This window comes from Papaver somniferum, unplaced genomic scaffold (genome assembly GCF_003573695.1).
Source record: "Papaver somniferum cultivar HN1 unplaced genomic scaffold, ASM357369v1 unplaced-scaffold_117, whole genome shotgun sequence".
Lineage (NCBI taxonomy): Eukaryota > Viridiplantae > Streptophyta > Magnoliopsida > Ranunculales > Papaveraceae > Papaver > Papaver somniferum.
In genome coordinates this window covers 1528667-1600755 of record NW_020620714.1, presented here as the reverse complement: position 1 = coordinate 1600755, position 72089 = coordinate 1528667, and the positions used below count along the sequence as shown (strand labels likewise).

The following is a 72089-nucleotide window of genomic DNA, read 5'->3' as shown; positions in this document are numbered from 1 at the left end:
AACTCATGTCAACTAGGCCTAACTGAATTAATTCTAAAGGCTTAGAATTACTCTGAACATTTGTGCTAAAAGATTTTATAGCATATTTTGATTCTTCACAGATTTCACTTTTGTGTTCAAAATCCAAACTAAATTTGGGTTCGAAGCCTATGCTAGCCAGTTAAGCATTGACTTATAAGTTTACGGTTCCAAGTCTACCACGTAAAACAATCAATCACACAAAGATATCACAAGAATCAACTACGTTCACATCATCAGTTTTTCCGTTAAGCTTATATAGACCCAAAGTCCTATAACTCTTGCTTAAAAAATCGCTGCCTAGTTACAACAAGTTTTCCAGATTCAATTAAGATCTTAAATATTTTTCCATCTACAACAGAACAAGATACAAGATTTTCACATATGCTCGGAACATGAAAACTTCATTCAATGTGAGAATATTACAGATATGAGCTTCTGCTCGACCTTTTCCTTTTACGCAACCTCTATTGCATATGAGTTACTCAATAAGAGTTTCTCGACATCCCCTATCCTATGATAGGAGGTGAACAGGTCTCTGTTTCAACAAACATTCTTGGTGGCTCCAGAGTCCACCTACTGGTCTCTCACATTGGTTATTAAAATAACTTCCGACATCATGCCACCAAACTCGTTCTAGTTTGTTTCAACTAAATTAGCATTAACTTTCTATTTATTAAGGTTTTTATGTTGTCTACAATTTACTGTCGCGTGGCCAGAAATTTTACAAACATAACACTCACCCTTAACTAAAGTAATTCCGGATTCAGGTTTACGAAATATACCTTTATCATGAAGACCATGCTTAGAGTTGCGTTCGATGTTCTCACCTTTGCCATCTTTGGAAGATTTGTTTCCAACCACATGCGGCTATTAGCCATGTCCCTCGGAGATGACACCTTTATTCACAAATCACAATTCCAAATCAGAAAGTAAAATATGAGTTTTGAAGATAACATCTATATATACAAACTTCGTTTGAATCAGCGTTTCAAAAAACTCATGGTTACCCCACAAAAATTAATTTAGTTAACAACAATTTTCTGCTCGTCAGAATTTTTCAGAAACGATTTTCTGTTTTGTAAAATATCAAAAAAATACTTTTACAACTCCAAAAATTCTGATATTTTACGCGGGTAACTATCAGGATGTCTACTACGTTGTGTCAAAAGGGTTCATCGAAATTACTTCTAGATTAAAAGATAAAATTGAAACTCTACAGCTGACCAGAAATTCGTTTTTGTTTTTTCACTCCACAATTAACATCCATGATTCACAAACCAATCAATCGTTTTCGATTATTACAAATGATAATGTCTTAAGATTGTTGGGTGCAATAATCAAAAACAAAGAAAAATCAAATAAGCAAAAGTTATTGATACTTAGCTCCTTTATAATGGAAGTGATTGTTTTGACGAAACGAACAAGCTCCCCGTATCTCCGCAACAGCAACAAGGCAAAACTTTGGAAAATAGAGTGAGTCACGTGTTCAACACGCTGTCCTTAAGACATTAGCGCCCGGCTACACTCAAGAGTGATGCTATAGCCCTCACAGGACGGATATCTCCAGGATAAAGCACCCTAATACACCTACTACTAGCATATGTAGTAGATGCTCAACTTGAGCTTGGCAACTCCGAAAAAACCGTTAAGGAAAATCGCGAATGCTTAAAAAACCGCTATAAAATATTTTCCCTTAGGGGTCCCTCTAAAATATAGAGCAACCCCTTTCCCATAGATTTTACAAAAGTAGTGAATTTCTTTATATAATTGACAAATACAACTTAAGAAGAAAAACTCCCCGATGTGGGACTAAAAGCTTTATATAGTTTCTTAAAACTACTAAAAATTGGAAACTCCACGATGTGGGACTAAAAAGTTTCATTCACAAAATAAAACAATAAATTATAATTTTTTTATTAAAACTTTAAAAAATTATTTTTTTATTAATCGTTTTCCAACAGATATGAATCATGTTTTGTCATTGAATTTCAATCACAGTCCATATTCTAGTTCATCCTGCAGGTATATGTTCATCTGCAGCTTTCGTTTTCTTATCTTTTTGTTTCTTCTAGTGAGCGTAGTTGCTACTGCTTTGATTTACGTACCTTTGACTTGATTTGGTCTTTGTTCGGCAGCTGAATACGCAATACAAGTGGATAACATTGAAAAAGGATCGAAGCCTAAGTGAGCCATAGTTTGGGTAGAAATTCTTAACTTCAAAAATGATGAAATGCAAATTTAACAACATTAGATTTGTGCTGTAATGCTCATAAACTGTTGAAAAATCTAATGCTAATGATAGTGCTTATTAGAGAATTAATACATGAATCCTTTGGCAATTCTTTAAGCTCTAGCAGACGGGACAAAATTACTTTTTAAAGAGGATCTTCTCCCATCATAGGTGTGTGACCTTCAATAATAATGCTTTAAGCTGTAACTCTGAATCTCAATGTAGCATTTTCTCTATTTTACGCCGTACTTAGCCGTTCACTATAGATTCTTTTTTTTCAATTGCAGTCAGTACCATTTTTCAGTGAATGCATTGGTTATATTATAAAGCTTATTCTTCGTTTGATGAAATTCTAAACATAATCCGATCTAATTGTAATGATATGTGATTGGCCATCAATGTGAAAATTGTGTTTGATGCGAAACATAAACCTTAATTATTCCTCATTTGAAATGAGATTCTAAGCTTGAATTCCATTCTACTAGTACTATTTGGAGGCAGCGCGCGATGTCCCAGCACAAAGCGTCAAAAATGACATAGTAACAATGCATCTAACTAAATCTTTTCCAGACCGAATTTAACATCTTAATTAAATCTTTTCCAGACCATTGATTGTATGCTAAGCCTCCTTGAGAAGAACTGGTTGAGATGATTTTTATTAAAATACCCCGACGACAAAAAGGTGTCTTTTTGGATTGGATTCGGAAGAGAAAATGCACTTCCAAATCCTATGAAACAAGTATATGGTGTGTTGACTAACAGAGAAAAACAAATACGCATACAAAAAGGACTCAAAAATATCACGGACTCATAAATCCATTAGCATCCAATGTATCATTTGTTTTCTGCTATAGATTTTAGTATCCCTGCTTTACTTTCTTGTGAATCCCAACATCCCAATTATCAACACTAAACTAATGAAACCAGTAAATTCACATTTAAAAAATCATACATTATTTTCTTGGGTGTGCCCAATTTGGTTTTGAATCCATTTGTATACCTGTAAACAATTTCACATCACTCTGAACAATCAATCCGTATTTCGGATAGAAAGGAAATAACAAGAAAAATAGAGAAAGGAAATGGGAAAAGGGAAAACAAGAACAGAAACCAAACTAGCCAATTCATCTTGAGTTGTACGAAACTACGAATGGAGAGAAAATAATGTTCTTCGTTCAGTTTTTTAGGCTTCGCAACCCCTTATGACAGTGGCTCGTGCAACCCGATTCACTCCTAATGAGAAGGCATCCGTTCGGAAACACCAATTGTGGGTCTGACACATAGCCTTGATGTCTCGGAAAGTTCTTGTCATGTACTTTTAAAGCTCGTTGTTATTTCATCCCACATTGTATACACATAATCAGAAATTAGCCACGTGTAAAGGAGACACGTATATGCCATAGGACAGAAGAGCATCGAGGTGACGATGCCACGTTGCAACATCCAAGGGGCATACACCATCATCATCTGACCATGTGATTACCATCTTTCAGATCCGACGGTTGGCAAAACAAGGAGTACCTGATGATAGGATCGCCGCAAAGTACCAGGGAAGACATGTAGAGCTACTTTTTATCATTCCAAGGAAGATCCAAATCGGAAGGGCGAGAGGAAGTCTAACTGACACCTGCTGCAACAACTGACTGAGACGTGCAGACTGTCCCAACCACCCTCCTTAAATGCTAGAGACACAAGGCAAGTGTAAAAAATCCTATGGAGAAGGAGAAGGTGCACCATCGTCGTTACACAGTACCGTTGGAAGGCATCGGGTCAAGACATCGGACCAGCTCACTAACCAAGATGATAGAGAACAACTGTCTCAGAGAAGAGTGTCCCGTATGAGAGGCATATAAATACCCAACTCCACTAAGAGAGTGGAGGTTGACCAAATTGATAGAGACAAAACTATAGTTAAAGAGATATAAATTGTAAGAGTAAGTATGAGTTTTATCTACCTTCCTCCTAGCATCGTTCCTTACTCAGAGTCATTCGACTATCCATTGTAAACTTATATGATACATAGTGAAAAACTATACCCCAGTGGATGTAGGCCTTAGTGCTGAACCACGTAAATCATTGTCTCATTTGCATTCTGCGCTTATAATTTTCTTATTCTTATACCATGCATCGTTTGAATCATCATAGGCTCTCATTTACATTCTGCGCTTATAATGTTTTCTTATTTTAGTATCGTTTGACATAGATTGAACAAAGGTTGTCTTGCACGTTCATGTAGATATTGTCTTCTCTTCCTCCTGCTAGTTCCAGCATTCTCATCAACTCTATCTCCAGCATTCACATCTACACCTTATCCAACATTCTAATTTGCACCTTCTGTTGCAGCATTAACTGAAGGTCCGACAACAGGGTCCACTGAAGGATCAACTACATGTTTAAAATTCTCAGCTGCATCTCCAACATTGGCATCTACACCTTCTGTTAAATTATTATCCATATGTGCTTGTTGGGCTTCAACTACAGACCTTTCACCATGAAAACACCACATTTTATATGATGATACAATCCCATGTTTGAACAAATTGTACGAAATCTCATCAAGTGGCAGTGAGCTTTTACCATTGTTACAATGTTTACAAGGGCATGAATACATAGTACTCTGACCACCATTATTCTTGACAAACTCTATAAATGACCTTCCTCCTTGTATATACTCTTCAGACTTATGAGGACAATGCATCCACCTCTTGTCAATATTAGACGACATATTACCCTTCAACATACAGACTTTACAAGATTAAATGAAGAAGTCCTAGTGGTACAGGGTTGCCGATGCCCTGTCAGTTAACGACACTACTCCCATCTTATAAAAGAGAGTATAAGATACAAGTATCCTATGTAAAACCACTAGGACTATAGAACCACCATATACTTAGTTATTGACTACAAGATAGCAAGGATACACTTAATTGAACCATTAAAGCATATAGTAAATATACAAAAATGAAGTAAACAAAGAGAGACAGAGATAGAGGGTTCTTTCAATTTCCAAAATCTTCTTCTCTTTTAGTTTCTATGTGATTTTTTTATATCGAAAATAATTCAAAATCCAAAATAAACAAACACCCAAATCTTAAAAACCTTAACATAGAACATTCATTTCATATCTAATTTCAGTTACCTAATACTTCACATAATACTATCAACAATACTCTTCCTTAGTATACTATCATCATGGTTATTTCACAAGCACTTCTATCATAACCTTAAAAATCAATTAAAGATATGATTTTATATTACAATTAACAACACCACAGTAAAGAAAGATACATGACTATCTTAATATCCTAGTTCAATGTGCTTTTTTTTTTTGAAAAAAATTCAAAATTGAAAATAAACAAATATTCAGATTAAAGCAACTTAACATTAAACCAAAACCATCATTCAACCTCTGATTTCATTTATCAAACCCTCAAATCTAACAGACAAAGCAACTGACCTAATATTAATATCAGAAACCCTAAATTTCTATTTTGCAGATGATAAGAAACAAAAAGAAGAAACCTTACCTAAGATTATCACGATTAATTGCGGTTGAAGATTAATTATTCCAACTGCAGCAGTACAAGTGAAATAAGTTAGACCTAACAATCGAAAAATAAAGATTAAAATCAGACCTAATAATTACATATGAAGTTATTTCGGTTGATGTACTTACATGGTGAGTTTGGTGAGACTTGATTGCTGTATTGAGGTTGAGTTTTCTTCTCACTCAATTTCTAGATCTAGTTCACAGAGAGAGGAAAGAGAGGGCGAGAGAGAGACATAATAATTACATATGAAGTTATTTCGGTTGAAGAACTTACACGGTGAGTTTGGTGAGACTTGATTGATGTATTGAGGTTGAGTTTTCTTCTCACTCAATTTCTATATCTAGTTCACAGAGAGAGGAAAGAGAGGGCGAGAAAGAGAGACATAGATAAAGAGAAAAGAGTGGTGGAGAATGCGTCGTACAAAGAAAATAAGGGGAAACTTGGGAAATATCCCGCCCAAGTGGGGGTATAAATATCGAAAGGCAATCTCTATTTGGGTGGAAATTTTTTGGAAGTGTAGGATGACACGGTGACGAATCGCACGCGTACAACTCAAAACAATTGTGAATTGTAACTAATTCAAACATTTGCGAGTTTTGTAACTGAAGTGAACTGTTTCAAAATTTTCGCAACAAAACTTCGCAACTGAAAATTCGCAACAGAAGCAATGCAGTTGCGAATTCTAGTTACTAATCCTTGAATTTGGGGTGGTGTTTGCAACTCTTTTCACACCAAACGTCGTGGTTCTGATTCTCATCACCACTCTTTGGTCCTCTCTGGTCCTAAGAGTTGGACGCTTTTTACTTTGACAACTTTTTGTTTGGAAAAAGTTGTAAACATACAACCTTTTACAACCTTAAATTTACGAGTTGTCAATCTACAGCTGTAGATCACTATGTTTCACGCAAATTAATTCACTTTACAGAAATGGGCCTAGCACAGAAAAGATACTAACTTGTGAAGAAATCCACCAAGGGCACAGGGAATTAGAACGTCACAGTCATGAACAAGCAATTCATTAGCATCCATAGAATCTCCACCTTGGTAATCCTTTACAGTGACAGTAGTCTCTTTGTGTTGATCAGTACATCCATTAGCATCCATGACTCTTTTAAGAAATTTACTCTTCAAAGACTTCTTTTAACAGATTCGGACAATTTATGGTCTTCTGCCCTCAACTGAGTATCCATACAAATTTCTCGGAATCTCCATATACTTTTCTTGCTCTTCCTCGTATAAATCCGTATCCATTTCCATTTTAGAAAACTCAAAATCAAAATGCGTTGTAGAAAATAGTAAATCGATTGAATTTGAGAGAAAAATTTATCAGTTGAGTAAAACAAACCACGTGAAATTAAGAAGGATACACTTTGAGAGAAGAACGGTGAAAAATTTATATTGAAGTGCAATTAGCCTTTGGGAAGTAGCCACTAGAATAAATCCGTTAGAACCCATTTTATTTTTGTTGATCGCTATATCCGTTAGCATACATCACTCCTTTAAGCAAATTACTTTTCAAGATTTCATTAACAGGTTCGAGCAATTTAGGGTATGGTGCTTCCTGAAGTGTTCTTTTTGGCTGCTCTGATTTAACGTTACAACGTATGCTTTAGTCTCCTTGTTCACTAATCCTAACAGTGATAGGACTGCATAATGGTACCATTTCAAGTCCGATTATCTCCATCTCCATTTATTTGGGGGAAATTCAGATTTATTTGGAGATAGCAATGTCCTAGCACAAAGTGATTGAATTGTACTGCAGCAACACAAAAAATGACATGATACTGTCACTGTCTCACTGCATCGCCTAAGTCTTTTCTAAAAACCTGTTTTATATGGGCTAAAGCCCAAAGTTTCCAGGATACAAGCCCATATAAGGCAAATAAATCTTGGCCGTTTAAACATGAAAAAATTAGCTGAAATTTCAATCCGTCCGCACAAATTTTCTATGAAGACCACACCACCAAGTGAAACTCGTAATGCGGCTCCACAAACCACCGCCTTTATAATCACATATGAATAGTTTAGTTGACCGATAATAGAAATTCATAGGCTAAATAATTTGTAGCAACTTCAATACCAAAGCGCTATTTAAATTTCGATAAAAATTGGAAAAACGTTGTTGCATAACCTAAGAACACTGTTGAATAAGTAAATAAACATCACACCATATTTTTGATGGTGTGATGTGGCGAAGCGACGTTCCATCGCTAAATTTTTGGGAGGATTATCATTTGGTCCTTTTTAGGTGGGACCATGTCTATTTAGTCCTTTGGTCAAACGCCTGTTTCATTTGGTCCATAATTATTTAAAAATATTAAAATATCTAAATTATCCTTTTTTTCTCTTAAATCTTTTCTCTCTCTTAATAAAAATAAATAAATAAAAACTTAAATATATTTTGAACCATATATCCAAAAATGATAAATTTTATATATATTTGGAAAGCCTCGACGATAGCTTTCCAACAAGTACCATTGTCTCTATGTTTCAGAGCTTTTAATTTTTGCCTTATTTTTTTAGCTATAAAATGAAGTAGAAATGAAGTCTGTTTTTATATGGACTTCATTCCAGAAATGAAGTCTGTTTTTTTTTTTTGTTTTTATATGGACTTCATTCCTGGAATGAAGTCTGTTTTTTTAAGTTTTTATATGGACTTCATTTCTGGAATGAAGTCTGTTTTTTAGGTTTTTATATAGACTTCATTTCTGGAATGAAGTCTGTTTCTATATGGACTTCATTTCTGCAATGAAGTCTGTTTTTTTTAGGTTTTATATGGACTTCATTTCTGGAATGAAGTCTGTTTTTTTTGTTGAATGAACTCGTATATAGTTCATTTTATAGCTAAAAAATAAGTTAAAAATTAAAAGCTCTGAAACATAGCGACAATGGCACTCGTTGGAAAGCTATCGTCGAGGGATTTCAGAATATATAAAATTTATTATTTTTGGACATATGGTTCAAAAGATATTTAACTTTTAAGTTTTTTATCATTATGGTCTGACAGAACCACAATTACTTTTATTTATTTTTATTAAGAGAGAGAAAAAAAAGAAAAAATGGTATTTTTGACACTATTAAAAGGACTGTGACATCATTGATGACATCATCCCGTGTGGATGTTGTCCACCCTATGACCAAATAATAATTTTTAGGACCAAACTATAATTTATTTTATCAAATAGGACGAAACAAACATTTGACTGGGTCAACTGGACTAGACTATCTCTAATATATTATTTCTAGGACCTAATGGTATTTCCTACTAAATTTTTTTGATTTGGTGTGGCTTGGGTATGCCTCACCGGTCTCGATGCATCTTTAATTTCGTGTCGTGCAGCTTTGTCCAGTCCCGTCGCGATGCATTTTTTTATTTGGTGTTGCATAATTTCGCCTCGCGCTGTCGCGATGCATATTATTTGGTATGACTCGATTTCTCCTCGCCCAATCCCTTAGGAATTTTGATTTGATATGAGAGCAAACATGATCCCGCAACTTTTTGGTTGCCACTTCTGTTATGAACTTGTTGATAACTTCAACATGGACCTGATTTAAGACATTGAAACAAATACAAAGAATCAGGTGAGAATCACACCTTCGTTAAACTTAACTTAATACAAATCCTGCAAGTCATATATAGATTGAATAAGTAATGTGTTGTTGAATTGTAAAGTCTGTTGGGATCTCTCAAAAAAGCATAGCCCCAAGTTACAGAAGAAGTGAAATACAGAACTCCAGTGAATCTCTTATAAAAATCTTATTTATTTGGGAATATCAAGATATGAAAAAAGAGAGATCCATTCCAAACCCCAAAAACATTTGAATCCAAAAAGATTGGATAGGGCACTTGATGCCCAAATATTAAGACTGGTTCATCTTCACATTATCTTAATAAGCTTCCTCACATACTGTACAACGGAAATTCTTAAATATTGGAGACTAAATTCGTGATAGAAATAGATTTTACAGGCAGTTAATTAAACTAAAAAAACTGAACGTAATAGAATACAAAGAAACAACAAAATGGAGTAAAGGCTATAAATTGTTGTGATTCAGAATAGATAAAAATTTGTGTAATGCAAACTGAAGAGAACATTTATTTCTTTTCTTTTGTGAGTCTCTTCCCAAGATTCCTTGAAGATTTACGTATCATTCAATTTTACAAAATCTACTAATTAAGATATTCAGCTTTAATATTCAAATAAGTCCTAAAAATCTTACCACGACTAAGGTTTGTGTACGTTGATAGTTTAACTCTGCATCAGTGAATAGATTATCTCCTAACCCTTATTTGCTAAGAGAAAATCTGGACAACCAAAAACTAAAACAGAAAAAAATGCACAAATCGATCGAAGCGTAATGAAAATCTTAATAAGAATGTTTAAATGATTTGTGTACCTTGTATACAAAGCCAAAACCGCCTTAGCGAAGATTATTGTTAGAAGTAACCAAATTCTTAGTGGCAGCTCCTATTGTACTGAAGATGAATTGAACGGATTCGTTACTCAAAACCCTTCCTACAAACAACCTGTTTACAAAAAAAACACATACAATTCTTACACGCCATCACAATAAGCATCAAATATGGAAATACTGTTTTGTTACACGCTAATAAGCGTTATCGATGAACTACAGAGCATGCTTGTATATACACCAGATATGTTAGGGTCATGATGCGTCGAAATCAAACATATATTGAAGGATGAGTAATAATTACGTTTCCTGTAGCTCTTTCCCCCCGACAGTGCAATGGAATTATCCGTAATGACTCTGTTATCTCTAGAAATCTCAATGAGGCATGAAATCGGGCATTCACCACTCAAAATTCAAAAATCCCACAATTTGGGGTCTGTAATTATTGACTCCATGAAGACCAACAATTCAGTCATTTACCTGCACAGTTGGATGATAATATATTTATGTTCCCGCATCAATCCAAATGTCAGAGTTCAACTGAACTCGGCGATACATGTAGTCATGCATCAAAAAACTTGATAGTTAAAAAATACCTGCTTTGATCTTCAAAGACCATACCGTTTACGAACTACTCGTCACAGTTAGATGCACTGGATTTTATGGGGTGTGCATCTACCAAAGAATTCAAAAGTGTAAGAAAATATTTACCAACATCCAAAATTTGCATAATGTATATGCAGTACTACATTATCAAAAGATTTGGTTAGTAAAAGATTATTAATCAATTAGAGCTGTATAACCTTTTTATTTCCAAAAATATATTTTCTTTGAGGCTTAGAGTCAATTTTTTTTCTATGTTTACTAATTTGCTTAGATACACTAAAAAGATCCCTAACTTCAATGTGAACATATATCAAATAAACAAAAGAGTAGGTTTTTCATATGTTATTACCTGCATTCTTTGTTTCTTTCTCTAGAGTTTAGACTTCATATCAAATTAGCTCGGAAGTGCTCCGACGGGAAATGGAGAAGGCTAATTGACAATGCCCCAACTATCAACTGGAAGACCTTGAGCAGCAGTCATTTTTTGTGTCTTGAACACATCTAAAGGAGCAGTGACGATAGAAACAACCCCGCCTGACAATACCCAGACACCTACTGTCTCCCATGGCTCCATTCCTTGCCTCAAGAACTGCTGACAACCCTTCAAAACAATTACATAAAAATAGAAGTGACAACACCGCAATGTTTTCATTATGCCACTATCTTCTTTACTACTATCTTCATCTCCAATAGTTGGTATGTGCCCATATGGAGCTTCCCAATCACTGTTGTAGGACAGTAATGAGAACCTCTTTCTTTTTCCTTGGTGTCTTCTTCTTTGTTGCTACCCAGAATTATTATCTTGGAGGAAGGAGGTTGTCAAGAGTGAACTGCAACAACGACAGGCTATCAATAGTTGGAACCGATGCATAATAACTCTCACTTTCACTTCTGCTACCATTTTCTGCCCAATGATTTTCTGGCTCTTGTTTGGCTTTCTTAGCCAACCTCCTCTTAGCCTTTTTCATGTTCCCTTCCCATCTATAAATAACCAAAGAAAGGAAAACATGAACATGCCCAATTGGAAAGGGTTCATAAAGTATGACATATTCAATAACTGAATATGGAGATAGAAAAGAAGTTAACAATATTTTAAACCATTACAAAGTCAAAGGAGCTAAGCAGTTCACAGCTACAATCCGGTGCAAATACATAAAATTATTGAACAGCGTCAAAATCATTTCTGAAAACATTCAATCTTGTATAACTGATGGCACAGAAAATTGTTTAATAATGGAAAAAAATGATTTAACAAATTAATCTTATTAGCTCTATTATTACTTGAACTGTATATACGTACACAACTATATTTAATAACTTGTTGGATACATGGTTGCATATGTGGCTTGGATACATAGAACTGCAATCAAGACATGAAGACAAAATAACTTCACAGCATCCAAACCCATTTCAAATTTAGAGATATTTGAAGCCCAAAATATCTGGCTTTGCCTACTGTTCTCATATTTGAAATTATGTATACATGGTTTGTGCCTGCTGTCGATCCTAAACAAACAAATCGCACCTGCAAAATTAAACCAAACAAACAATATTTATAACAAAATCATCAATTGGACCAAAATGTACAAAGAATGAATAAGAAATGGATAAATGAAGAATATGGTTAGAATTTACCAAAGGAGAATGGTATTTTGTTGTGTATCCGTTTGAATAAAAATCGTAACTGCGGAATAGATCAAAACAATAGAAAAAAATATTATTAACTTGTGAAAATAAGTTATTAACAAAGAAGAAACGGGAGGGACATAAGATAGAGAGGAAGGAGAAAAAGAGTACCAGAGAAAAAATCTAAATCTTCTAGCACCTGTAGAATGATAGGAAAAAAAAACAAGGTCTATAAATAATCCGAATAAGCAAGACAAATCTTACAAAAAAAATTTATATACCTGTTCCTTTTCATCATCATCTTTCTGATTATGCTTTTCTTCCCAAAATACTGAAACAAAAACTTCACCAAAAACACAAAAAAGTATATTAGCTACAAAACGACAAAAGAGTTATGAAAGTAGAACAAAAATTAGTTGGGGTTTACAATCTTAAAAACCCATAATGGAAGCTTAATTGAATCAACAAAAATAAGCATAAACAAATAGCCTACCTGCAACTTTCCGTGAAGACTGTTTCCGTGAAAAATAAGCTCAAGCAGAAAAACCCTAATGGATATGAAGAATAGAGAGAAGAAGAAAATATAATTAGATCGCAATGTTTTCTCTTTTTGTTTCCGTGAAGAACTGTTTTCTACTTTCTTTTTTTTCATTTTTTTTTCATAAAAAACCGTTATACACCGTTACATTAACAAAATTTGAGAACAAATGGAATGGAGAATTCCAAGAGGGCGGTGACGCTCACCCGAGCGTGGATAGTTTCCGCATCCAAAAATACCATATACTATCCGAATCCGATTTGAAATCCGACCGAATATAGTAATTTTCACTTCTAATTCGTATCCAAATTTCTATCCGGATATCGGATAATTATCCGATCCGAAATCATAAGAAAAAATAATAATAAAATATTTTTATTTTTGCAAAAAACTAATGTTTACATAATAAAAATTAATTAGAATTAAAAGTATTATTTATGATCTTTAATAAAATTTAACAAAATGTCGAAATATAAATAAATAAAAAAATAGATACGATCTACACTTTCATAGGTTTTAAAAATATATATTCATACATAAATTCTGGATACTGATATTTCAGATGCAAATACCTCCATATCTGAATTCGTATCTGATTAATTATATTTTCGGATAAAAAAATCTGGATATCCGAATCCGAAGGCTATTTTTGAATAATATTTGATATTTCAAATGCGAATTCCGGACGGATACTAGAATTTTCGGACATCCATTGACACCCTTATGCGTGACATGGGGCCTTCTTATGATTTTGAAGGTATCGATTGATTGGTTAAGAATAGTCTTAGATCAGATCATCTTTTCCTATCTTTAAAGGGTCCAGATCCTCTGTCTCAGAAAAACGCTTATGCCCCTGTCCCGACCTATAAGAGAGAAACATCCTCGAGTTCACGGTACCGGATTTCCTTTAACACCAATATAAATTAATTATAATCTATGAAATCCTGCTTCCATTATACATCTAATAATCAAACAAAATCATAAGAAAACTCTGTTAACCCAATATAAACTAAAAATTACATGCAAAACTAAATTCTATTAGATTTATCAAATCATCCCCGTCAATGAACTAAAAAATCTAAGGTGGATGGACTAATTGAGAAATTTATAAGCGTTTTATGATTGCCTAAATTGACATTTAGGATTTTTCAAAAATCATAACTTGGATTTTTTGTGATTATGGAAAATAAAGAACTGTTGGGAGATATATGTATTCAAAAAAATAGTTTTGTTCCCACACTAAAGACTCGGGTTCAAGTCTCACCCCATGTATTTGGGTAGGTATATTATATATTTATCAAAGTTCGGGAGAGCGGGACTTTTGGGCCTTGGGGGTCTTGGGAGGTCTGGTGACTTGAAAAATAACTTTTTGCAGATTTAACTTTTGGTTTCAAAAATGTTTTAAGGAAATTATTCTTAATTGATTTGCATTAATTTTTAGCATTATTTTTTGTCCATTTTTGACTGTTACGGAAGCTTAATCTCGGGTAATTAATCAGAATTTAATTTTCATTAAAACCTAATTGATTCTCTTAAGCCTTTAAAAAAGATTGGTTTTCTGAAAAGAATATATTATCTATTCTTGAGCGATTATGAGCAAGTGTTAGAAAGAGAGATAGTTAGTTCGATTCCTCAAGGTGCAGAGAAATCGAGCAAAAAAGTATCAGCTGTTTTATCCCATAGGTTTTCGACAATTTTGACTGCTAGCATAATCAAGAGGCAGAGTTGTGAAATACCTTAAAGATAGCGACCTAGTCAGCGACTCAGCTGTTTGAGATTTATTTTGTGTGAATTTTTATTATTGTTTCCAACAGGAACTTCTTGAATGAAAGGAAAGGGTTTAATGGAAATTCTGGGTTTTAATTGAATTAGTCAGTTCCAAAACTGATATTGAGTATGAGTTGAGAACTTGAGACAGTTACGACACAATTTTTTCTTGTTTATTGGTTAAACGGGGAGATTAAATTGATTTATAATTTTTCATGGTTTTCGTATTGAGGAGATGATTGTAATTGTTGGAAAATAATTAATTGAAAATTGAATTTTAAAATTTTTAAGAAAAATAATAATTTATTGCTTTCTTTTGTGAATGAAACTTTTTTGTCTTATATCGGGGAGTTCCTTTTTTTAAGTTGTATTATTCCATTATATAAACAAATTCTCTATTTTTGTAAAATCCATAGGAAAGGGGTTTCTCTATTTTTTAGAGAGACCTCACAGGGAAAATAATTTATATTGTTTTCTTAAGCGTTCGCGATTTTTCTTAAGGGTCTTTCTCGGAGTTTCCAAGCTCAAGATTCAGCATCTACTACATATGCTAGTAGTAGATTATTAGGGTATTTTATCCTAGAGATATCCGTCCTGTGAGGGCTGTAACATCACTTTTAGGTGTAGCCAGGCACTAATGTCTTAAGGACAGCGTGTTGAACACATGACTCACCTTGTTTTTCTAAAGTTTTACCGTGTTGTTGTTGCAATGATCCGGGGGCTCGCTCGTTTCGTCAAATCAATCACTTCCATTGCAAAGGAGCTAAGTATCAATAACTTTTGTGTATTTGATTTTTCCTTGTTTTTGATTATTGCACTCAACAATCTTAAGACATTATAATTTGTAGTAATCATGGATGTTAATTATGGAGTGAAAAATGAAAAACGAATTTTTGGTCAGCTGTAGAGTTTCGAGATTATCTCTTAACCTATAAGGAATTTCGATGGACCCTTTTGGCACGATGTAGTAGACATCCTGATAGTTACCCACATAAAATTTCAGAATTTTTGGAGTTGTAAAATTATTTGTTTGATATATTACAAAACAGAGAAACGTTCCTGAAAAATTCTGACGAGCAGAAATTTGTTGTTGACTAAATTATCTTTTATGATGTAACCATGAGTTTTTTTTGAAATGATGATTCAAATGAAGTTTGTATATCTAGATGTTATCTTCAAAACTCATATTTTTACTTTTCAATTCGGAATTGTGATTTGTGAATAAAGCTGTCATCTGTAAAGGGACATGGCTAACAGGCACATGTGATGAACACAAGTCTTCCAAAGATGACAAAGGTGAGAACATCAAATGCAACTCTAATCGTAGTCTTAAAAAGAAATGTATGTTTTATAAATATGAATCTAGCATTACTTTAACTAAGGTGATTGTTATGTTTGTAAAATTTCTGGCAATACAGCAATAAATTGTAGACAACGTAAAAACCTTAATAAGTAGAAAGTTAATGCTAATTTAGTTGAACAAACTAGAAAGAGTTCAATGGGATGATGTCAGAAGTTATTTTAATAACCAATGTGAAAGACTGGTGGGTGGATTCTGGATCCACCAAGCATCCTTGTTTGTTGAAACAGAGACCTGTTCACCTTCTATCAGAGGATAGAGGATGTCGAGAAACTCTATATGAGTAACTCAACAAGGGAAAAAGACGCATTACCTTTGAGTTCTGCATTTTTGGAGCGAAGACCCTCATATATAAAGGATTCAGCTAGAAGGTTTCCCTTCAAAGTGGACAGCTCGCCCTGAAGCTTAGAAACCTGTTGAGATAGCTCCTTAATAGTAGCGTTGGATTCAGAAAAAACCTTGACTTGGAGTTGACGGCGGCGTGATTCCTAAAGAAAGTAATAAAGAATGTAAAAGCGCGACCGGAAGACACTAGAAGGAAGAATAAACGTAAAAATATGCACCAAACGATCAAGGGCGAGGTTAACGCCTGGGTTAAGTAAAATCTCGCGCCCGGTTGACTCGTCGCGGGAAGATTCATGCAAGTAAAAATCTCGCGCCCGGTTGACTCGTCGAATTATCTCACCTTCATCAACCTAAAAATAACAAGTAACATTAGAACATTTGCATGTTAAATCCTTATTTCTGCCTTGAAATAAATTAACCGTCCTTCATCAACTTGCAACGAACTAAGAATATTGTGTTAAAAATACAGAAAAAAAAAGAATCATTTCCATTTTACTCATTTATTTTTCTTGGAAACAATCGAAAAATAAAAATAAATACATACAGTTGATATATATCCAAATAATGAATCACCAAAACTGTTCACTTCAATCACAGGCCTAATTTTAATTTTTGTGAAGAAAAAGGTCTTTTAAAGCTTATAATCGACCTAGCTAGGACATGTAGACTCGCAAGCTTTCCTTTGCATCCTTGCAAATGGGACAACAATCTAACTTGAATCCCATTCCTTTTCAAAGCTACACTGAAACTGAAACCTCAATCTTTTCATAAACCTTCTTGATTTTTTTGGGCGGTTTGCTTTTTCTACTATATCTATTATTTATTTATTTTTATCTTTTTGATCCTGATGGTTTTTTTTCAACATAACAACACGATTAAGCATCGTCATCTAAACCTTCAACTACTAACCCATAACCATCACCAAATCCTTCTTTATTATCATGATTTATCTCTAACTTCTCAACTCCTGATTTGGTGTTGCAGATATCGAATATGAAAAACGTGCAGAGTGGTGTTATATTTTTATCCGGAAATGGTTGCAAATATCGATAAAGATTCAGCATAATGGTTTGAATACAACAAAAAACGGTGTCAAAGGCCACCAATCTTTTGGGATCGACTAAAAATTAATTATGTTATGGAAAAATAAAATAATTTACTTGGCATTTTTATCAGAAATTATTATTTAATCAATTACAACTTGTTGATGGTGGATTTTTTACGAAGGATGAAATCATAAAATCACAATTTTGTGTATTTCAGACTAAGCTTCAGACGAATATATGAAATTCATATTTTCACCATGATCTCTGACTGAGTGTGTAGCCTCTTAAGAACATGCATGGATATGCAGTAATTAAAGCCTCTTAGCTGAGGTTTCAATATTCCGCATATTTCATCATTTATACTAAGTATTTCAAATACTCACTTTTGTATAGAATCGTCCATCAAAAAAGGGATATATTAGGACATTTGGTGAAACTCTAGTACTACTGATAGAACATAATTGGTGGAAATATACCCTTTTTAATGGCCGAAATAGACCTTGTCTTATTGGTCGAAATAGACCTTTTCTAATGCAGAAGCTATGGTGAGGACATTTGGCGAAACTCTATTGGTGGAAATAATAAAATTTTGATTTACATTAAATATATGTAACTGTCCATTAGTAACACAGTCTGCCTAACGGTGGGTAGACAATATTTCTGTCAAAGTTTACACCTAGCTAATTTGTTACTCCATAAAGACTAATAATATAAGCTGATTAGCCGGGTGCGCACCCTTTGATCTTTTATGTCCAACCCTATTCCAACTACAAGCGGAACGGTTTCAAATTTTGGAGATTATTACCACGGGGAAAAATCAAAAGTTGCTAAATATCTCTTAAAAATGCAACAATTCCCCGTTAAATTGGCATTTGCAGTTGGTTTAGCAAATAATAACGATATCTAATGAAGTCGATAGAGAAAACCAATTTCAATTGGCTTATGTGATTCTTTTCAAGAAAATAAAGAGATCATAATTGTTAATCTTTGTAGAAGAAACCCTACTTTTTGTTGATGGAGATTTCTTCGAAGGAATAAAAATCACTAACCAATATTGGCTAAAAGTTGAATGCCAATTTATTTTTATTTTTTTTATCTCATTAAGGAGAATTGGTGGGGAAAAACCAACATCAATTGCTTCGTACAATTAATGAAATTGTGTCGACAAATTAAAAAAATGTTGTCGATTTAACATAGCATAGTTAGCTGACGGATGGTTTCTTGCGCAAAAATAAATAAATAAATAGAAACCATTAATCATATGATCTTCCGTCTAATCAACAAAGATACCAATTAAATTGGTCGGAGGTTTTTCAACCATGCACATGATTAATTACCGTAAAGGTATTTCAATCGCGGCAACACCAATTTTGGTGATTATAGTTTCTTTTAGAAGGATAAAACTATAAACCATCTATTGATGGATTTTATTTTTCTTTCTCTAAAAAAGAAATTAGAGAAGAAAGGAGATCAATTGTATTTGAGAAAGATTGATCACCCTATATAATAATACAGCTTAATATGTAAAATAATTATAAAAAAAAAAACTCAAACAAAATATTAATAATCAAAAGGAACAATATTGTTGAGGTTTGTTAATGCATAGTGCTTGACCGTCGTCAGTGGTACTTTATTTGCTCATATATCCTTGATGAGAACTACAGCGGATCTTTGTAACCACATAGCCCAAACTCCATCCAAGGGTAGTCTCACGGGACCTTTCGCACATCCTCCATCAAAGATTATACACATGTAAAAACAAACAAAAATTAGGTATTGATTAACAATAGGCAGTTACAGAATAAACAATCAATAAAAAAAAATTAAAAGATGGTACGGATCTTCCCGTGTTGCCTTTTTTTTCTTTTTCTTTTTTTCTAACCATCTCCCCATGTTGCTGTTGTAGGTAAAACGTCCCCGAAATCCATCTAAACGTATATTTATCTCTAATTTTTTTTTCAAAGTTACATCAGTTGGTAGAAACTACGTGTTGATGACGTGTTATAAACTAAAATAGAGACATATAAAGTACAGAGAAAATGTATAAGGATTGTCATTAGGTGTGTATATACAATTCTGTAAGGACCTCTATTTATAGTCATATACAATAGAGTGGGTGGTTAATGGCATTAAGTATTAGAGATAATGGCATGCAACCATTACTAGCCATTAACATGTACTAAAGATGGAGGTTACAAGAAGACTAAAAATTTTGAATCCAATTTTTTTTTAAGGATTCTCATTAGATGTGTGTATATTCATAAAATATACACGTGTGTGTGCTGATACATTTATTCGCGCTGAGGGGTTTTTATCCCTCAGCACGAACTTTGACTCTATAAGAGCATTTTTTTGATGTGGGCAATCATGATTTTTTGGTTTGCATAACAACATTTGGTGGATTTAAGTACCCATCATTAGTACTCCTTAAGAGAGCTATACAGTTTGAGTTGACATTGGGTTTTCTATAATAGGCATTTCTAAAAAATATTATTAAAAATATTACTTAATAACAAAAGATTATAAATGTATATGAATACAAAATATATATAGTAGTGATTGACGCGCAAATGATTCCTCATTAAAAACTTGACAAGGAAAACCCAGTGGGACAAAACCTTGACGAAAGAAAAAGAGTACAATGCGATAGTCCATTAAAATACCTCATAGTATGATCCTCCCCCTGATAACTACTTCTGCAAATCATCTCCGAGAAGCTAGCAATTCAAGACACGGGTCCTCAATGCATTTAAAGAAGCATGAAAACTCGAGAACGCTGCTATTAGAAGACTGGAACAAAAGACAATTTAATCAACTAGCAATTTATTTATGAAGAAGCAAACCGTCTTTTGCATTCATGAAATTTGTTCATCGAAATTGGGAAGTCTCATCTCAAAGATTTGCAAGCCAAGATTTAACTGAAGTACTTATCAGGGGGAGGATCATACTAAGAGGTATTTTAATGGACTATCGCATTGAACTCTTTTTCCTTCGTCAAGGTTTTGTCCCACTTGGTTTTCCTTGTCAAGGTTTTAATGGGCATCATTTGCGCGTCAATCACTACTATATATATTTTGTACTCTTTTTCCTTCACCTAGGTTTTTCCCTTTGGGTTTTCCTAGCAAGGTTTTAATGAGGCAATCTCTAGTAGTGTGGTGCCATCCAAGGGGGAGTGTTATGAATAATTATTTGGTGGATTTACACCACACTTACATCACCACCTTTACATCTCCTTCACCACCCTTAGTCTTCTTGTAAATTCAATCTTTAGTACATGTTAATGCTAGTAATGGTTGCATGCCATTATCTCTAATACTTAATGCCATTAACCACCCACTCTATTGTATATGACTATAAATAAAGGTCCTTACACAATTGTGTACACACATCTAATAAGTATTATTTTTTTCTCTTCTGTCTATTTTCTATGAGTTTTTTTAGTTTATAACACGTGATCAGCACGCTCTACACTGAGCTTCGGAACTTCTAAGAAGAAAATCAGCAAAGGAGAATTGGTGTTAAAAGGAAATTTTCTTTCTAATAATTAAAATTAGTAATTGGTTTTTAAATCTCTAAATTTGCTTGCATGGTATAATTTAAATCTTATGCTAAATTTTGGTTTCATTTTGTATGTACTCTACTTGGATGGACTAATACAACTTTGATGCATAAGTAAACAGACACGATAAATGGTATTGTTGGTTTCATTGCTAAACCATATTTTTTATACACCAATTTTGTTAAGGTATTTCTATTATATCTTTTAATTATTTTCTTGGATGGTAACTTCATATTTGATTATTGAATCAATTTAGTTAGCCTTATTTGTCATATTATTGTTTTGTCTTATTGACAATGACAAAACCCATGTCTATGAGATCATAAAATATGTTCTCATTAGAATGATTCTTCTTCTTTTCTGCGATGGATTTCATATCTTCGCCGCACCAAATTTTAGTTTTTGGGTGCAATTGAATTAAATATATAGATTAATTCTAAAGAAAAATGGTTTCTTTTCTTATCTATTTTTTTTATGAAGAGAAAGAAAAAATAAAAATCCATCGAAAGATGGTGCAGAGTTTCTACTCCTTTAATAAAACTGCAATCACCAAAAGTTGGTGTTATCGCAAACCTATCCGGTAAGTAATCACGTGCATGGTTGAAAAACCTACTACCATTTTTTTTGGTGTCTTCGCTCATAGGAGGAAGATCATGTGACATTTTGGTTTCTATTCACCTATAAGAAACCATCCGTCTAACCACAAAGTGGATTTTGACTTTGCGATAACTAAAATGACAATATTTTTTTTTATTTTATCGATACGAGGGATTGATAAATCGTATAAACCAATTGGTGATAATTTTCTCCATCATCCTTATAAGATGGAGAAATAAATTGGCATACTTTATAAAAAAAAAATTTCCAATAAGGATTGATTTTTTTTTCCGACCACATAATGGATTTTTTTCAAAGAACATAACGATGATGATTTCTTTATCTATCCCAAAATGGTATATCGTTATTATGGCAGACAAACAATTTCAAATACCAATAAAATGAGGAATTGCTTATTCTTGAGGGATATTTAGTAACTTTTAATTTTTCCTCCTGGTAATAATCTCCAATATTGAAACCATTCCACTTGTAGATGGAATATGGTAGGACGTAAAAGATCAAAGGGTGCGCACCCGGCTAGTTAACTTATATTATTAGTCTTTGGAAAGACTATATTGATCTTGGTATAATTTTCTTTGATTAAGAATATGTCCATAATTTAAATTTAAATCATTATTTCGTTGGACCTCAAGGTCACAAAATTATTGGAGATTTATTTGAATATTTTATATGCGTTTGTCTATACCAATAAAATCCATGGTTTATTTTGAATTTGTACGTCTGATGGACTACAATTTTCGGACATTTATTTATTTATGACTCTTGAAGTCAGAATCTAATATCCAACCTGGTATTGTTAAAATCCGGAATTATTAAAAGTATATGTCCTCGAATTAATTGGATAATACTTTACGAAATATCTTTCGTGTATGAAATGAAAATATTTCCGCCATATTCAGGGGAGACTATACACTAGTAAGATGGTGTTAATTAACTTTTAAAAAGTTATATCAATTTCTCACCCATTATGAGTAAATTGAAAAGGCTGTCATTAAATAGGAGTGAAAAAATTTCGATAAGCTTGAGCCGTTTGAATGTCAACCCCGATCACATTTACTAAGCATGTAACATTTTAGTACTTGCTAAAGATAATGCTCTTATAGAGTCTATCATATTACAACTCACATTCTCAAAATTAATATCTCCTCGTTAAGCTGGGGAGATTATAATGCCCGTGAGCGCTGGTACCAGTAAATTTTGAAGTTTTCAAAATATGCATACATTAGAGAATTGTGCGGGATCGTTGTAAATTAATGATTGTCGAATATTTATTAACAGTAGCTACTGAATAACAAATAATGGTGGTTGTGAACCCCTTTATAAATAAATATCGACAAATGTGATTGGTAGGCACAAAATTCAAACTATGTTGGATTAAAATCTCTTGACTAGCGCAATATTTGGATCCAAGATTTAACAGCTTAAACGTGCAAGCCTGAATTTTGAAAATTATAGGTTGGTGTAGTCTTCATGCGTTATATGAGAAATATGATCATTGTAAAAACGAATTGAGAATTTTTTTTATATATTCTCAAACTTTAGGATTGGTTGAATAACACTTTGTTCACCTTATATGATGCATTTGGCGTGGTAGTTCTTAAGGACTCATATTGCATTCACACAAAAAAAAAGGTGAGGGAACGTATTTGAATTCGGGCAGCCACCTGACTTGATTATGTCACAATCCTTTATGTGTTTTTAGGATTTGGAACAAAACCAAAATCCGGAAAATTAGTTGATGATATAAACTTTATAGGTCTCGTAAAGAGCCTTTAAAAACACAAAAATCCATGTTATGGCAGCATAAATTTTGTTTTTTCTTTGTTAGATCTGAAGTTTAACATTATGCTTGCACAAAAATTGTCCATGATAGAGACCCGAGCAATGATTTTGATGCTTTTCTTTTATAATACTCATACCACTGAGTTAGAATCCATAAATCGTCAAAAGTTTAACTCTTTTTCCTTCGTTTCAGGTTTTATCCCATGTGGTTTTTCCTGACAAGGTTTTAATGAGGCAACATCTTGTGGACGTTAAATTAATGTTTTTTTAAGTGTTGATATTGTGCTCTTTTTCCGTTGTCCATATATTTTTTCCCACTAGGTTTTTAATGGCAAGAATTTTAGTGAGGCAATTTAATTCAACATGGTGGTCATCCAAAGGAGAGTTGTATCAATTTTGGTTGTTTAGTGAATGCCCACATTTTATTAAACCAAATAAATTTAATCATCTCCTAAGAATTTGGATTTTCTTCTCACAAATACGATTTTTGTTCACGTATGATAAGGTATTCATATCTTGGCACTTTGTTGAAGAAACTACATCAACTATTTACACAAATCATCTCCAAGAAATTAGCAATCCATGAAGCAAGTCGTGAATGCGTATAGTTAAGGTCAGTAATACATCACATTCAAGAATCATGTGGACTTCGTTCAATTAAAGACTTACCAACAGTATTATACGAAGACAACACTGCTTGCATTGCACAACTAAAGGAAGGTTTCATTAAAGGTGATAGAACGAAGCCTATTTCTCCGAAATTTTTCTCCACACATGATCTACAGAAGAATGGTGAGATTGATATTAAACAAGTACGTTCAAGTAACAATCTAGCAGACCTCTTCACCAAAGCATTACCAACTTCAACATTCAAGAAATTGGTTCACAAGATTGGAATGCGTCGTCTTAAATATTTGTAAGCCAAGATTTTCCGAAGTATCCATCAGGGGGAGCGCCTTTCAATAGGTATTTTATTAGACTTATCGCGTTGTACTCTTTTTCCTTCGTCAAGGTTTTAACGAGGCAACATATGCTTGTCCACATCACTTTTTGTACTCTTTTTTCTTCGCATAGGTTTTTCCCACCAGGTTTTTCTAACAAGGTTTTAATGAGGCAATCTCTTAGTAGTGTGGTGTCATCCAAGGGGGAGTGTTATGGAATAAGTAGTGATTTTTGTAAACATTACTTATTGATGTGTGTTGCTCATAAATAGAGGTCCTTAGTATATAACGTGTTATATACTAAAACCAACATATACATTAATTTATATTTTACCAAAAATAAACAAACCAATTATAACTATGTCCTCATCTATCGGTTAGATGTGACTGGAGTTTTAAGAATATTATGAATTTTAATAATATTCTTATTTTGTATACACACATCTGAAGTTTAACATTATGCTTGCACAAAACTTGTCCATGATAGAGACTCGAGTAATGATTTTGATGCTTTTTTTTTTTTATAATACTCATACCATTGAGTTAGAATCCATAAATCATCAAAAGTTGAACTCTTTTTCCTTCGTTTCATGTTTTATCCCATGTGGTTTTTCCTGACAAGGTTTTAATGAGGCAACATCTTGTGGACGTTAAATTATTTTTTTTTAATTGTTGATATTGTGCTCTTTTTCCCTTGTCCATATATTTTTTCCCACTAGGTTTTTAATGGCAAGATTTTTAGTGAGGCAATTTAATTCAACATGGTGGTCATCCAAAGGAGAGTTGTATCATTGTTGGTTATTTGGTGGATTCCCACCATTAACAAGGTCAATCTCTTAGATCAAATCAACATAACATTACTAGCCAACCTTGTTTTCCTTGCTTGAATACAAGGAAAACAAAATTTATTCCCTAACCTTGCCCGTAAAACCCAATGGGAAAAAAATTGGACAAAGTAAAAAGAGCAAAAATATCAACATTTTTGAAAGAAAAATAAACGTCAACGGGATGTTGCCTCGTTAAAACCTTGTCAGGAAAACCACATGGGATAAAACCTGAAAACGAAGGGAAAAAAGTACAAATTTTGACGTAAATATGGATGGTTACTCAACTATATGAGTTTTACAAAAGAAAAGCATCAAAATAATAACTCTAGTCTATTTCAAAGACGAGTTTAAGCTAGCATAATTCTAACTGCATATTTAAGAAAATAAAAATGAAATACAACTTATGCTGCTAAAGGGTGGATTTTAATGTTTTTATATACACTTCAAGAGACCTACAAAGTTGATAGCATCAACTAATCCGGATTTTTGGTTTCGTACCAAATTTCTAAAAACAAAAAGGATTGTTAAACCAGATATAATCGAGTCAGGTGGCTGCCTGGATATAATTTGAATCCTACAAGGATTAGAAATTAGAACATATTCTCCGAATGCAATATGAGTCATTCGAAGACTACCACTCCAAATGCATTGTTCAGAGAGAAAAGAATATTATTGAATCAATCGTATTGTTTGAGTAAAAATAAAACCCTCAAATCCTTTTTAATACGATTAATTTCTCTTAATAACGCATCACGACTACACCAACCTGTAATTTTAAGAATTCAGGCTTGCACGTTTACGGTGTTAAATCTTGGATCAAAATGGGATGAGATGTTGTTATAGGGAAGAAGAAAGAAGAAGAATGGGTAACAAAATTGTACTGCTTCAGTACTTAACAATAATATTATCTCTAATTGTTACCACGGGGAAAAATCAAAAGTTACTGAATATCTCTTAAAAATGCAACAATTCCCCGTTAAATTGGCATTTGCAATTGACTTAACCAATAATAACGATATCTAATGAAGTCGATAGAGAAAACCAATTTCAATTGGCTTATATGATTCTTTTCAAGAAAATAAAGAGATCATAATTGTTAATACAAATCAATTATTTCCAGTCACATCTAACCAATATGTTGTTCCTTACATAAAATATAAATTATTATAGGTTTTGTGGACATAGTTACAATACGTACTGGTATAGTTTCTACCAATCCACCAAAATATTATTACAAGTAATGGTTTTATAATTTGGTATAAAGAGATTTTTATACCAAATTATAGTATTTTCCTAAATCGCATTTTTTTTCTTTAATAGGCTGAAGAATTATATATTAAAATTAAGATGACGATCAATCAGCTATCCTTATCAATTCTTAATAATTTTTAATTCAACTGGATCAAAACTCTTGAATGTTTTGTGGGTCTCGTATTTTGGGTTGCAAGTAACCATGACTAATTCAACTAACCACGTTATGACAAATTAAGTAAGCGCATATTTACGCAATTATCGGGTAATGATGGCATTACGTGAATCTTATTTCTGATATTGTCAAAGTATGACCCTTCGTGTTAACTAAGGGTACCACTTGAATTAATATCATATTATTAATTGGGTACAGGAATCTTTGCAACACAATCATCCTACTTCACTATACAACATGTTAGTTGCCTAATCGTTTTTCACGGATCTCCATCATTTGATCAAATCTTTGAATATGATCTCGCACCGACTGATCTGGAAAGTGAAATATATTAAGGCATAACAAAGTTTTTAATTAGTTTGTCACCATCTATTTGTGAACCCATAAATCCAAGTTCGCATATACACCATTAGAGATCTGGTAATCTAATCTTTTATCGTCCGTATTCAATATCGAGATAAACTTGTGATGGAGATGATGTAAGTTCGTGATTTTGTTTCCCTTGGGGGTATATGATTATCGGATCAGATGGGGTAGATAGATACGTTGTGTGGGTACTAAATAAAGGGGTACCATTAGTATTTCCAGAGGTATATAAAAGAACCCCCTTTCCATTTCACTTTTCAAAGGTTAGTTAAAATTCGATGGATAAAATCAATTCCCAGACGATACAACATCAGGGTATCTGTCATGTATGTCTGTTTGAACATTATTGTAGTTTCCAGATGTACCAATTAAGGAAGGGACTCTAACGTCCCCACCAAAAAACAAACAAACAAACAAGCTAAACATGACTTTCATGGTTCACGGGACGTTGCCATACAAAAATGACGTACCCTCTTCACGAGCAAATTAAACTTGAATAACTCCAAAGTCTCTAGCTAACCGTGTGTTTCATCTCTTTCTCTGTCACTCAAAACACCATTAAGGATAAACCATGAAAATCTCTCAGTCTTCTCCATTATATCTTTTGTGTCTAATCTCACTCATAACCAATACAAATTCTACTACACCATTACATCCAGCAGCCTCACAATTGTCAAATGCGCAAATTAAACACACAGGAAATTGTAACTTGCCACCGGCCTAAGCGGCCTGATAAAGAGGGAGTATATAACGTTTCTAAGGATTTGTGCTGGGGTTGTATATGTGAGGCTTTAGAATATCTGTTTGCTCATAATTGGATAAGGGCACAAAAGTTGGAGTGCCATTGATATGGGATTCACAACTTGAAAACTATGCAAGATCATGGGCAATTCAATGGAGAAGTGACTGTAGTTTACAACATTCATTCCCTGAGGGAAATTTCAAATTAGGTGAAAATATTTATTGGGGAAGTGGGACAAGTTGGGAGCCAACAGATGCCGTAATTGCGTGGGCTAGTGAGGAGAAGTTTTATTCATACGCTACTAATACATGTTTTGCATATTAGGATGATCACAAGAAATACCCAATACAGAATTTAATTCAATGTGTGAATCAATTTTGGACATCAAGTCTTGATTATGGTTATTGAGTTTCAATGCTTCCTCGTTGTCTGGTTCCCCTGTAGAGGAAGTGTTGTTTAGCAATGGTAAAAAATTCAAATCTTCATCAATGTTAGTGGAATCCAACGGAGAGAAAAAATTAGAGATTTGAAATTCTGTAGATATCGACATCATCCAACGGCGTTGGATTATTTCGATTGTCATTGATTTTTGTTGCCGAAACTAGAGATAGATCTTGGACAGGAGTTAAGCCTAGCTTAGGGACGATATTCATATCCTCAAAGGGACAATGAGATACCACCCTCTCCATCTTGTCCATATAGTGATCTTGCAAGTCATGGGCAGGAGTTAAGCCTTTCCTAGAGCCGAAACCCGAATCCTCTAAAGGATCCGGGTATCACACTCTCCCATCTGGACCATATAGCGACCTGCATCTCTTTTCTTTGGTCTAACAATCACCCATGGAATGTGAAGCAAAAAGAAAGCTCTACAAACCAATAAATCTCGGCCCCTAAAGGTAGGATCATAGATCCTTCCTTGGACAGCGGAGAAATTCAGTTTGCACACTCCAAAAGTGAATTGATCAAAAGATCAAAACGATTAGGAGGCATAAAAATTCAGAAGTATACTTTAATCACAGTGATGCATTACCCGTCCTTGCCATGCTCAACTTGATCCAGATTCGATATATTGAACCTTTTTTATTGATCAACTAGAAATATATAATTCACAATCATTTTCATTTTTTGTTAGGGACATGCATGTGGATGAGTAATGGACAGCACATCTATCTCTTAAGGGAAATGTACAGACGAAGATGTTGACTTCTCAAATGCTTCCTACAACTATATAAATACAGGAGGTATTCAGAGAGAACTATGTACAACAAACAAAATTTGCTAGACAAATTAATAAGCTTCTTTCAATACCTATAACTATAATCATGGTGAAGATGAATGTTGCAAGCTTTTTGCTTCTATTGGTTTTGGCTTTTTTAGTCTTTGTGAATTGTGTGAGTGCATGTATCGGTGTCGACCAAGAATGTGGCTGGGGTATCGTAGGGGATTGTTGTAATTATCCCGTCTATAAGTGCCAAGGTATTCCATTTTTCAGGACATGTCGAGTACCCATTTTGTAATTCTGACTTGGGGTTTCAGGGGTTATCAACTGAACTGATGCAATTTAGAATCCATATTACCCGCATTCAATGTCTCCGGCCGTTTGTGAGTGAAGATTTACAAACTTTTTTCTTTTTGTCTTTAATGTTTTTTTATATGTTATGTTATCTGGTTTTTGCTTCACTAATAAGGTCATTAATATGCTATATTGAAAGGCTCAGTACTGCTTAGATGGTCAAGTGAACCCATACATAGTAATACTTAATCGATCAATGCTCATGATCATTTTGTTTGTTGTTTTTGTGTGTTTTCTTCTGTAAGATGATTGGATCTCTCGGAGATTACAATTTTATAAATAAATATAAGTCCAATCTTGGTTTTTAATTTCTCCTCCAGATTTTGTACACAATTCTAGTCTTTTAACTCTTATATGAGTAACCACATATGAATTCAGATATGAATGTGTTCTCATTATTCATATCCAAAATTTTGCACAAAAAAAAAAACACAGAATTGGTTAAATAGACCAAAATCAATAATTTTTAGGTGAAAAGACATGTAAAATTTGATATTGTTTAAATTGACGAGAATGTAAAAATAGTCAGGATGTAAACAGTTTCATCTTACCCATTTAAAAATACTTTTTCTTATTTTGAATTTACATCAGGATGTATCCAGTTTCATCCTCGCTATTTTTTAAGTTTAAGCCAGGATTAGTCCAGTTTCATTCTTGCTATTTTCTTGTGTCAATTTCACCCATACTAATTTTTACTCGTCCATTAGAACCATGTTTTAAAAATATTTGGACAATTGATCCAATTTCCGAAGAAAAAAAATCTATTTTATATCTACAAAACAATGTAAATTTGTAGCCAATTCTCCATTTTCATTGGGCGTTCCTTTATGTACCCCTAAAAATACTAATGGTACTCCCATTTGATAGTTATGTTAGTTATAATTTGATTAACATGAAAATCGTTAAGAAATTTATAATTTTAATACCCATACCCTCTCTAAAACTGTAAAAGAAAAAAAATTGAAATCGATTTCAAAATGTGTACTCGGTTATAAACTAAAATAGAGACATATAAAGTAGAGAGAAAATGTATAAGGATTCTCATTAGGTGTGTGTATTATTACAATAGAAATGCTCTCTATTTATAGGGAAAAGAATATTAGCATTTACAATGACATTAAGGCATGCACCCATTTACTACCTATTACTACTAGTGGTGGTGGTTACAAAGTAAATAGGGAAGAGAGGAGGTGAAAGGGTGATGGTGTATGTGTGGTGTAAATCCACAAATATGTTATTCCATAACACTCCCCCTTGTATGACACCACACTACTAAGATTTTCTCGTTAAAACCTTGCTAGAAAAACCCAGTGGGAAAAACCTATGCGAAGGAAAAAGAGTACAAAAGTGATGTGGACTAGTATATGTTGCCTCGTTAAAACCTTAACAAGGAAAACCTTGTGGGACAAAAAACCTTGACAAAGGAAAAAGAGTACAACGCGATAAGTCCAATAAAATACCTATTGAAAGACGCTCCCCCTGATGGATACTTCGGAAAATCTTGGATTACAAATCTTTAAGACGACGCATTCCAATCTTGTGAACCAATTTCTTGAATGTTGAAGTTGGTAATGCTTTGGTGAAGAGGTCTGCTAGATTGTTACTTGAACGTACTTGTTTAATATCAATTTCACCATTCTTCTGTAGATCATGTGTGAAGAAAAAATTTGGAGAAATATTCTTCGTTCTATCACCTTAACCAAACGCATTCACGACTTGCTTCATGGATTGCTAATAACTCAGGATGATTTGTAGAAGTAGTTGATGTAGTTTCTTATGTGGTTCAGAAGGACATACATATTTCTAGGAGATGGCTATGCAGATTTGGTCTAATAGATTGACTTCGTTAATGGTGGGAATCCACAAAATAACCAAAACCGATACAACTTCCCCTTGGATGACCACCATGTTGAATTAAATTGTCTCACTAAAAACCTTGACATTAAAAACCCAACGGGAAAAAAAATATATGGACGAAGGAAAAGAGCACATTATCAACATTTTACAAAATAAAATTAACGTCTGATGTTGCCTCGTTAAAACCTTGTCAGGAAAAACCACATGGGACAAAACCTGAAACGAAGAAAAAGAGTACAACTTTTGGCGATTTATGGATGCTAACTCAACTATATGAGTATTATAGAAACCAAGTATCAAAATAATAACTCTAATCTATATCATAGAAGAGTTTCATGCAAGTATAATATTAAACTGCACATTTTAAAGGAAAATATAATATTTATGCTGCTAAAACGTGGACTTTTGTGTTTTTAAAGACTCATTAAGAGACCTATAAAGTTGATATCATCAACTAATTTTTCGGATTTTGCTCTTGTACCAAATTTCTAAAAACACATAAAGGATTGTGACATAACAGAATTAGGTGTCTGCCTGAATTCAAATATGTTCCCTCGCATTTCTTGTGTGAATGCAATATGAGTCCTTAAGGACTACCAAGCCAAATGCATCATATAAGGTGAACAAAGTATTATTCAACTAATCCTAAGGTTTGGGAAAGAAGGAAAAAAAATCAAATTCTCAATTCGTTTTTACAACGATCATACTTCTCACATAATGCATGAAGACTACACCAACCTGTAATTTTCAGAATTCAGGCTTGCACGTTTAATGTGTTAAGTCTTGGATCCAAAAATTGCGTTATTCAAGAGATTTTAATCCAACATAATTTGGGTTTTGTGCCTACCAATCACAATTGTCGATATTTATCTATAGATGGTTTCACAACCACCATTATTTCTTATTTAGTAGCTACTGTAAATAAATATTCGACAATCATTAATTTACAACGATCCCATACAATTCTCTAATGCATGCATATTTTGAAAACTTCAAAATTTACTGGTACCAACGCTCATGGGCATTATAATCTCCCCAGCTTAACGAGGAGATATTAATTTTGAGAATGTGAATTGTAATATGATAGACTCTATAAGAGCACTATTTGTAGCAAGTTCTAAAACATTACATGCTTGCTAAATGTGATTGGGTTTGCCTTTCAAATGGCGTAAGCTTATGGAAAAGCTAAATGAGATATTTTCACGCCTATTTGATGGAAGACTTTTTGAATTTTCTCATGATGGGAGAGAAATTGACATAACTTTTATAAAGTTAATTAACACCATCTTACTAGTGTGTAGTCTCCCCTGAATATGGCGGAAATATTTTCATTTCATACACGAAAAACATTTCGTAAAATATTATCCGATTAATTTGCGGACATATATTTTTTAATAATTCTGGATTTTAACAATACCAGGTTGGACATTTGACTTCATGAGTCATAAATTTTAGAATGTCCAAAAATTATAGTCCATTAGACGTACAAATTCAAAATCAACCGTGGATTTTATTGGTATAGGTAAACGCATATAAAATATGCAAATAAATCTCCAATAATTTCGTGACCTGGAGGTCCAATGAAATAATGATTTAGAAGGAAATTGTGGACATATTCTTTCTCAAAAGAAAATTATACCAAGATCAATATAGTCTCTAAAAAGACTAATAATATAAGTTGATTAGCCGGGTGCGTGCCCTTTGATCTTTTATGTCAAACCATATTTCATCTACAAGTGAAGTGGTTTCAGTATTGGAGATTATTACCACGAGAAAAATTTAAAAGTTGCTAAATATCCCTCAAGAATACAACAATTCCTCATTTTATTGGTATTTGAAATTGTTTATCTACCATATTAACGATATATCATTTTGGGATCAATAGGAAAAACCAATTTTGTTTGGCTTAAAAAAAATAAAGAAATCATCATCGTTATATTCTTTGAAAACATTATGTGGTCGAAAAAAAATCAATCCTTATTGGCAAATTTTTTTTTATAAAGTATGCCAATTAATTTCTCCATCTTATAAGGATGATGGAGAAAATTATCACCAATTGGTTTATACGATTTTTCAATCCCTCATATCGACAAAATAAAAGAAATATTGTCATTTTAGTTATCGCAAAGTCAAAATCCACTTTGTGGTTAGACGGATGGTTTCTTATAGGTGAATAGAAACCAAAATGTCACATGATCTTCCTCCAATGAGCGAAGATACCAAAAAAAATGGTCGTAGGTTTTTGAACCATGCACGTGATTAGTTACCAGATAGGTTTGCGATAATACCAATTTTTGGTGATTGCAGTTTATTAAAGGAGTAGAAACTGTGCACCATCTTTCGATGGATTTTTATTTTTTCTTTCTCTTTATAAAAAATAGAGAAGAAAAGAAACCATGTCTTTTTAGAATTAATCTATAGATTTAATTCAACTGCACCCAAAAACTAAAATTTGGTGCGGCGAAGATATGAAATCCATCGCAGGATAGAAGAAAAATCATTCTAATGAGAACATATTTTATGATCTCATAGACATGGGTTTTGTTATTGTCAATAAGACAAAACAATAATATGCCAAATAAGACTAACTAAATTGATTCAAAAATCAATTATGTAGTTACTATCCAAAAAAATAATTAAAAGATATAATAGAAATACCTTAACAAAATTGGTGTATAAAAAATGGGTTAGCAATGAAACCAACAATACCATTGACCGTGTCTGTTTACTTATGCATCAAAGATTTTTTAGTCCATCCAAGTAGAGTACATACAAAATGAAACCAAAAGTTAGCATAAGATTTAAATGATACCATGCAAGCAAATTAAGAGATTTAAAAACCAATTACTAATATAAATTATTAGAATGGAAATTTTCTTTTAACACCAATTCTCCTTTGATGATTTTCTTCTTAGAAGTTCCGAAACTCGGTGTAGAGCATGTTGATAACGTGTTATAAACTAAAATAGAGACATATAAAGTAGAGAGAAAATGTATAAGGATTCTCATTAGGTGTGTGTATTATTACAATAGAAATGCTCTCTATTTATAGGAAAAAGAATATGAGCATTTACAATGACATTAAGACATGCACCCATTTACTACCTATTACTACTAGTGGTGATGGTTACAAAGGAAAGAGGGAAGAGAGGAGGTGAGAGGGTGATGGTGTAAGTGTGGTGTAAATCCACAAATATGTTTTTCCATAACATACTCGAGATTTTTATACCAAACTATAGTATTTTCCTAAATCGCATTTTTTTCTTTAATAGGTTGAAGAATTATATATTAAAATTAAGATGACGATCAATCAGCTATCCTTATCAATTCTTAATAATTTTTAATTCAACTGGATCAAGCCGGGATATTGAACGTTTTGTGGGGCTCGTATTTTCGGTTGCAAGTAACCATGACTAATTCAACTAACCACGTTATGACAAATTAAGTAAGCGCATATTTACGCAATTATCGGGTAATAATGGCATTACGTGAATTTTATTTCTGATATTGTCAAAGTATGACCCTTCGTGTTAACTAAGGGTACCATTTGAAGTAATATCATATTATTAATGGGGTACAGGAATCTTTGAAATCAACACAATCATCCTACTTCACTATACAACATGTTAGTTGCCTAATCGTTTTTCACGGATCTCCATCATTTGATCAAATCTTTCAATATGATCTCGCACCGACTGATCTGGGAAAGTGAAATATATTAAGGCATAACAAAATTTTTAATTAGTTTATCACCATCTGTTTGTGAACCCATAAATCCATATGCATGTATAACCAAGTTCGCATATCCTCAAAGGGACAATGAGATACCACCCTCCCCATCTTGTCCATATAGTGATCTTGCAAGTGATGGGCAGGAGTTAAGCCTTTCCTAGAGCCGAAACCCGAATCCTCTAAAGGATCCGAAGATAACACTCTCCCATCTGGACCATATTGCGACCTGCTTCTCTTTTCTTTGGTCTAACAATCACCCATGGAATGTGAAGCAAAAAGAAAGCTCTACAAACTAATAAATATCGGCCCCTAAAGGTAGGATCATAGATCCTTCCTTGGACAGCGGAGAAATTCAGTTTGCACACTCCAAAATTGAATTGATCAAAAGATCAAAACGATTAGGAGGCATAAAATTTCAGAAGTATAATCACAGTGATGCATTACCCGTCCTTGCCATGCTCAACTTGATCCAGATTCGATATGTTGAACTTTTTTTATTGATCAACTAGAAATATATAATTCACAATCATTTTCATTTTTTGTTAGGGACATGCATGTGGATGAGTAATGGACAGCACAATTTTATAACGGCCGGGGCATTTTGAAAGGCTCAGTACTGCTTAGATGGTCAAGTGAACCCATACATGGTAATACTTAATCGATCAATGCTCATGATCATTTTGTTTGTTGTTTTTGTGTGTTTTCTTCTGTAAGATGATTGGATCTCTCGGAGATTACAATTTTATAAATAAATATAAGTCCAATCTTGGCTTTTACTTTCTCCTCCAGATTTTGTACACAATTCTAGCCTTTTAACTCTTATATGAGTAACCACATATGAATTCAGATATGAATGTGTTCTCATTGTTCATATCCAAAATTTTGCACAAAAAACAACAACACAGAATTGGTTAAATAGACCAAAATCAATAATTTTTGGGTGAAAAAACATGTAAAATTTGATATTGTTTAAATTGACGAGAATGTAAAAATAGCCAGCATGTAAATAGTTTCATCTTACCCATTTAAAAATACTTTTTCTTATTTTTAATTTACATCAGGATGTATCCGATTTCATCCTCGCTATTTTTTAAGTTTAAGCCAGGATTAGTCCAGTTCCATTCTTGCTATTTTTTTGGTGTCAATTTCACCCATACTAATTTTTACTCGTCCATTAGAACCATATTTTAAAAATATTTGGACAATTGATCCAATTTCCGAAGAAAAAAAAAGTCTATTTTATATCTACAAAACAATGTAAATTTGCAGCCAATTCTCCATTTTCATTGGGCGTTCCTTTATGTACCCCTAAAAATACTAATGGTACCCCCATTCGATAGTTATGCTAGTTATAATTTGATTAACATGAAAATCGTTAAGAAATTTATAATTTTAATACCCATACCCTCTCTAAAACTATAAAAGAAAAAAAATTGAAATCGATTTCAAAATGTGTACTCTGTTATAAACTAAAATAGACATTTAAAGTAGAGAGAAAATGTATAAGGATTCTCATTAGGTGTGTGTATTATTACAATAGAAATGCTCTCTATTTATAGGGAAAAGAATATTAGCATTTACAATGACATTAACGCATGCACCCATTTACTACCTATTACTACTAGTGGTGGTGGTTACAAAGTAAAGAGGGAAGAGAGGAGGTGAAAGGGTGATGGTGTGAGTGTGGTGTAAATCCACAAATATGTTATTCAATAACACTCCCCCTTGATGACACCATACTACTAAGATTTTCTCGTTAAAACCTTGCTAGAAAAACCCAGTGGGAAAAACCTATGCGAAGGAAAAAGAGTACAAAAGTGATGTGGACTAGTATATGTTGCCTCGTTAAAACCTTAACAAGGAAAACCTTGTGGGACAAAAAACCTTGACGAAGGAAAAAGAGTACAACGCGATAAGTCCAATAAAATACCTATTGAAAGACGCTCCCCCTGATGGATACTTTGGAAAATCTTGGCTTACAAATCTTTAAGACGACGCATTCCAATCTTGTGAACCAATTTCTTGAATGTTGAAGTTGGTAATGCTTTGGTGAAGAGGTCTGCTAGATTGTTACTTGAACGTACTTGTTTAATATCAATTTCACCATTCTTTTGTAGATCATGTGTGAAGAAAAATTTTGGAGAAATATTCTTCGTTCTATCACCTTAACCAAACGCATTCACGACTTTCTTCAGGGATTGCTAATAACACAGGATGATTTGTAGAAGTAGTTGATGTAGTTTCTTATGTGGTTCAGAAGGACATCCATATTTCTAGGAGATGGCTATGCAGATTTGGTCTAACAGATTGACTTCGTTAATGGTGGGAATCCACAAAATAACCAAAACCGATACAACTTCCCCTTGGATGACCACCATGTTGAATTAAATTGTCTCACTAAAAACCTTGACATCAAAACCCAACGGGAGAAAAAATATATGGACGAAGGAAAAGAGGACAATATCAACATTTTACATAAAAAATTTAATGTTTGATGTTGCCTCGTTAAAACCTTGTCAGGAAAAACCACATGGGACAAAACCTGAAATGAAGGAAAAGAGTACAAATTTTGGCGATTTATGGATGCTAACTCAACTATATGAGTATTATAGAAACCAAGCATCAAAATAATAACTCTAATCTATATCATAGAAGAGTTTCATGCAAGTATAATATTAAAATGCAGATTTTAAAGGAAAAATATAATATTTATGCTGCTAAAAAGTGGACTTTTGTGTTTTTAAAGACTCATTAAGATACCTATAAAATTGATATCATCAACTAATTTTCCGGATTTTGGTCTTGTACCAAATTTCTAAAAACACATAAAGGATTGTGACATAACAAAGTTAGGTGTCTGCCTGAATTCAAATATGTTCCCTCACATTTCTTGTGTGAATGCAATATGAGTCCTTAAGGACTACCACGCAAAATGCATCATATAAGGTAAACAAAGTATTATTCAACTAATCCTAAGGTTTGAGAGAGAAGGAAAAAAAATCAAATTCTCAATTCGTTTTTACAACGATCATACTTCTCACATAAAGCATGAAGACTACACCAACCTGTAATTTTCAGAATTCAATCTTGCACGTTTAATGTGTTAAGTCTTGGATCCAAAAATTGCATTATTCAAGAGATTTTAATCCAACATAATTTGGGTTTTGTGCCTACCAATCACAATTGTCGATATTTATCTATAGATGGGTTCACAACCACCATTATTTCTTATTTAGTAGCTACTATAAATAAATATTCGACAATCATTAATTTACAACGATCCCATACAATTCTCTAATGCATGCATATTTTGAAAACTTCAAAATTTACTGGTACCAGCACTCATGGGCATTATAATCTCCCCAGCTTAACGAGGAGATATTAATTTTGAGAATGTGAATTGTAATATGATAGACTCTATAAGAGCACTATTTGTAGCAAGTTCTAAAACATTACATGCTTGCTAAATGTGATTGGGTGTGCCTTTCAAACGGCGTAAGCTTATGGAAAAGCTAAATGAGATATTTTCACGCCTGTTTGATGGAAGACTTTTTGAATTTTCTCATGATGGGAGAGAAATTGACATAACTTTTATAAAGTTAATTAACACCATCTTACTAGTGTGTAGTCTCCCCTGAATATATGGCGGAAATATTTTCATCTCATACACGAAAAACATTTCGTAAAATATTATCCGATTAATTTGCGGACATACATTTTTTAATAATTCTGGATTTTAACGATACCAGGTTGGACATTAGATTTTGACTTCAGGAGTCATAAATTTTAGAATGTCCAAAAATTATAGTCCATTAGACGTACAAATTCAAAATCAACCGTGGATTTTATTGGTATAGATAAACGCATATAAAATATGCAAATAAATCTCCAATAATTTCGTGACCTTGAGGTCCAATGAAATAATAATTTAGAAGGAAATTGTGGACACATTCTTTCTCAAAAGAAAATTATACCAAGATCAATATAGTCTCTAAAAAGACTAATAATATAAGTTGATTAGCCGGGTGCGCGCCCTTTGATCTTTTATGTCAAACCATATTTCATCTACAAGTGAAGTGGTTCAGTATTGGAGATTATTACCACGAGAAAAATTTAAAAGTTGCTAAATATCCCTCAAGAATAAAAAAATTCCTCATTTTATTGGTATTTGAAATTGCTTATCTACCATATTAACGATATATCATTTTGGGACCAATAGGAAAAACCAATTTTGTTTGGCTTAAAAAAAATAAAGAAATCATCATCGTTATATTCTTTGAAAACATTATGTGGTCGAAAAAAAATCAATCCTTATTGGAAATTTTTTTTTTTATAAAGTATGCCAATTAATTTCTCCATATTATAAGGATGATGGAGAAAATTGTCACCAATTGGTTTATACGATTTTTCAATCCCTCGTATCGACAAAATAAAAGAAATATTGTCATTTTAGTTATCGCAAAGTCAAAATCCACTTTGTGGTTAGACGGATGGTTTCTTATAGGTGAATAGATACCAAAATGTCACATGATCTTCCTCCAATGAGCGAAGATACCAAAAAAAATGGTCGTAGGTTTTTGAACCATGCACGTGATTAGTTACCAGATAGGTTTGCGATAATACCAATTTTTGGTGATTGCAGTTTATTAAAGGAGTAGAAACTGTGCACCATCTTTCGATGGATTTTTATTTTTTCTTTCTCTTTATAAAAAATAGAGAAGAAAAGAAACCATGTCTCTTTAGAATTAATCTATAGATTTAATTCAACTGCACCCAAAAACTAAAATTTGGTGCGGCGAAGATATGAAATCCATCGCAGAAAAGAAGAAAAATCATTCTAATGAGAACATATTTTATGATCTCATAGACATGGGTTTTGTTATTGTCAATAAGACAAAACAATAATATGCCAAATAAGGCTAACTAAATTGATTCAATAATCAATTATGTAGTTACCATCCAAAAAAATAATTAAAGGATATAATAGAAATACCTTAACACAATTGGTGTATAAAAAAATGGGTTAACAATGAAACCAACAATTCCATTGACCGTGTCTGTTTACTTATGCATCAAAGATTTTTTAGTCCATCCAAGTAGAGTACATACAAAATGAAACCAAAAGTTAGCATAAGATTTAAATTATACCATGCAAGCAAATTTAGAGATTTATAAACCAATTACTAATATAAATTATTAGAATGAAAATTTTCTTTTAACACCAATTCTCCTTTGAAGATTTTCTTCTTAGAAGTTCCGAAACTCGGTGTAGAGCATGCTGATAACGTGTTATAAACTAAAATAGAGACATATAAAGTAGAGAGAAAATGTATAAGGATTCTCATTAGGTGTGTGTATTATTACAATAGAAATGCTCTCTATTTATAGGAAAAAGAATATGAGCTTTTACAATGATATTAAGGCATGCACCCATTTACTACCTATTACTACTAGTGGTGATGGTTACAAAGTAAAGAGGGAAGAGAGGAGGTGAGAGGGTGATGGTGTAAGTGTGGTGTAAATCCACAAATATGTTATTCCATAACATACTCGAGATTTTTATACCAAACTATAGTATTTTCCTAAATCGCATTTTTTTCTTTAATAGGTTGAAGAATTATATATTAAAATTAAGATGACGATCAATCAGCTATCCTTATCAATTCTTAATAATTTTTAATTCAACTGGATCAAGCCGGGATATTGAACGTTTTGTGGGGCTCGTATTTTCGGTTGCAAGTAACCATGACTAATTCAACTAACCACGTTATGACAAATTAAGTAAGCGCATATTTACGCAATTATCGGGTAATAATGGCATTACGTGAATTTTATTAAGGAAGGGACTCTAATGTCCCCACCAAAAAAAACAAACAAACAAGCTAAACATGACTTTCATGGTTCGCGGGACGTTGCCATACAAAAATGACGTACCCTCTTCACGAGCAAATTAAACTTGAATAACTCCGAAGTCTCTAGCTAACCGTGTGTTTCATCTCTTTCTCTGTCACTCAAAACACCATTAAGGATAAACCATGAAAATCTCTCAGTCTTCTCCATTATATCTTTTGTGTCTAATCTCACTCATAACCAATACAAATGTTGGGTGCAATAATCAAAAACAAAGAAAAATCAAATAATCAAAAGTTATTGATACTTAGCTCCTTTATAATGGAAGTGATTGCTTTGACGAAACGAATAAGCTCCCCATATCTCCGCAACAGCAACAAGGCAAAACTTTGGAAAACAGAGTGAGTCACGTGTTCAACACGCTGTCCTTAAGACATTAGCGCCCGGCTACACTCAATAGTGATGCTATAGCCCTCACAGGACGGATATCTCCAGGATAAAACACCCTAATACACCTACCACTAGCATATGTAGCAGATGCTCAACTTGAGCTTGGCAACCCCGAAAAACCGTTAAGGAAAATCGCGAACGCTTAAGAAACGCTATATAATATTTTCCCTTAGGGGTCCCTCTAGAATATAGAGCAACCCCTTTCCCATTGATTTTACAAAAGTAGTGAATTTCTTTATATAATGGAATAAAACAATTTAAGAAGAGGAATTCCCCGATGTGGGACTAAAAAGCTTATATAATCTCTTAAAACAGCTAAAAAGTGGAAACTCCACAATGTGGGACTAATAAATTTTTCATTCACAAAGAAAACAATAAATTAATTTTATTTAGTTAAAAACCTTAAAATAATAAATAATAAATATTGTTCCAACAATCCCCCACATGAATGAAAACCTCAATAAAACATGAAAAACACAGATAAATCTTGGTAAGTCAACACCCAATCTCCACGATCCGGCCTGATCGAACAGACATATGGACCGTCTGTGTGTTGAAATCATACTAGTGATTTCAATGTACTCTCCTTCACAAAAAAATGTGTTGGCCCCAGGGTCATACTATGGATTGCATAAGTCATAATAGTATAGAGAGCTTTCATCTTTAGTTTCTCACAAGTGAGACTAAAGGTTTCTTTCACCAAGGTGAAAAATCATGAACTAGTGAACCCTTAGTGACCCTTTGGTCCTAAGTTCCAATAATACCAAAACCATAAAAACGAAAACCACATAAAAAGCGCAGGAAATACCATTTTAGGCAGAGGTGTCCATGAGGTCTTGAACATTTGCTTAGTGAGATATTACCGGAATTACTTGATAGAGACAGTGAACTATGTCTTGGACTGCTATCATTTGATGTAATTCGCGATAACAACCACGCAATGATATCTCCAAGGTTGTTGCCAATCTCGTGCCGTTGTGTCCGTTTTGGCCCTGGACGTATCCTGTTTCTCAGAATGCTCTAGAGAATCAGCTCATATTCTCACAGGAAGCGACCCACTTCCTCATTCAGATAGGTGAGTTTCCATAAAGAGTGTTACTGCTACACCCCACTTCAATCTTAAATTGAAACTATAGAACTCATTAAGACTTATTAAAAAGTCATCCTCCACATGCAGTCACACTATCACGTCTACACCATAGGGAAGGGACAGAGAATGAAAATCTCTGATAGTGTTTACCTTTACCCACCACAAATTAGTTGTCTCATTCGAAACCTTGATCATGGGATCTCCAGTCAGCAAGGTTGAGTATCCTTCATGGCAAGTTTAATATATGAGCTTAAGCCCCAACCCCCTCGATGCATTTTTAACTATCTCTTTGTACAAACCTTTCGTCAAAGATTGCGCGATATTCTCCTTGGACTTTATCCAATCAATGGAAATAACGCCCGATTGAGATTAGTTATTTCTTAGCTTTAACTATTATAGCTTGGCTAACACAATGTATAGATATAGCTGGCACAGGCCTATGCCAAAGAGGAATGTCTTCTAAAAAGCATCTTAGGCACTCGGCCCCCTCTCATGCTTTATCTAACGCAATACTCTCAGATTCCATAATGAATTGAGCGATATGTTTGTTTGGAAATCTTCCAACAACAAACCCACATGTTAGAGTGAAACCATATCCACTCGTAGACTTAGACTCCTCTGAGTCAACTATCCAGTTTGCATCATAAAGTCCCAAGGACAACAAGATACCTTTCATAAATCAAAAGAGTATTTTAGGTACCATAATACTCTACTCAGTGCATCTGAATTCTCTTGCTCTGGACTACAATTATATCCACTTAACTTACTCACAATATAGGCAATGTCTGGACTCTTACAGTTCATTAAATTCATCAGACATCCTATAACTTTTGAGTATTCAAGTTAAGATACTCCACTACCCTTATTTTTCTTGAGACTACAAGAATAATCGTACGAAGTACAAGCAGGTTTACAATCAGACTGATTGTATCTCTTAAGCACAACTCAACATAATGAGAACGACTAAGACTTATAAATGTTTGATTATCTTCTAATCCTCATCCCTAAGATTACATCAAAAGGGCCCAAGTCTTTCAAGTCAATGTTCTCATTCAGTGCATGTTTTTAGTGGAATTGATCACATCTATGTTTGTATCAAGCATATCATCAACATACAAGCATACAATTACACAGACATCCTTAACAAGTTACTTGTACATACTTGTCAGATTCATTAATTTAAATCCACTATCCATTATCACATGATTAAATTTTCCATGTCACTGTTTACGTGCTTATTTGAAAACCATACAAAGATTTTTCAAATTACAAACTTTGTATTCACAACCTTTCACTACAAAGTCTTCAGGTTGATCTATGTAAATTTCTTTACCTAATTCACGGTTTTAGAAAAAGCTGTCTTAACATCCATCTGATGTATCTCTACGTTCTTTATGGCAGCAATAACAATTAGTATCTCAACGGAAGTAATTTCCGTCACAATTGAATTAGAATCAAGGAAATCTACACCTTCTTTTAGTTTATAGCCTTTAGCTACCAACTTAGCTTAATATTTTTCCACAGTTTCATCTACCTATCGTTTCCTCTTAAAGACTCATTTACATCCCATGGTCTTACAACCTGGAGGTAAACTAGCAAGCTCCCAAGTCTGGTTCCAACGGACTGAGTCCATTTCACTAAATGAAGCTTCTTACCAGAATGGGGTTTCAGTAGATATCAAGGCTTCTTTACAAGTCTGGCTGGCTCAGACTAAGCTAGGCATGTTATGAAGTCGGTTTCATAAGAAGTCTCAAGTCTAATTATTTTACTTCTCTTAGGCTCAACATCAACTTCATCTTCCTTTAAAATAAGTTCTGACTATTTGAAATAAATCTAGGGGATCAACAACACATCTCTAATGAGGTACAGGTTTAGAATAAACATGTTCAAAGAACTCAGCATCCCTAGATTCCGTAATAATATTCACACCAATGTCAGAAAAAATCAGAACACACAACCAAAAATCTATTTGTAGAAGTATACTCAATATACCCTATACGAAAACACAATCAACATTTTTGGTTTCAATCTAGTTCTTTTAGGAAGAGGAATTACAATCTTAGTCAAACGCCCCCACACTTTGACACATTCATAAGAAGGTCATCTACCGTTCCATAAACCATATGGAGTTTCATCTGATTCTTAAAAGGGTACTTTATTCAGGATATACTAGTTAAGAGGACTGCCTCCCCCCACAAGGCCGCAGGTAATCCTGAACTAATCAACATGGAAATTATCATCTCCTTAAGGATACGGTTGTTATGTTCAAGGCTTCTAATTGGTTTCCAACTTCAAGTTTATACATCTTAAGGCTTCTAAGGCGTCATCCTTATCCTAAGCAAGTATACAAGATAGTACCTCGTACAATCATCTACGGAAGTTATAACCATCTTTTACCACAGTGGTTTTGGGTTGAACTCATGTCAACTAGGCCTAACTGAATTAATTCTAAAGGCTTAGAATTACTCTGAACATTTGTGCTAAAAGATTTTATAGCATATTTTGATTCTTCACAGATTTCACTTTTGTGTTCAAAATCCAAACTAAATTTGGGTACGAAGCCTATGCTAGCCAGTTAAGCATTGACTTATAAGTTTACGGTTCCAAGTCTACCACGTAAAACAATCAATCACACAAAGATATCACAAGAATCAACTACGTTCACATCATCAGTTTTTCCGTTAAGCTTATATAGACCCAAAGTCCTATAACTCTTGCTTAAAAAATCACTGCCTAGTTACAACAAGTTTTCCAGATTCAATTAAGATCTTAAATATTTTTCCATCTACAACAGAACAAGATACAAGATTTTCGCATATGCTCGGAACATGAAAACTTCATTCAATGTGAGAATATTACAGATATGAGCTTCTGCTCGACCTTTTCCTTTTATGCAACCTCTATTGCATATGAGTTACTCAATAAGAGTTTCTCGACATCCCCTATCCTATGATAGGAGGTGAACAGGTCTCTGTTTCAACAAACATTCTTGGTGGCTCCAGAGTCCACCTACTGGTCTCTCACATTGGTTATTAAAATAACTTCCGACATCATGCCACCAAACTCGTTCTAGTTTGTTTCAACTAATTAGCATTAACTTTCTACTTATTAAGGTTTTTATGTTGTCTACAATTTACTCCCGTGGCCAGGAATTTTACAAACATAACAATCACCCTTAATTAAAGTAATGCCGGATTCAGTTTTACGAAACATACCTTTCTTCTGAAGACTACGCTTAGATTGTTTGATGTTCTCGCCTTTGTCAGCTTTGGAAGACTTGTGTTCATCCACAGGCTCCTGGTATCCATGTCCTTTTCAATTTCATGTCATAAATCGTTTATACTTGACCACGGACACGTAATTTCCCAATCACCTAAACACCACATCTCACAAACCTTAGTTCCGAATCGGAAATAAAATATGAGTTTTGAAGATAACATCTAGATTACAAACTTCGTTTGAATCACCATATCAAAAAACTCATGGTTACCCCATAAAAACTACTTTAGTTAACAACAAATTTCTGCCGTCAGAATTTTTCAGGAACGTTTCTCTGTTTTGTAAAATATCAAAAAAATACTTTTACAACTCCAAAAATTCGAAATTTTACGGGTAACTATCAGGATGTCTACTACGTTGGTCAAAAGGGTTCATCGAAATTCCTTCTATTAAGAAAATTAAACTCTACAGCTGACCAAAAATTCGTTTTGTTTTTCACTCCACAATTAACATCCATGATTCACAAACCAACCAACCGTTTTCGATTATTACAAATATTAATGTCTTAAGATTGTTGGGTGCAATAATAAAAACAAAGAAAAATCAAATAAGCAAAAGTTATTGATACTTAGCTCCTTTATAATGGAAGTGATCTTTGACGAAACGAACAAGACCCCATATCTCCGCAACAGCAACAAGGCAAAACTTTGGAAAAACAGAGTGAGTCACGTGTTCAACACGTTGTCCTTAAGACATTAGCGCCCGGCTACACTCAAGAGTGATGCTATAGCCCTCACAGGACGGATATCTCCAGGATAAAACACCCTAATACACCTACTACTAGCATATGTAGTAGATGCTCAACTTGATCTTGGCAACCCCGAAAAACCGTTAAGGAAAATCGCGAACGGTTAAGAAACGCTATATAATATTTTCCCTTAGGGGTCCCTCTAGAATATAGAGCAACCCCTTTCCCATTGATTTTACAAAAGTAGTGAATTTCTTTATATAATGGAATAAAACAATTTAAGAAGAGGAATTCCCCGATGTGGGACTAAAAAGCTTATATAGTCTCTTAAAACAACTAAAAAGTGGAAACTCCACAATGTGGGACTAATAAGTTTTTCATTCACAAAGAAAACAATAAATTAATTTTATTTAGTTAAAAACCTTAAAATAATAATTATTAAATAATCTTCCAACAACAAATTCTACTACACCATTACATCCAGCAGCCTCACAATTGTCAAATGCGCAAAACACACATGAAATTGTAACTGGCCACCGGCCAAAGCGGCCTGATAAAGAGGGAGTATATAACGTTTCTAAGGATTTGTGCTGGGTTGTATAAGTGAGGCTTTAGAATATCTGTTTGCTCATAATTGGATAAGGGCACAAAATTTGGAGATGCCATTGATATGAGATTCACAACTTGAAAACTATGCAAGATCATGGGCAATTCAATGGAAAAGTGACTGTAGTTTACAACATTCATTCCCTGAGGGAAATTTCAAATTAGGTGAAAATATTTATTGGGGAAGTGGTACAAGTTGGGAGCCAACAGATGCCGTAAATGCGTGGGCTAGTGAGGAGAAGTTTTATTCATACGCTACTAATACATGTCAAGCCGGTAAAGAATGCGGTCATTATACACAAATTGTATGGAGAAATACGAGAAGGATTGGGTGTGCTCGAGTTGATTGTGATGATGGTGATGTGTTTATGAATTTTAATTATGGTCCTCCGGGTAATATTATAGGCGAGAGACCGTATTGATCATCTTATCTGCTATATCGAAAGGAGAGCGCTTTATCAATCGATGCTCATGAACTCATTGATAATTTTATTTGTTGTTTTTGTGTGTGTGGTCGTAATAAAAGTCCTATGCTCGTGATTACAGTTTTATGAATGAAAACAAGTCGAATCTTCAAAAATATTCTCTCATAAAATTTCCATATAGGTATTCTACATGGCATTATGGATATACTCAGACGCTGACATGAATTATGGTTGTAGTTGTTACACATGATTTTTAGTGCCGTTAAGCAGACAAAACTTAACCTCTTCTTTAATCTCCCTACATTGAAACACCTGTGTTACGTTCCCATATAAATTCTTGATATGGATCAGGAGGAAGAGGTGGAGGACTTTTAAGACCGCTGTTGTCGAGTACTCCTCCCATAGAGCAATTGCGCCACTCACATGAACATTGAGAGACCTGACAACTCCCGAATGAGGAATCCCAACACAACCATCCAAGAAATGAATTATATCTACAGGCATGCCTTCCTTTTCAATACCAAGAACCAGCACCGGTAAAAATTTATAGATCATTTTCAGGTAATGAAACAAACATCAGCTCCATTTCACATTTTTTAAGCCCACGAAAAAGTTTGACTACGGAGTTTAGTGACTAAAAATCTTTGAGATTGTAACGTACAAGTGAAAGATGTTAAAGGGATTTGGAATTATCTTGCTACCATAATTCATTTTTCGAAATTAACCAAATTATTATAAGTAGAGACATAGAGTACCTGCTACGTGTCCATCAAATTAACCAAGTCTTCTACAACAGATGGATCTCCCCGCTGCTCGTCCCTTTGAATAAAATCGACAACAAGTTGTTTAAGAAAGGAGAGGGATTTGAGATCATAGGTTAAAGACTCCTTCACTTGTGGGCATTTCAAGATAAGTAATTTATGAAGAGAAGTCCATCCTCGTAAATCTGGAAGAATCTTAAGAAGCGGGCAATCAGAGAATTCCAGAGTTTGAATAGAGCCGCCGCTATAGAGATCAGGGCCAAATAGATTAACCACGTTGTCATTCTCATCATCCTTGAAACCAAAGCCTTGAAATTGATTGCACCTTTCAATACCCAAACCTTGAAGATTACGATTGTTATGAAGTATGGTTATTGGGAAGTATATAAGATCCTCGATATTCTTCAACACTAGGTACAGGAGAGATGGTTGGGTTCTCCCAAGTGAGCATACTAACTTGGGATTCACATTCTCTAAATCCAAAATCTCCAGAGAAGGAAATGAAGGGATCTCTGTTAAGCTTTTGCAGCCATCAATCCTAATATACAGAAGACAAGGATATGAATAACACAATTCTTCTAGAAGGAACATATCTTTAAGTTCGAGTCGAACTAAGGAAGGAAATCCGTCAATATCTAAACTCTCCAAAGACATTATTCCTTTAAGCGTAAGGTACCTGAGTCGTGGGAGCTGCCCAATAGATGCTGGAAGTTGTTCAATCTCTGTGCAGTTGTTAAGTGACATCAAATCCAAATTCTGAAGAGTACACATCCACGTGGGAAGGTCGGACCCCTTGAAGTTTTCAATAAACAATGCTTTCAAACAAGTGGGAGGCTGGAGAGCATCAAAGACTTCAAAATTACATGAATTCTGATCCCAACTACTCATCTCCAACTCCTCTTCTTCTTCTTCTTCTTCTTCTTCTTCTTCTTCTTCTTCTTCTTCTTCTTCTTCTTCTTCTTCTTCTTCTTCTTCTTCTTCTTCTTCTTCTTCTTCTTCTTCTTCTTCTTCTTCTTCTTCTTCTTCTTCTTCTTCTTCTTCTTCTTCTTCTTCTTCTTCTTCTTCTTCTTCTTCTTCTTCTTCTTCTTCTTCTTCTTCTTCTTCTTCTTCTTCTTCTTCTTCTTCTTCTTCTTCTTCTTCTTCTTCTTCACCCCATCGTAGAAACAATTCATGGAGATTCTGTTTTCCTTTCAAGTTTGCTCTCTTCGCATCAATTGGGTCTTCCACGTTCTGAAGTTCCCCGATAACTAGCACCTCAAGAAAGTTTAGGATTCTTAACTCTTGGATTCCATCACTGCATTCAGCCTGCTCGTTGATATCTTTTTGTCGCACATAGTAACATAATTCTTGCAGCCAGACTAATTTCCCAATACCCTTTGGTGTTTCCATGTTGAAAAAATAAAACTTTCTCAGGTTTATCCAATTGTCACCTATGTTGGAAGCTCACACTCCCCAAGATACAGATACTCAAGATTCCGGAGGTTAGTGCAAGACTGTGGTAATACTTCGATATCAGTACCCTCTTAGCTACGATATCTTAACTGACTTAAACCTCCAAAATCTTCTGATAATGCTTCTAGTAATGGGCATCCTTTGAAATTAAATATCCTCAAATTCTTAAGACCTGCCACATACTCGGGTAACGTTTTTAATTTCTTACAAGTATTGACATCTAGTGTTCGCAAACTGGGGAGACTAGTAACAAAATCAGGCAGTTTTTCAATAGGTGTAAATGACATATCAAGAAATCTTAGACACTCTAATCCAGTGGCAGAGTCGGGTAAGGTAGTTAACTTTTCACAATGGTTGAGATCTAATGTTTGCAAATTGTGGAGGCTCCAAACAGAATCAGGTAATTCTTGGATATCTGAAAACGACATATCAAGGTGCCGCAAGTGTTTTAAAGATCCAATCTCTTTAAAATGCTTTTGAACATGGCCACACCTACTTAACACCAATGTCTGCAAATTGTAAAGTCTACTAAAGGGAAAATTACCGAATAGATATATAGAGGAAATCTGGAGGTACCTTAATTGCCTTGTCCTAAGAGTCTTCCTATATTTTTTCTTCGAATTCCTTTTACACGGATCACCCAAGTGTAGAATACGCAGGTGCTTATTACTTGATAATCTGTTGATATTGAAAGAGTATTTCCGCCCAAAAACGATAATCGTCCGCAACTTCTTTATATTGCTAAAGGTTTTGGTGCTTGTTGAGAATTCTTCCAGCATTAAGTTTAAGCGCCGAACTTCAAGAATATTTTCCAACTGATCAGTATCCTTGACAACCAAGCATTGATGATCTCCGACAACCGCCTCGGCAAGATCATGCATCTTGAATGTCGCCACATCATCTAATATTTTACTCCCTTGAGCTCCAACGACCAATGCATTGCAGAATATCTCCCATTGCTCAGCATCCTCGTTCCATAAATCGTCGAGTACTAGCAAATATCTCTTCCCATTTAGTTGTTCTCGAACTTTACGAACTAGTACATCCAAGTTTGATAAAGTATCAAACTTTTTAAGAGTTGAGGACTCCATAATTTTCGTTAAGTGCTTTTCCACATCAAAATCTTCAGATACATGGACCCACATTGTTTGCTGAAAATGATTATTTACCAACTTATCTTTGTAGACGAGCTGGGCTAGACTTGTTTTACCAAGTCCCCCCATCCCCACTATGGAAATGACAGAGACCTGTTCCGAGTTCCTATCAGATGATTTTGATGACGATGGTATGACTTTGGTTAACATATTTATTATTCTTTCCTTATCATCTTCCCACCCTATAACCTCCGAATCATTGATATAGGACGCAGTTTGTCGGCTCCGTTGCTCATTACTTTCACCAAGAAGAACAGAAGTGTTACTAGCAGGTGTAGTTTGCAAGTAAAACCTACTCGTATCTTTGGTAATTTCATCTAACCTCTTATTGATATGTTTGATTTTCCTTGCCATCTTGAAACGAAATGCGAGTGGGTTGGCAGATGAGAAGAAATCACGAGCCCTATACTTCAAGTTATTCCCCCTTAGTAACCGACGCGTGGTTTCATAGGAGAACTCATCTATCGTATCCTCAGCAACATAAGCAACATTTTTCAGCCATCTAAGCCAAAGGCGTACAGCTTGTTCTGTCACTTGCCTCCTTTCAGCATCAGCTATGACGGAAAGGATCATTTCCATGGTCTTTTGAAGCTTTCTCAAATCATCTTTGACACCCCAAGCCAGAGTAATTTGATGAACAGTACGTCGAGTGTCTAGTAGGAAGGAACCCCCGTACTTGACTATTCAACAGTATGCAATCAACGTTATGTGGAGTCAATCAACTGGTCTCCATGAGTCCTCGCTCGACCAAAATCATTACGAAAAAATCGACCGTAAAGAGCTAAAACGTATAAAATAGTTGCCAAAAATCCAAAATGTTACTTATAGAATTTTTTTATTGTGAACAACAACTGCGTGAATTTCAATTCATTTTTAAGTCCTTCCCGGCCAACAACTCCATCAGAAGACTTAAAACTACAAAAAAATAATTTGGTCCAAGTTTAAGAACGACTTATTGCTTGGATATATACTTTAACCAATAGTGCAATATCCCAATGAAGGTGAAGAATCTCTCACTTATTTGTTTATCCAATGCAATTTCGCCAGTCAGGTATGGATGCACTTAAGTTTTGATATGTATTATGTAACTAATGGCACTAACACTTTCCATGAATGGTTGAATTATTGGTTCGATAATACTGATAGAGGAGGTTATGCCATGGACTGGCAGGTATTTTGTAGCATAATAACTTGGCACATTTGAAAAGCTAGATGCAATATGATTTTAGGAAAGAAAAACAAAATAGTTCAGAAACAACAAGGAAGATAGTGAAATACATAAATAGTTTCATGAATGTGAATAAATTAGATTATAACTTGATGCAAACCCTATATTATAAACTTATGAATGATGAAGCTCTGAAAATTACTACTCAACAACCTGAAGAAAGTGTATGATTCATGGATGTGAGGATTAATATAGCTTCATCTATGCTTGAGTTGGATCCTATATCAAGTTCTGGAGTTGGACTAACGTTATGTGATTTTACAGGGAATACCATTGAAGCTAGTGGAATGTTTGTAAATTGTACTACCAGGGAACAATTAGAAGTGGTAGCTGTTGATGCTGCTTTCCAATGGGCGTAAGAATGGAATGGACATAATATAATCTTTCAAAGTGATTCGCACCCAACCAACCCTTCTTCTGTTGATAGGAATGTATGCAAAGACAAGGGAACAAAGATACAAATTGAGTACAAACTTTGGGAACAAAACTCAATTTTCTATAAACTTTAAAGCTCAAGCATTTATACTGCTAAGTAGAATAGATATGATTTGGGCAGCTAAGATATCAACATTTTGTAATAGATTTGACATTAAACACAATTGGACATATGAAAATCTTTGTGCTATTTTAACTTATTTAAACATCCAATCTTGGAACTCTGATGTAACTAATATCTATTCTTCTCTTCTTCATGGAATGAGTGGATTATATTTTTCTAATGAACGAGGGTCTCATCTTTTATAAAGAAAAAAAAATAGTGCAATATCCATACTTTAGCTTTATGTATCCAGTAGTTGGCTTGGCTTTAGTACACAACTTTTTCATTACGCATCATTTGTTCTTCAATCACAAGGAGAATCCAAGAGAATGCTTGACAAATTAATGAAGGAATTACAAAAAGCTTTTCACTTGACAGACACACACATCAGACAAATTTAAATCCCTTGAATCTCCGTTGTAATGTCTGCAAAAAGTTTGGCCATGCAATTGAAAATTGCAAATACAAATGCACCAAGTGTGATAAATCAAATCACATGGAAAAATATTGTTGGCTTAATGAAGCTAACTATTCCGAGAAAAAAAATTCTCAAAATCAAGTTTTTTATTCCTGCCTCACCTCGCAACAAGAATCGCAAGGTATATGGTATGTCGACAGCGGATTCAGCAGCCATATGAAAGGAAACAAAGAATATTTCGTAAATTCCAGAATGTTGAAGGAAGAGGAGTCATATCCGTACGTACAAGGTCAGGTAAAAATCGATACTTATCTGATGTTCTTTATGTTCCCGGCATATCTCAAAATTTATTAAGCGTTGGACAACTTATAAGAAAAAGGTACTCACTACATTTCGAAGACAGAGAATGCACAACTTATGATAAAATTAATAAGCAATTGGTGATAAAAGTAAAAATGTCAGAAAATTTTGTCTTCCCCTTATCTATGTCATCAATTGAAAATTGTGCAATGAGTACCGATCACATAGATGAATGCAAGTTATGGCATTTGAGATACGGGCATCTCAACTATAGATCCTTGAAGGTTCTAAAATCAAAGAACATGGTAATTGGTCTTCCTAATATCAGCGACGGAGATAAAATATGTGAAGGTTGTATTCTTGGAAAGTTTCATAGACTTCCATTTTACAAATAACTCGTGGAGAGGAAGAAGGCCCCTCGAATTGGTGCACGTCGATATCTGCGGTCCGACAAGAACAACTTCACTCAACAACAGAAGATATTTTATGCTATTCATTGATGATTATACCAGGATGATGTGGGTGTATATTCTCGAGCAAAAGTCTGACGCATTCACTAAATTCCTAGATTTCAAGGCGTTGGAAGAGAAGCAAAGTGGCCATCAATTGAAGGTTTTCCGTACAGAACGTGGTGGAGAATTTACTTCAAATGAATTTATCAACTACTGCAAAGAAAATGGAATTAAAAAGGAGCTCACCGTCTGATACACTCCACAACAAAACGACGTCGCGGAAAGGAAAAATCGTACAATCGTGGAAATAGCTCGCAGTATATTAAAAGAAAGGAAGCTACCCAACAACTACTGGGCAGAAGAAGTCAACACAATAGTATACATCCTTAATCGCTCGCCAACAAAAGCAGTTCTAAAAAAAACTCCTTATGAAGCTTGGCATAAGAAAAAGCCCGAGGTAACTTCTTTCAGAATTTTTGGTTGCGTAGCATATTCTCATATACCATCCCAACATAGAGAAAAATTTGATGAAAAAGGAGAAAAACTAATATACATCGGATACAACGAAGAGTCTAAAGCATATATACTTCTAAAGCCAGATACAAAGGAAATGGTAATTTCAAGAGATGTTGTCTTTGATGAATTCAAATCATGAATCACAATGATGAACCAGAAAACCATGAGTTGCCACTACTCTTCGAAGACGAGCCGAATCAGCCACGTCAAGAAGATTGTACTCCACCAGCAAGCCCGAGATCTTCTAGTGCAACACAACAAAGTACAAGTTCATCTGAATCAAGTGCCCCACCTAGAAAAGTGTGTTCCCTAAGAGATATTTACGATATATCTAATGTTGCATTTATATCATTGGAGCCTCAAAAATATGTAGAAGCGGCAAAAGAAGAAAAATGGAGAAACGCCATGGATGAAGAAATGCGAGTAATCGAGAAAAACAAGACATGGGAGCTTGTTATTCAGCCAATTGACAAAGAAATAATTGGTCTGAAATGGGTCTACAAGAAAAAGTACAACGAAGATAGTTCGATTAAAAAGCACAAGGCAAGGATAGTTGCAAAAGGATATTACCAGCAACCAGGAGTCGATTACAACGAAAAATTCGCCCCAGTCCCTCGCATGGAAACAATCCGGATGGTGTTAGCTTTGGCAACTCAACTAAAAATGAAAGTCTACCAGTTGGACGTAAAGTCAGCGTTCCTGAACGGAGAACTTGAAGAAGAGGTGTACGTTCAACAACCTCAAGGATATGTCCGAAAAGGAAAAGAAAAAATGGTTTATCGTTTCCGGAAAGCACTATATGGCCTGAAGCAAACACCGCGTGCATGGAACAGCAAAATCGACAAGTATTTCTAAGATAATGTATTTGAGAAAAGTCAAAGTGAGTCATCCCTCTACATCAGAAAACAAGGTACGGATTTCCTAATTGTCTGTCTCTATGTTGATGATTTACTTTACACCAGCACAAAACAAGAGATGGCAGAAAAACTTAAGAAGAAGATGATGAAAGAATATGAGATGACAGACTTAGGACTTATGCGATATTTTCTTGGGATTCAAGTAAAACAATCTCCAGAAGAATATTCATTTCCCAAGAAAAATATGCAGAAGACTTACTGAAAAGGTTCAACATGATAGATTGCAAACCAGTTGCAACTCCAATGGCTACTAATGAGAAGTTGGAAAAAAATGATGGAGCGACAAAAGTTGATCCAACCTTATTCAGAAGTCTAGTCGGCTCACTGATCTACTTAACAAATACAAGGCCAGACATAGTCAATGCAACCAGCATTGTTTCTCGGTTTATGAGCGAGCCAAGCAAGTTGCATTATGCCGCCGCAAAGAGAATTCTTCGGTATATCAAGGGAACAAAGAATTTTGGCAACAAGTATACAAGAGGAAAAAATAATGATTTAATTGGCTTCACAGATAGCGATCCGGCAGGTTCTATTGAAGACCGAAAAAGCAAATCAGGCTATGTTTTCTGTATGGGAACAAAAGTTATTTCGTGGAGTTCTAAAAAACAAAGTACGGTAGCACTATCGTAAGCCGAAGCAGAGTACATATCATCAACAAGTGCAGCATGTGAAGCAGTATGGTTGAGAATAATAATGACCGACCTACAACAAAAGCAAAAGCAACCGACAACTATCTACTGTGATAATATGTCTACAATTGCAATGACAAAAAACCCAGTCTTCCACGGGCGGACAAAGCACATAGAACTACGACATCACTTCATCAGAGAGCTGGTAGAAAACAAGTAAATCGAGCTCCAACTCTATCCAATAAATAAACAAAATGCCGACATCTTCACAAAAACAGTCATGGTGGATAAATTCAATCATTTCAGAGACAGACTAAACATCACAATTTAGAGGGAGTGTTAGAAATATTAATTTGTGATTTTGAAAATCTAGAAAAATCTAGTTAGTCAAACTAGATAAGTGTTGGTCAAAGAATATTCTAGAGCAAACAAGGTCGGTTGCTTAGTGCTAGAAATATAAAGAATATTCAAAAAGAAACTAGTATTAGTTAGCTTGGCCTACAAATAGGCAGGATAGTTTCATTTCTAATCAATCAAAATCCAAAAAACTCATCAAGTAAGATAATAGTTAGAGTGAGAGCTTCACTAAGAGCCAAAGTTCCTTTGTAAACTAAGTAAGCCAAAGTGCTACACTAAAATCCTTTGTAACATTTTCATTTTCCAAATTAATCCAAGCCTCACTTTTCAATTGCGCCAACATCAATAGAGTAAAAGAGAAAGCAGTTGCATAAATTAAACAACTCTTCAAATTCGGGAGACACATTAGTAAACTTATTGAACTCCAAATATTATTGTATCTATTTTCTTGAAGAAAATTCAGTATGATGAATAATTCCATACTGAAGATTCATCCGTTGTTGATGGGGGTCCATTTTAGTGGCCTCACTTCATTTAGTTTTCTCAGACACCACGAGGGATCAAATGCGGAATCCACCTCCACAGCAACCGGGACATTAGATTGACTGTTCATCTCTACGACCAACGTACACTGTAAACAGGAGACAACAAATATTCGTATTCCTTCATGGTTTCAGCCATTTCACCAGCTGACGGAGAAGAGAGAGAGCAACATTGACCTGCTTTGGAGTTAAACCTATTTGACATCGTGGTGGATTTGAACCTCGGAAGATCGAGGGCCGCTCCCGTCATCGAAGGAAATAACATGCTCATACTCTGTCACATCCTTAAACTCAAATCTACAAAGTCCATCCATTGTACCCTGGATTTTACCCCGGATGGATGCTCTGTTATCCGCCGCCTTCTTTTGCTGCTCCTCCCATTCTGCCAACAAATCAGCCAAGTATATATAAGGCATCGCTTTATCTTTATCGGTTAATCTGATTGTGTTTTTTTTTAACAATTTCATCGTAAATCTTGGGTTTCCAAACAACAGTAGTAGCTTTTGCGGCCATCGGATCATACGATTACGGTTAGGGTTTGCGTTTTAAGAAACTAGGTTTCGTCTAGCCATTGCTATTAGTGCCGGAACTTATGGAGGTGATGCTGAAATTCAACGCAATCCAAAACTGTTGAATCCCACAAGTTACCTTACACCTGGATCCAATCCATTAATGCATGGTTCTGAAACCTTCCCACAAAAAAGTGGGTGGGCTGGATTGGACGGCAATTATGAAGACAACTATTTTCGGGTAGCTATATGGATGGTTAACGTGCCGTACTTAGCATACAATTCATTGGATGAGTTAATACCAAAAACGAATGATCATCTATACCTACTAATTAATTTAGCAATCTTTTTCAGAATGCATCTTCAAGAATCATATAAAGGTTGGATTTCTTTACCTTAAACAGAATTTAGAGATCTTAAAGTATCACACCCTACCATCTATAACCACAACCTTGTTACTCTCGCATCGTCAACATCAGCATCCAAATAGCAATGATCAGCAGAAATTATTTCCATTCCCCTCTAGTGTTTCATTGTTCCTATTTTTACCAACCAAAAACTCTCGAGTTCTAAGTCTCTTTTCATTTCCGAATCAAACTTACCGACAGCTTCCCCCACGATAAACTATCCAATAACAACCTACACCGCAGTAAAGAATTTAGATCATTAGCAACCAATGACTCTTTTGAGAATTGCAGTTATTCAACCTCAATACAAACTGTAGCCTTTGTAAAAGGGAAGAAGAATTCTCACTCACCTCTTTTTAAATTGCAATTTTGCAAATTATGAAATGAATTATGTAACGGAAACCAACAATGACTTTCATGATTGGTTGAATAATTGGTTTTGCAATAAAGATAGAGGGGATTGTACAATACATTAGCCACAATTTTTTAGTATGATCATATGGCACATATGGAAAGCAAAATGCGAAAATGTTTTCCAACGAAAAAACAGAACAGTGAAAATATAAACAAAACAATACTAAGGTATATAAACAATATTATGTATGTAAACAACCCGAATTATAATGAGATGCAGACTCTGTATTATAATCCAATAAAGGATGAAGCCATAAAAATCTTCAAAAGGGAACCGGATAAGAGAATAGCGTGCATGGGCATGAAAATATCAATGGCCTTATCCATGAACTTTCCCTTAAAAACTTCAGACATTGGTTTGACTTTGCTGGAATAATAGTGGAAGCTAGGGGATCTCATGCAGATTGCACCAAAAGAAAGCGATTAGAGGAGATGCAGCCTTTCAATAGGCAACCGAATGGAGTGGAAACAAAAGTGATCCTGGTCTTACTTTTCAACTGCTGATGGGAAGATATGTAAAGTATAAAACTTCAAAGTTTCAGCGTTTCTGTTAATTGCTAGATTTTATATTATTAAAGCAGCCAACATAGACACTTTTGTTAATATAAATACAAAATCCAACATGCTTAGAAGAAACATGGATTACTAGCAATCCTTCATCACCTTTATATCTAGGATTACATAAATATTGTTACTGCTAATGAATCTCAAGTTCCTGAGACTCACTTTTAATCAATACTGTGTTTGAGGTGTTTCTATTTTTTTTAAAGGAAAAAATTGAGTTGCCGGCTGCTCCATAAGAGGAATCTCGGTGGACCATTACATCATAGGTCCATGGTTTAGGATTGCCCATAGGCTATTTCCTTTCCAGGTATTTTTAATATCCTCTCTTCTCAAGAAGCTAATCAGCTTGCTGCCCTATTATTGGTCATTGCCACTATTCCTCCAGTTCTGGATACGTTACCAGACACAAGGAGATGGTCTCTAACCTCCACCGGTTCCTTTACAGTCAAGTCATTATACGAAAAGATGATTGCAGATGACGGTATTGTTGATTTTCCTTGGTATTTCATTTGGAAACCAAGCATCCCACCTAAAATAAACTTTCTAGTGTGGTGTGCAGTTCATGGGAAGCTCAATACTCTTGATATGTTACAGCACAAAGGAATGGACCTGTATAGTTCGTGTGTTCTCTGTGGAGATAATCCGGAGTCGCAAGATCATCTCTTGATACACTGTAAAATTGCTAGGAAGATGTGGACTGCTCTAACTCCTTCGAAAAATTGGTAATTGGTATATCCGGAAACGATGTTGGCTTTAGCATTTACTTGGTCAAATAATACCCTTTCGCATACAGGGAAGATACTCTGGGATCTTATCCCTGCTGCTGTGATTTCGACCATATGGAGGGAAAGGGATTGTCGTATATTTGAAGACAAATACACTTTCAAGACAGATGTAGAGTTGTGTGATATTGCAAAAAAATCAGTTTTATCTTGGGCTGCAGCTGCTGGTAACAAGGTGCATTTAAATTTCTCTAATTCAATTTGTAACTGGGAATAGATATTCTACTAGTCTGGTATTTTTTTTTTTTTTGTTGTTGGGTGTAAAAATATTCCTCTCCAAAGTCCCGTCCACCAACTAACATAACGTCCCACTTCAATTCAGAACCTTACACGTATCAGCCGTAATGGATATTATGATTCCCACCAAAATCCGTTAAAGTAATTACAGATTATTTTTTGTCTTTCATAATCCAATCCAAACCAATAATAGAAGAAAGAGAGATAATTTATTTGTTTTAGTGGAATCCAAGAGGGGAAGGGGGCTTTCCCAAAATGCTCTCTTCAGGTAGAATTACAGTACTTCCATTATCATCAACCAATCCAAGAAAAACACTTCCTACAGTAACAATTCAATCCAATTCAGAATTCTTTAAGTCGAGATTTTTTAGTTGGAACTGTAAACGGGATTTGAAATGGCGAGCTATGGCTATGGAACCCGATGCTTCTTCATTTCTTCCATCTGTTGATTCTGATTCTGCTGAAAAAAATGTTTCCGGGTAATGTTTCTTTCTTTTCTTTAATTTCATTGATTGTGTATTGAATCCAGAATTCTGTTATTTGAGCTGAATTTTATGATTATAATGATGATAATCCAAGGTTTGATCTCATCGACATGATTAATTGATCATTTAGTTGTTAGATCATGATTAGAAGTGTAAGAGAAGTGTAATAAGTAGAATCAATTGCAATGTTTTCTTTCTTGGGTGCTCGGAAATGCAGATTTTGTATCATTGAAGGGCCAGAAACAGTGGAAGATTTTTCGAAAATGCAATTACAGGAGATTCAGGATAACATCCGGAGTCGCCGTAATAAAATTTTTCTTCACATGGAAGAGGTATGTATGTATTGCATGTTGGAAACTACTTGTGTACTCCAAAATGTCTTAATCTTGGTTCTCGAAATTGCTGCCTAGGTTCGAAGGCTAAGAATACAACAGAGAATTAGAAACACTGAACTTGGGATCGTAAACGATGTGCAAGATAGCGAGCTACCTGATTTTCCATCATTTATTCCATTTTTGCCTCCTTTGGTAAGATGAGCCTCCTGACTTACTTTATCTGATCCAATTGTCCGTGCTACAGTGTGAGAATGTTTTGGCTCGTAATTCAATCACCACTGCTTGTTTAAATGGTGTATTTGATGCAGACCTCAGCAAATCTCAAGGTGTATTATGCGACTTGTTTCTCTCTTATTGGCGGGATTATGATCTTTGGCGGCCTTCTTGCCCCAGCTGTAAGTTCGCATATGCTACTCCACAAACTAAAATTTGGTAGTTGACTGCTGTGGGTTGTTCTTGGGAGGGCATTGTTGTGTTTTAATGTACCTGAGCTTTTATTCATTGAAATTAGGCGACTGCAATGGAATTTCATATGTTTCAATGTTGTTTGCCTTGTTTATGTTTTTCGTAGTTGGAGCTTAAATTGGGAATTGGGGGAACGTCATATGAAGATTTCATCCGCAATATGCATCTTCCATTGCAATTGAGGTACACATCGTTCTAAGTTGGAATTTAATTTTCTTCTTGTTATTCTTTTCAGGCAATCAGGACATTTTCTTGTTTATTCTTGCAGCCAGGTTGATCCTATAGTGGCATCCTTCTCAGGAGGCGCAGTCGGCGTAATCTCAGCATTGATGGTGGTGGAAATAAACAATGTGAAACAACAAGAACACAAGAGATGCAAATATTGTCTAGGAACTGGTTGGCACCTGTCTTTTACCTTGTTAAATCTCGAATGTTCAGTCATTAAAAAAACAAAAACAAATCAGTACATTTTTTTCTTCTGGGGTATCCTAATCGAGATTTTGACATGTCATTGTAGGATATCTTGCTTGTGCCCGCTGTATAAGCTCAGGATCTCTTGTTCTTGTTGATCCAAAAGCGACTCTTGACGGTAATGATCAGCCTTTGTCACCACCTACAACTGAGAGATGCTCAAACTGCTCAGGAGCTGGGAAAGTAAGCGTCTAAAACACACGAAAAATTTAATGTTTGTCCTTCCCGAATAGAGAATGAAATCTCTTTTTAACATTATCCATTTTTGGATAATTTGTGCATTTGCATGTACAGGTTATGTGTCCTACATGCCTATGTACTGGAATGGCAATGGCAAGCGAGCACGATCCAAGAATTGACCCATTCGACTAAAGGTGAAGGATATAGTGTTTGATGTTAAAAGTTACTATGAGATTTTGAATATGACTGGTCTGTATATACTAATTTGATTATTTCAGCAAAAACTTAACCAAGGTATATAAAGGATCGCTTGTGCTTTGTTTGTTTGTAATGAACTACAAAAGTTATCAACAATTTACATAGTGCAATGTAAATTGTTTTGGGCCACCAGCCCAATAGTTTTGAATGCGCCACACTAAGATCTCAGATCAGAGTCAGCTAACTGGAAAATGGATAGAATTGTTAACGAAGGTTTCATCTAATTTGATTCTTTAGAGGAAGTAATGCAAATTAGTAATCTTTTAATTGGAGAGAAATATGGAGTAATTTTAATTTTAAAAATTACCTTGTATGTCAGCTATTTCAAGGCCACAAGCCCATTCTAAGTCAAAGCAATTCTCAGTCCTTGACATGGTCACACTGAAATTTTTGACAACAACTACGAAGTAGTATGTTTTTAAGGTTTCAGGAATATTGAATAGGATGCATGATGAAAAGGACATTTCCAAATAAAACCAAAAATCTCTTATCTAACTATCTATAACATTTAAAAGGTCCTTTTTAATCACTCATTCGGTTTCTAAATAATAGGTTTCTTTACGTGTAATTTACACACAAGCCTATTATTTAGAATCAAAAGAAATATATGTTAATGTATCAGTTTTGTTTATGTAATGTGCGTTAGTACTTAGATTGGACCAGTGAGAATAAAGTTGTGAATTGAATTTCATATCATGAATGTATTTTACCCAAAATCAGCGGAAATTTACCAGAACAACTAGCAGATTTGTATCCCCAAAAGTTGGCTAGGTCAAAAATTCAAAACCTTGTCAGTCCATTCCCGGTAAAGCTTTTATATCAAACGAACACCTTAAAAAGCGGCTAGCTGAAGAACATCATTAAAAATTGGTTAGATGTTTTGATCAAAAACTAAACGTATTTCGAGTAAAAATTCTTCACATGTGAAGAACAAGATAAAATAAATTGTTTACCTAGAAGTAAATCAGTAGTATATTAGAAAATGTATTAAGGTAAAAAGTTATTAAAAAATCTTATAAAGATATCGATTGTTTACTTGTCAACGTAGTCCGGCAAAATTTAACTAGAGGACCCATTTCATTACCTAAATAAATATTTCTTTTAATTAGTGGGACCTGTTTTTAGTATTTTCAAAATATCCACTGGGATCCATTTGTTAAAAAAATGATATATATAAAACTAATTTTAAAGCTTTTTTTTTTTTGTTTGTTTTATAATTGGGTATCGTCTCACATTGCACCGACTGGCTCAACTTGAATCGGTTGGTGCAGATGGAACCGATTGTCTCAGATTGAGTCGAGCGCATTTTAATCTTTTTCCAGTCCCATTGTAGGTGGTAAACTGGCAAATCAAATCTGTTGATATACCTGGAAAACCAGATAACTCTGTAGGAATTGATTAAATATAAGCACCGATAGAAAATAAATCCCCATTTTTTTTTTGGATAAGGTGAAAGATGGAGGTGATTGTAATGGCGCAGATGATTGATGAATATGGTAATGATGATGGCTGTAGAAGTTGGGATAGGAAAGAACTTTCTCTGATACCAATTGATAGGAAACGATTTGTTTCTTATTCAATGGCCAGTAGATTGAGGTTTAGTTTGGTATTGCTGCGGCTTTTGTAAAAGGATTTTTCTACTGTACGTTGTTGTGTTGTGCCGTGAGAAAAAAAGAAGTTCGACGTTTGGTAAATTATTAATGAAAGTTGAAGCTGATTGAAAAAACAATCAATCTGTGTTTGGTAAAATATCAGATCAACCATTGTTGTTGTAGCAAATGACAAAAACAGACATTTCTCTGAAAATAGTTTCATTCAATTTTATCGGGTTTAAAAAAAATTTGCAGACATGAAAAAAACAGACATTTCTCTTGCAGACATAGTAAATTGGGTGAGGACTTGCCTCTTAACTGCGTCAAAATAAGTAACTGCTAGGGAATGCATAGAAAGGGGATAGTATCATCAACACAATAGTTAGAAGGTAGACCACATACCTGGATGAAGTTCTGAAGAGCCGACTGATAAGCAGGGACTTTGTCTGATGGAAATAAGCTACAAAGAATCAACTTTTGTACTGAAACCGTATGACTCTAGGAGGCAAGGTAACAATAGTTGTGAGTGCCTGTCATAGTATAAATGCCAAGGCCACCCTCTTTGACGGGTAAGGTGGCTAAATGCTGCTTCAAAAAGTCTTAAATACTGAATTAAATGGTCATCAAAAAGTTCAGTGGCTTGCTGTAGAGCTACAGGGTTGGTGGTGCCCATAGCAAAGTACAATTTGGACACACCGGTACAGTTCCGAAGCAGTAACATCTCACTCTGGGGGAACTTGAGTTTCTAGATGGCGGACATAAGCTGAATGGTCTTGCGAACTCAACTCAAATCCATGTCACCGATGAAATTCAAATCCAGACTCACCCCCCCCCCCCCCCCCAGAATAGAAAAAAAGTTTAACATCATTGGTTGGCATGCCAATTTCTCGAGGGAAAACATCTTCTTCAAAACTTCTAGGATCAGCAGTAGGCCAAAAAACCTCTAACCTCTATTAGGGACCTCCGATTCTATGATGCTAAGTGCTCTGGACACCTCGAAAGTGTCACCAGTAATTGTCCTATCATCGAGATACCAGGCATGCAGATCAATTTTGCACCGAGAATCAATGGTTTTCACAAGTGGATGGAGTGTCAAAGCGAACAACAAAGGACCGAGTGGATTCCCTTGTTGTATACCAAGTGCCGAAGGCAAGATATAATGGTCATAATAAATTCTAGCAGGTTTACTAGAACAAAATTGAAAGCGTTATAAAAGTCAAAAAGCAGCACTGACATCTTGGAACACTGACCTTTTAACTCCAGCAAGTTATTTACAACATGTAAAATACCCTCACTTATGACAGACACACCAACACCAAATTCGTAATCACCCAAATAAAAAGTCATGGCCTTGCTTATGTAAAAGGCAGCTATCTTGGAGACCAATCTGTGCCAAATGGTACCCACTGTTATAGGTTGAAGACCACCGCCTGGCTTCAATAAAGGTGTTACGGGTGCACTATCTATGAACTCACCTAAGACTTTGGGGCATTTACCAGCTATCCATAAGTTGACGACTCCCGTGATTGAAGATATTAACTCATCCACTACTGCAGAAGCCGAACCACTCAATGCATCCATTAAATATAAATATATACACTAGATTTGTGCCCGTGCTACGCACCGGGAATATTTTTTATTTTAACTTGGTGTGCGCGGGGTTTCCCCCTGCCTCGTGGCAATGCATTTTTGATTTGGTGTGTGCGGGGCCTCGCCCCTCCCCGTATAGATGTATTTTAGATTTGGTGAGCGCGGGGCTTCACCCCCCCCCCCCCCCCCCCCCCCCCCCCCCTCCCCACCCACCCGTGACGATGTACTTTAGATACGGTGTGACGTGGCGATTAAGTTAAATAGGTGGTGAATATGTGCAAATTTTATTTATTTTTTCCTTTTAATTTGGAGTGCGCGGGCTTCACCCGCCCCGTGGCAATTTATTTTTTATTTGGTGCGCGCTGGACTTTAGCCCACCTATGGAGATGCATTTATTATTTCGTGTGCGCAGGGCTAGCTTCGCCCCGCCCCATGGCGATGTATTCTCTATTTGGTTTGGTGGGAAAATACATTAAATAAATGGAGAATATGTGCATATTTTATTTATTTTTTCCTTTTATTTTCGCATAATATATGTGTATTTTTGCCGCTTTACATATTAATTTGGAAAAAAGAGTCCTAATATAGTAGTTACTCGATTTCCAAATTGAATTTGGACTTCCAAAAAATTTCAAAAAACATTAAGTTAGATTTTACTTTTAAGTTTGTAATTTTTAAACCAATCATACGTTGACAAGTATCCTCACCTAAATATCGCTATGTTATGAAGTCCAAATTGAATTTGGTTTCCTTTTTTTAATTTTTTTCTTATTCTTTTTAAATTTAAACCAATCGTACGTTGCCAAGTGTCCTCACCAAAATGCTCGTTTCACAAATCTCAAAAAAGGCATATTTGGACCTATAGGAAGCGAGGGTTTCCTTCCCGTTCAACGTGAGAGCTTTATTTGTCTAGGCCTTTAAGTCTTTAGATATATAATATCAAATGTAGTAATTGTCACTATTATTATGATTGTTAAAAAAATTATTTTACTTGATAACCACTTTTTAATATATATATATATATATATATATATATAATTTTCAAACGAAAAATCAAACTAAATAAAGTGATTATTTAATTATTTTTTTTTATTTTTATTATTGGCAAATTAAATTAAATAAAATGATATATAAAATAGTTTGGAATAAAATATAATAATATTTAAAGGATAATATATAATAAATAAAAAATTGATTGTATATAAATTTGAGGTAACTTTTGCCATTTATAAAATAAAGTAAGGATAAAAATGATAAATAAAACATTAAATTTAGGTGAGACCAAAGCTTATGCTTTTGTAGCTTTTAAAAGCTCCTCCTCCTCAGCTTTTAAAAATTGAGGAATTTGGGAAGTGCTTTGGATAAAAAGCGCTTTAATTTTTTTTAACAAACATTAATTTTAAAAATTATTTGCATATATAGGTTTTGAAAGTGCTTTTGGAAAAATAAAAGCATTACCAAACTCAGCCTCAAGCTCAAAGGGTGATGGTCTAAGAACCAACACGTCAAACAATAATATTTTATTAATATTTTTTCTTGTTATTATTATTGAATGGATAATGCCTATTTATCGGGTATATTACTTGGAAAATAAGAAAAGAATACTATTCCCTAAATTACTATTCTAAACAAATATAACTATAAACAAAGTAAATAAATATAAAAAATATAATTGAACACCTAAATAAATATATTATTTCAATAATAAAAAGTATACCCTTATCCAATGCCTTGTGCTTCCACTTGACTCGAGTACTTGACGCGCCCTTGACTTGCTAGCATAAATGGCTTCTGTAATATTGAAAGACACAAAAGACCTTATATGTCTGATTTGCTTGAGTGATATACCGGTTCAACACCGTTGAGTTGGTCCATAAAACATGGTCTGATCATAAAACCACTGTAATGTTGTATATAAATAAAAAACATAATGGAAACTAAGTTTAAACTACTAACTAAGGAAGAAAGCAAGAAATATCGTAGAAATCTTCTCAGATCCAATTCAAAGTGGACCGGACCTGAGCAAATGAGGGTTGTTGTTGATGATTTTGAAGAAAAAAAAAATGAGAGAGAGGAAAGAGAGAAAAGAAAGAGAAGAGAACCCAGTTGCTCTTGATAAGTTGCATTCTAAACTGTTGAAGAGGGTGACTTATTAAATTTGTGTACTTCAGATTATTGATTTCAGGAAAATAGACTGCTGATAAAGTTCTAACTTTTGGTTAGGGGGTTTTCTTTTTTTTCATAAAAATTATGAAGACATCTGGAATTTTAGACGGCCCAGCTTCTATTATTTGTGGAACGCTACTTTGCTAAAATCAATGGAGAGCTTCATTTTCGGTGGATCCTGCAAGATTATACGGCAAACTGATTTCTTCTTTCGTTTTATTATTTTACAGAAAAATTATTTTTTTATCGGCAAAGAATTTGGTGACCACAAAATTTACCAAAGTGACACCAGCAAAACTAATTTTGTTATCCCCAAGTTTAAATTTCAGTTGTTTTTTTTCTCTCGTGGAGGTGAGAAGAGATAATGAAGTACCAGAGTGGTTTCACTTCCCATGCATATATTAATATAGTACTGGCTACTGATATAATATGAAGGAGACAGAAAGCGCATGGCTGAAATTAAAAGGATCCTAACTAATTATAATCCGTCAATTATGAAAAATAATTCTGAAGATTAATTGGACTTATATTTATTAAGAAAAATCATCAACACATACAACTTGCAAAACAAACAACAGAGAATTGATCAAGAATACGTTACATAATCAATGATCATGCAATTTAATAAAAGCAAGAGAAAACAAACACACAGGAAATACCGAAAGTAAGTTAATAAGTCCATCATCACCCCCACTAATGAAGCAGAGATTTGTCGACTGAGGAAAGCACTGCAATTCGCGACGACCACTTACCGGGATCAATTTCTAAATCCTGGGTCGGTACCTTCATGACATGACCCATAAGCAAAAGTAGTGCACCAGTAACCGGATCAGCAGCTATCACTGCCAAACCATCCACAAGTTCGTCTTGAATCCCGTCCCCACCCCATCCTCGTAGCTTAGGTTTCAGGTATTACCCATATCCGATCCTATCCTCATTTGTACGGGTAAAATCCTATCCAAAAGGAACGGGTACTTACGAAGATGGGTTTGGGTGGGGCAAATGGTCATTCCTATTTACAGGAGTATCAGTAATACATGCATTTGCAGTATTTAGAAAGATTAAATTAAGTACAACCATTATAAGGAATAAACTTATTATGGTTCTCTTCATCTCCATTATGACTCTTAATATTGAACTAGCTGTTACTTATCTATCTACTGTTTCCTTGTTGGTTTTCGATCGAGGATGAGTACATGGCTTTTATATAGATCGATGGTGGAATATAAAGCCATTTTGGAAGTCAACTCTTCACCTAGCTAGTTTTTAATGCAAATATGTGTCATTGCTTGTATGCGGAATACCATAGTTAGTAATCTCATTCAATAATTCGTGAATTCGTGATTAGGACCATTCACCGTCCATATTAGTTTAGATTTATCAATAACCGTCCATATGAGCAATAATTGTATCATTAACAACATATATTTCAGATGACGCTCTATAACGATTCAGTTAATTATACAAAAGAATAAACCGTGAATCCGACCTTAATCAAGTAGACTTTAGATATAAAATGCAGTTAAGTCGTGCGAAGCATCATCTATTCATCTTCATTTAATCATATTTCATCTGACACCCAATTTTAATTATGAACGACGTCAATACATTTCAATTTACACATCTTGCTAACTTCAATTTTGACATTTTTGTAACTTCAAAATTGGATGAGTATAAATGAGAGAATTCGAAATAAAAGAAAATGATTTCTAGAAAAATGTATACGACAAGGTGTCTCCATTAGGTCTCTGTTTCAAAACTGAAGTTTATAACGGGAAACACGGCTACGTTACGTTTTCATCTTAAAAACAAATAAGAGGATTTACCAGGATTTTAATAAAGTGCCTCCTTTCAGTTTCATATTTAAGAAAGTTTCATTGTTAATTTTAAATTAATTAAAATTATTTCCATTTACGGTCATCCAACTCAAAATTAACAGGCAATGAGTGGAGAGGCTCTAAGGATTATAAACTGCAGGATCTTAGATTGTCCAAACAATGTGGGACTAATAATTTCAACACGCCCCTCACGTGTAGTTTCGTTGGGTCTAACACATGAACAATGAATCGGTGACGCGGAATAAAGGTGCAGTCATCCAACATGCAATGAGTGGAGAGGCCCTAAGGATTATAAACTGCACTGCAGGATCTTAGATTGTCCAAACAATGTGGGACCAATAATCTCAACACGTCTCCTCACGTGTAGTTTAACACATGAACAATAAATCGGGTGATGCGGAATAAAGGTGCGGTCAAGTAACTCGTCGCAAATAGCATGCTCTGATATCATGTTAGAGTACAAGCATCCAATTCAAAGCCAATTGGCAATGAGTGGAGAGGCCCTAGGAATTATATATAAACCGCAGGATCTTAAATTGCCAAACAATGTAGCACTAATAATCTCAACAATATCGACCTTCTCCATCTGTTTAAAGACTTAAAATCCCGAATAATAAAGCTCCCATGTTGAACGGTGAGGAAACTCTCATTTTATATTGTCCGAAATAGGCCTTCTTGAGTTTTGTGAAACGAGTGTTTTGATGAGGAAACTTGGTAACTTATAATTGGTTTAAAAATTACAAACTCACAAGGAAAACTTAAATTAACATGTTTGGAATTTTATTTGATTCCAAGATCGAATACCTACCATATTATGACTATTCTTTTTTTTTTAAATTAACGTGTTTCAAACATATTTTATACGAAACCACTGGACAGGACGAATCCATGCACACACCAAGTTAAAAGAAGAAAAAAAACTCGATACACGCATAGCACATGCACAAATCTAGTTCTGTTTTATTTTAAAAAAACGGCTATCGCCTGTTACTACTAATGCATACGTGTCTCTAAATCACTCATATAAAAGAAATTCAATCCCCTGAATTAGTTAACTAGATCTGAATTAAATAGTGATTAAGTATTTTGCTATCTGTATCATGTCCGGATATATCTTCGTCGTGGCTCCCTGCTGAATGGCTCATGATTACCGCAGCTCATAAGGTCGACGCTAGAAGAACTGTTGAGTGGTGAGTATATTTTAAATAAGGATGAAGACATGGATAAAGCTGTTAAGTGCCTTAAGGCAACAGAATACAGGGGTAATGTAATTAAGGATGACGAGAATGATGATATTGGAGAAGTGGGACGCTATGCTTTATGCTTTACGATGATATCTTACAGTTGATATCAGATTATGGATTACATACATTTACGTTCAGTGAGTACAAACTATGGATCGGTAATCAACTTATGGAGATCCTTTTCAAATAGGGATTCACAGACCACGTGGGAAACCCCATGGTTAGTTTTTCCGGACTATGATGAAGATGTCTACAATTTCGTAAATCCAACACAAAATAATGAGAGTTACCCAATGAACTGTTGCAAAATGGGTACTCAGAGGATGAAAGTTAGAGAGAAGCAAAAAATGTTGTATTACTAAGTTTCATGGCCTTGCGATTTTTTTCAACAATTATTTCGATCATTTCCAAGTAATTGGCGAGTACAATCAGTCAACGAAATATTGGTTTCAGAATATAATGAAGCCCTAACAATGTGTTGGATTCAAAGGTTATACGTCAATGATCCAACCACGAACACAGAGTAATAGTTTCGGAAGATGCTTATTGAGAAATATCAGATGAATAAAAATTGAGAAGAAAAAATGTATTGATTAAAGAAAAAGATGCAGATAAGAATATTGTTTCAGACAGTATAAATACCCAATTATTACATACTTTTAATACCCAATAATAGCAGTGCTTGACTGACCAATTATTATAAGCATTGAGTCAACATTCAAGTCTAACTGACTTGACCAGACTAACATGACTTGACTGAATATCTTAACAGCCCTCCTCAAGTTGATACTCGCATCCACGTAGAAAACTTGAATAACAAAAATAAATACAAAAATAAAAGACAACCAAGATACAACAGTTTGCTTAAGAGCTAAAACAGAAAACATTTAAGTTTCATTGTCAGAAGAGATTTCTTCTTCACCATCAAGACATGAGGAATTATGACACTCAAGATCTTCAACAACGACACTTGAAGTATCTCCCAGGAGTTGATGAAGTAAGGAAAGAAAAGTAGGCAAACATAATCCTTTAGTGATACCTGATCACATGATACTGATCTGAGACAACAAAATTATCATACTCCGTTTCCAAACCATTCAACACATACATTATCAAATCAGATTCATTAACTTTTTCACCAATGGCAGCTACGGAGTCAGCAATTTTTTTAATCTTCTGTAAGTACACTAGTATATGTAAATTTCTTTTTCTAATACCAAACAATTGTGCTCTCAACATATTCTTACGTACCCTATACTGAGTCTTGAAGCAAGATTGAAGATATTCCCATATTTCTCTTGTTGTAGTTAAACCAAGAACATCCCCAGAAATAGCAGATGTAAAAGTAGCTTTTAAACAGCTAACTACAAACTTATCCATTTTTCTCGAGTAAACCCATCTTGGGTTTAAACTAAGAACTCCATTAATCATTACTCTTTCCCCTGGTTTTTGAATTTCACCATTAACATGACCATATAAGTCAGTTGTGATTAAAATAGACTCAAATTGGTCACGCCATAGTATAAAATTTGTATTATCTAATTTCAAGGAGACAAAATTTGAGATGTTGGTGAACGGAAGAGTAAAGTTTGATGTATTACCATCAGATGTTGTTGCAGCGGAAGACATTGTTGTATTATTTACTTCAATATTAGGATTGATACGTTTGCTTCTCTGAACCATAAAATTGCATACCCAAACATAAAAACACCATAATCAAGACACAAATGATCTTGATTAAAAATTTGATTGAAGAAAAATTATTTCTGATGTGAAGAAAAATAGAATCTAAACTAAGATTCAAATCTAAGAAATCAGCTGTAGAAATCATTGTAAAAGGTATCGAGCTGTTGTTGAAAATGTTGATTGAATTTTTTTTATTTAGGGTTTGGATCTTTACCTAACTCATACCATGAAATATATCAGATGAATAAAAATTCAGAAGAAAACTTGTATTGATTATAACAAAAGATG

At 34.4% G+C, this 72089-nt stretch overlaps 3 protein-coding genes and 2 pseudogenes across 3 annotated transcripts; 3 read left to right on the top strand and 2 right to left on the bottom strand.

Annotated features, from left to right (window-relative positions):
* Positions 1-27469: 27469 nt before the first annotated feature.
* On the top strand, positions 27470-28683 carry LOC113329430 (annotated as a pseudogene).
* An 18044-nt stretch (positions 28684-46727) lies between these two features.
* On the top strand, positions 46728-47311 carry LOC113330111 (annotated as a pseudogene).
* Positions 47312-49598: 2287 nt separating this feature from the next.
* Positions 49599-51260, bottom strand: LOC113330110 (putative disease resistance RPP13-like protein 1). The gene has a single exon (XM_026576970.1). It carries the CDS (start codon positions 51258-51260, stop codon positions 49599-49601), a length of 1662 nt encoding a protein of 553 aa, XP_026432755.1.
* Positions 51261-59671: 8411 nt separating this feature from the next.
* On the top strand, positions 59672-61833 carry LOC113329410 (protein ORANGE, chloroplastic-like). Its single transcript, XM_026576286.1, has 8 exons — positions 59672-59970; positions 60194-60308; positions 60387-60503; positions 60620-60706; positions 60883-60959; positions 61045-61172; positions 61294-61430; positions 61542-61833. Exons 1-8 carry the CDS (start codon positions 59747-59749, stop codon positions 61617-61619), a joined length of 963 nt encoding a protein of 320 aa, XP_026432071.1. The 5' UTR covers positions 59672-59746; the 3' UTR covers positions 61620-61833.
* A 9311-nt stretch (positions 61834-71144) lies between these two features.
* Positions 71145-71744, bottom strand: LOC113330109. Its single transcript, XM_026576969.1, has one exon. It carries the CDS (start codon positions 71742-71744, stop codon positions 71145-71147), a length of 600 nt encoding a protein of 199 aa, XP_026432754.1.
* Between the last annotated feature and the right edge of the window lie 345 nt (positions 71745-72089).

Bases quoted from the DNA above. Each gene is read 5' to 3' on its own strand.
- LOC113330110 (XM_026576970.1), bottom strand. From the start codon at position 51,260: ATGGAAATGATCCTTTCCGTCATAGCTGATGCTGAAAGGAGGCAAGTG.
- LOC113329410 (XM_026576286.1), top strand. From the start codon at position 59,747: ATGCTCTCTTCAGGTAGAATTACAGTACTTCCATTATCATCAACCAAT. The intron at 59,971-60,193 runs GTAATGTTTCTT...TCGGAAATGCAG, and splicing joins GCTGAAAAAAATGTTTCCGG to ATTTTGTATCATTGAAGGGC. The intron at 60,707-60,882 runs GTAAGTTCGCAT...TGTTTTTCGTAG, and splicing joins GCGGCCTTCTTGCCCCAGCT to TTGGAGCTTAAATTGGGAAT.
- LOC113330109 (XM_026576969.1), bottom strand. From the start codon at position 71,744: ATGTCTTCCGCTGCAACAACATCTGATGGTAATACATCAAACTTTACT.